The following is a 70,048-nucleotide window of genomic DNA, read 5'->3' as shown; positions in this document are numbered from 1 at the left end:
CATGCCCAGGGACACCTCTCAGCTACACTCAGCTGCTCAAGGTATCATCCAGCCTGGCCTTCAACACCCCCAGGCAGGAGGCAGCCACAGCCTCCCTGGGCAGCCTGTGCCAGAGTCTCAGCACCCTCCTACTGAACAACTTCTTCCTCAGCTCCACTCTAACCCTGCTCTGCCTCAGCTTCAAACCATTCTCCCCTGTCCTGTCTCTGGACACCCTGATGAGAAGTCCCTCTGCAGCCTTCCTGCAGGATCCCTTCAGCTATTGGCAGGCAGCTCTGAGGTCCCCCCAGAGTCTTCTCTTCTCCAGGCTGAACACCCCCAGCACCCTCAGCCTGTCCTCACAGCAGAGCTGCTCCAGCCCTTGCATCATCTTTGTGGCCTCCTCTGGACTCACTCCAGCAGCTCTGTGTCCTTCTCCTGCTGGAGACAGCAGAACTGGAGGCAGGATTGGAGATGGAGTCTCACAGGAGCAGAGTAAAGGGCCAACAACAGTTTCTTGGAGCCCAGCAGGCAGCTGTGAGCTGGGCTGCATGAAAAGCAGTGACTGCAGCAGGACAGGGAGGTGATTCTGCCTCTCTGCTCTGCTGAGACCCCACTTGAAGCACTGCATCCAGTTCTGTTGCCCCCACATAAGAGGGACACAGAACTGCTGGAGAGGGTCCAGAGGAGGCCACAAAGATGATCAGAGAGCAAGAGAACCTCCCTGATGAGGACAGGCTGTGAGAGTTGGGGCTGTACAGCCTGGAGAAGAGAAGAGAAGGCTTTGGGGAGGCCTAATAGCAGCCTTCCAGTACCTGAAGGGGGCCTACAGGAAAGCTGGGCAGGGACTTTTGACAAGGGCTTGTAGTGACAGGATGAGGGGGAATGGATTGAAGCTTGAGGAAGCAAGGTTTAGACTGGAGATCAGGAAGAAATTCCTAACAGTGAAGGTGGTGAGAGATGGAACAGACACTGCCCAGGGAGGTTGTGGATGTCTCCTCCCTGGAGGTGTTTAAGGCCAGGTTGGATGAGGTCTTGAGCAACCTGGGCTGGTGGAAGGTGTCCTTGCCTATAGTAGAGGTATTGGAAGTGGATGATCTTCAAGGTCCCTTCCAACCTAAACCATTCTATGAATTTTATAAAGGAAAAAGAAAAATGTAATTTTTCAGGCAAATAGAATTTCTCAGTTATTGTGAAAGCAACAAAAAAAGTGGTGGTGAGGAGCACAACTTCTGAAGCAGAGATTTGATTTCTTTAATACAAGTTAAAGTGGAGTTGCAAATAGAGCAAGACAAACCTGATCTTGAACTTTGACTGCTCGGTGTGTCTTGCATTTCAGATTTTGTTAGTGGAGCGTTGAATAAAATTAAATCTAACAGAACCCCCTCCACTACACCTCAGCAAGACAGAAGTGGTAGGTATTGGTCTGTCTGTGCTCAATAAAACCCATGCAGTATCTTCAGGATTTGCCAGCTATATTCTAAGCCCTAAAAACTTCCCTGGAGTGGTTAAATTTGTTTGCAGCTGTGAATATAGATCCAGATTTATTGAGGATACTGCATTTCCTGTAGTGCTTAGAGGAGCTCCAGCCCTGCAGCAGTGCTTCTAGGATTGCACAGCTGAACCTGAGCTTTTTACCTAATGCACGCTAAGGCTTTAGTGTAGTGCTGCAGCAGTTTGCCATCTTGGGAATGAATTTGCCAGCACTGGAGTCCTTTCACTCTTGCTGTCTCTTAAGCTTACAGAGGATGACTACAATTCTTCCCCCCTGGTTATGGATTTTCTGTTCTGGTACTCTAGCTTGCAAAGAAATAACTAAGTAACCCCCGAACTCTAAGCTATCCTTACTGCTTTGCCTGTTCAAGATGCATGCATTGTCTCTAAGCTTTTACAACCATTTTTATTTCAGAGTTTAAGAAAAAAGCAAACAAAACAATTCTTTGTTTTTGTAAACTCCACACCTTTTAAGCTGTTATGGCAGATTTTGTTCTCTCAATTTCAGTCCTTTCATCAGTGACTCCTGTGGTCCTTACTCCAAGTACCAAGCGTAAACTTCCAACTGATTGCTCCCAGGGCTTGTCCAGCAAGAAGAGAAGATCTTTTAAGCATAGTTTTGCTTTTGAGTTGTTACCAAGTAGCATTTTTAACCTCAGTTCAACACCAGCATCAGGTACAGTGCCTTCATTTCTTTTTTCCCTTACTGGTTGAGCAAGGAGGGCCCAGCCTCCTCTCCTTGGTGATAAGTGACAGGACCAGAAGAAATGGTTTCAAGCATCACCAGGAGAGGTTCAGGCTGGATTTTAGGAAACATTTCTTCACAGGAAGGGTTCTCAAGCATTGGAATGGTCTGCCCAGGGCAGTGCTGGAGTCATCATCCCTGGGGGTGTTCAAGCAGCCTCTGGTGCTTAGGGACATGGTTCGGTGTTGGCCTTTCAGTGCTGGGTTGAAGGTTGGACTGGATGAGCTTGGAGGTTTCTTCCAACATGATGTTTTCTGTGATTCTGTGAAATGCTTGTTTATGGCTTTCAATTTAAACATACAGGCTTTGGTTCTTGTTAGGCAGTCACTGATAATCTTCCCTTGGTGGCGGTGTTCTCTTAGTAACTAGTCAGTGCTCACTGATCATCTTCACTTGATGGTGTTGCTCTCTTAGTAACTAGTCTGTCATCATCACTGAATGTCATATTACATGCATTGAGCAAAAGGAAAATTGTTTCTTATTTTCTGTTCTCTTGCTCTTTCAAATCTGCAACCCTGCTGTCCTTTCACCTTTTCCAGTCCCTCTCTGTCACCTAGGTTATAGCTGTGTTTCTGTCTCAGCACAGAAATCCATGAAGGCAGCCTATGTTTCCAACCTTCTGCAAGCTGTATCTTCCTGCTGCCTCCTAAATGCTGAACTACCTGATCTTAGAATCATAGAATGGTCTGGTTTGCAAGGGACCTCCAAAGGTCATCTAGTCCAACCCCCTCTGCAGTCAGCAGGGACATCCTCCACTAGATCAGGTTGCCCAGAGCCCTGTGGAGCCTCACCAGAGCCTTAGCTCTCTGGAATGCAATTATTGCTATTATATTTTTTTCTCTATAATCTAAGTGCCTCTTGTTTTTAGATGCTAAACAATCTAAGAACTCTATAGAACAAGTTTTAATTCTGACAGTGCTTTAATACCTCTGCATGCTACCAGAGTGCTTCCAACTGTCAGGCTCTTCTGCAAATCCTATTTCGTTTTTGTTTGGTTCTTTAATGTGTTGCCAACTGAAGTTAGCCAACCTAGAAATGTCTTTTCTGTTTCAGCAAAAGATTTTTTTTGTTTTTCCCTCCTCTCTCAATTCAGTTGCATAAAACTTCTTCCTTTTGTTTATTAAATCATTTCATACCTTAAAAATCTTGTTGCTGTAGAGCAGCCAAATAAAGCAGTAACTTTATCAAGCAGATGCATGACTCCCTTAAGAAAAAGTTTAGTAGATCAGCAGTTCTTTCATGGTTCTTTAACTACTCTGGCTAGATATATGGACAAACACACAGCAAATAATTTTGAGACAGAATAATTTTTCTAATTCAGCTCCTAAGTTTGAGAAACTTATCTGATGATAGCAGTGTGGAAACTTAATTGAAGTAGTGATATCAGTAGCATGCAATTAATAGCAATCCAGCCATGTCTATGTATGCTACAGACAATAACTTGATTTAGTATTTAATACCTGATTTAGTATTTAGTAAAAGGGGAAGTCAAAGTAATTTCAAGCCAGCGCTCCATGAAGAGAAGACTCCAGGGGGGGACCTTAGAGCTGCCTTCCAGCACCTGGAAGGCTGGAGAGGGACTTTTCATCAGGGTGTCTAGAGACAAGGGGGAATGATTTGAAGCTGAGGCAGAGCAGGGTTAGAGTGGAGCTGAGGAAGAAGTTCTTCAGTAGGAGGGTGCTGAGACTCTGGCACAGGCTGCCCAGGGAGGCTGTGGCTGCCTCCTGCCTGGGGGTGTTGAAGGCCAGGCTGGATGAGGCCTTGAGCAGCTGAGTCTGGTTGAGAGGTGTCCCTGGGCATGGTGGGGAGGTTGGAGCAGATAATCTCTGAGGTCCCTTCCAGCCTGAGCCACTCTAGGTGTTACACTAGGATTTTATGAAATAAGCAAACAAATCTCTGCTGTTTAAAAACCTATTTTCTATTGTATCAACTTTTAAGTCTTTATGTGGGAAAAGCCACTATTTTAAGATGATGTAAATAGGATTTTATTTTGTGTTGTTATTCCTGCAGTTCAGTTTGAAGGAAGCCCCTGTGTGTCTCTTGAGTCATCACAAACCTCACTGTCTCCTTCAACTGGTGGTGAAAATCACTTGTATGGTACAGGGAGCAGGAGAAGTAAGAGACATGCAAGCAAAAAATTATACAGGTAACTCACAGCTCTTGCTTTAACTCTCAGAAAGCAAAGACGAATTGGAAAGGTAGATCTGGACACTTTGATTAATAATATGTAAAATCTCCATCTGTCTTTAAAATCATCTTATACTAATTGTTTAAGTTAACTTTTAATCTTCACTTTTTTTCCTGTTAATCTTCAATGTCAAGTTAAAAACTTTTATAGTTAATAATGTTTGAAGTTAACAGTATTTTTCCTTTTAAGCTTTAATTTTAACTTGAATTAATCTATTTATAATTATAATAATTTAATTTTAATCTTAATTTTTTTCCTTCTAAACTTAAAATATTATTAACTATAAAAAGATTATTTTAAGTTAATTTTAATCTTTACTTTTCCTCCCTCCTCACCTTTACTTTTTTCCCCCCCTTCATCGTCGCCGTTTCCCCCCCCCCCCTTCATCGTCGCCGGTTTCCCCCCCCCCCCTCTCTTCATCGTCGCCGCCGGTTTCCCCCCCCCCCTCTCTTCATCGTCGCCGCCGGTTTCCCCCCCCCCCGCTCTTCATCGTCGTCGCCGGTTTCCTCCGCCCCCGCTCTTCATCGTCGTCGCCGGTTTCCTCCGCCCCCCCCCGCTCTTCATCGTCGTCGCCGGTTTCCTCCCCCCCCCCCGCTCTTCATCGTCGTCGCCGGTTTCCTCTCCCCCCCGCTCTTCATCGTCGCCGCCGGTTCCCCCCCCCCCGCTCTTCATCGTCGCCGCCGGTTTCCCCCCCCCCGCTCTTCATCGTCGTCGCCGGTTTCCTCCCCCCCCCCCCGCTCTTCATCGTCGTCGCCGGTTTCCTCCCCCCCCCCCGCTCTTCATCGTCGTCGCCGGTTTCCCCCCCCCCCCGCTCTTCATCGTCGTCGCCGGTTTCCTCTCCCCCCCGCTCTTCATCGTCGTCGCCGGTTTCCTCTCCCCCCCGCTCTTCATCGTCGTCGCCGGTTTCCTCCCCCCCCCCCGCTCTTCATCGTCGCCGCCGGTTTCCCCCCCCCCCCCCGCTCTTCATCGTCGCCGCCGGTTTCCCCCCCCCCCCCCGCTCTTCATCGTCGCCGCCGGTTTCCCCCCCCCCCCCGCTCTTCATCGTCGCCGCCGGTTTCCCCCCCCCCCCCCGCTCTTCATCGTCGCCGCCGGTTTCCCCCCCCCCCCCCGCTCTTCATCGTCGCCGCCGGTTTTCCCCCCCCCCCCGCTCTTCATCGTCGCCGGTTTCCCCCCCCCCTCTTCACCGTTGCCCCCCCATGACTGCTGCTAACGCCTGGCAAGAAGACAAAAGCAGAGGAAATGGCCTTCTGGCCGTGTTGGGATGTTTTCCTTGCCCTGCCACACTAAGGAGGTGTTTGTGTCCCCTCTTGCAGGGCTGAGTCAGGCAGGACAGGCTGCTTCTCCCCCAAGATCAGCCGCAAAGAGATGGTTCGCAGGTCGCTGCGCTTGAAGTTTGGGCTGGGTAAAAGCTGCAGAGAGATGGTAAGCTGCTGCTGCTCACCCTGCCTGCTGCACACTGGGCACACTGGCACCTGAAATGCTGGGCACTGCTAGCAAATGAAATAACCCCCAGGCTTGTTTTTATAGCAGTAATTGAAGAGCTTCTGCTGAGCTCATCTAGGATGGGGCAAGAGGCTGGGGGAGGTGACAGCTGACAAACTGACCAAGGGAAATACTCCCCATGCTATAGAATCCCAGAATGGCTCAGCTTGGAAGGGACCTCAGAGCTCATCTGCTCCACCTCCCCACCATGCCCAGGGACACCTCTCAGCTACACTCAGCTGCTCAAGGCCTCATCCAGCCTGGCCTTCAACACCCCCAGGCAGGAGGCAGCCACAGCCTCCCTGGGCAGCCTGTGCCAGAGTCTCACCACCCTCCTACTGAAGAACTTCTTCCTCAGCTCCACTCTAACCCTGCTCTGCCTTAGCTTCAAACCATTCCCCCTTGGCCTGTCTCTGGACACCCTGATGAGAAGTCCCTCTGCAGCCTTCCTGCAGGATCCCTTCAGCTATTGGCAGGCAGCTCTGAGGTCCCCTCAGAGCCTTCTCTTCTCCAGGCTGAACACCCCCAGCTCCCTCAGCCTGTCCTCACAGCAGAGCTGCTCCAGCCCTTGCATCGTCTTTGTGGTGTCCTCTGGACTCACTCACACTGCTGCGTCCTCCTTATGCTGGGGACACCAGAACTGCACACACCAATAAAACTGGGATGGGGTTAGGTTTTTCCAAGTAGCCACCTCTCAGGGCTGGCTGAGCAGTGCCCTGCTCATGAATCATTGCTTCTGGATCACTTTTGGCTTTGGAGTTTTGGGGTTTTTTTTCTATTTTTTAATTCCTTCCTACACCTCCTTTTTGCCTTTCCAATTCTTACTTTCATCCTGCTGGGGAGTGAGCAATTGACTGGATGGGAGCTTGCCTGCCACTGCACTTATGATAAGTAGATGTCACAGTTCCTGAAGCTCTGCTGTTCCAGAGCCTATGCACAGGATCACTCTGCTCAGAGCCTACCTTACTGCAGGCAGGTTGTTCCCACTGGGTCTACAGAGCACCAAGGGAAGATGAAGTAGAGCCAAGGAAAGGCTGCTGTGCCTGATTTGCATAGCCTTTTCCTAGAGGTTCCTCTGAGATCCCTCATTACAAGTTTCTGGGAAGGTAATTAATACTTTTTGTTCGTTGCCAGAATGTTGTACCAGGATGTGCAGGAGGTAACAGATCTGAAAATATTGGAAGGCGTCTTGCAAGTCAGCAAGGTTTGGAAAGCAGAAGTGAATGTGCCAAAGGAGATGTCCTCTTCAGCCCATGTGTCAATGAGAAATTCCCCAAGAAAGGTAAGCATCTAAAAATATAGTACATAAGGAAAGCCTTCCTCTTGTAAAGCAAAAAAGGCCTTGATGGGTAAAGGTATAAGACCACAGAATCACAGAATGTTAGGGGTTGGAAAGGACCTCCAGAGATCACTGAGTTCAACCCCTCTGCCAGAGCAGGATCACCCAGGGCAGGTCACACAGGTACACATCCAGGTGGGGTTGGAAATGCCCAGAGAAGGAAACTCCACAACCTCTCTGGGCAGCCTGCTCCAGGACTCTCTCACCCTCATGATACAAAAGTGTCTCCTTGTGCTGAGGTGGAGCCTCCTGTGCTCTAGCTTGTACCTGCTGTTCTCTGTCATGTCACTGGGCACAAGGAAAATGAGCCTGGCACTGTCATCCTGACACCCACCCCTCAGCTATTGATAGACATTGATCAGATCCCCTCTCAGCCTTCTCCACACTAAACAGCCCCAGGGCTCTCAGTCTCTCTTCACAGGGAGATGCTCAAGTCCCCTAAGCATCCTCCTGGCTCTCCCTTGGACTCTCTCCAGCAGGTCTCTGTCTCTCTTGAACTGGGGAGCCCCAAACTGGACACAGGATTGCAGCTGTGGTCTCAGCAGGGCAGAGCAGAGGGGCAGCAGAACCTCCCCAGCCCTGCTGGCCACACTTTTCTTGCTGCCCCCCAGGATCCCATTGGCTCTCTTGGCCACAAGCAACTTGCTGTCCACCAGGGCTCCAAGGTCTTTCTCCATGGAGCTGCTTTCCAGCAGGATGAGCCCTAGTCTGTCCTGGTGCCTGCTGTTATTGCTGCCCAGATGGAGGACTCTGCACTTGTCCTTGCTGAACTTCATCAGGTTGCCCTCTGCCCAGCTCTCAGCCTGTCCAGCTCTGGTTGGATGGCAGCACAGCCTTCCAGCAATTTGATTAAAAGTGCTTCCAGCTGGCAGGACAAAAGTGAACTTGAATGTTAGTGGCTCCTGGGGAGAGTGAATTGGTTGAGAACAGGTTTGTGCTCTCTGATGTTGTTTTTTCAGTTAAGCAAGAGGAGTTGTGAGTTCAGCTCTTAATATCAGAGACGTTTTTGACATCTCTTAAGGGAGCAATGGCATCTTTAACCTCAGTGCTGCTTGGATGATTAGGGGGTTTTAACAGAATTTTGCCTGTCATGATCAGTAAAACCACAAGCTATGGGGTTTTTTCTTTTTAAAAACACTGTGATATTTATTTTGAAGGTTCAAAGCACGTGAGCAAGTCAGAAGAAAACTTGCTGACTCCAAAATGTCACAAAGAAGTTCACCATATGTCATGGTGCAGTCCTCCTGTAACAGCTTCTCAGGTGATCAGCAGGAATGATGAGGGTATCGTGCCAGGACACTCCAAACCAGGAAATGATTTGTCAGAATCTAGTTTGATATTTGGAAAGCCACCAGCTGTTGCAGATGAATTTAAATCCACTTCTGTAAGCAAGCAAGAGAACAGCTCAGAACTTTGGGTTCATGAAGATGGAAGTAATTCGGCTGCAGAAACACTACTGAAAGTGAAGGAAGCCTTCTCTGCATCTGGAGGTAGCCTTCACAGTTTGATAGGTGATACTAAATCTTCCTTCTCAGGTGGAGCAGGTGAAACACTAAATCAAAGGCCATGCCTCAGGAAGCTCAGTTCAGAGGAAGAATCACTAGCTGGAGAAGTTTCTAAAGCTGCAGCAAATACAAAACCCAGAGAGTTGTTGCACCGAGTTAGTCAAATTTCTGCTAGTGATGAACAACACACAAAAAAAGATGAAATGGAATCTTTGGGGAAAAGAAACTTCAAAACTTCTCTTGCAATTGATCTGCAGCTCCCAACACCAGCTGTAAAGCATGCAGCAGAACTTCCTGGGCCTCAAGTACTGGCCAGGGAAGAGAAGTTGACTGTTGAGAAGAGTTCATCAAGAGATGGCTTAAGCAAATTGCATTCCTTGGGAAGGAGGGAGGGCACAGAATTAACACCCCTACAAACAGCTGTAAACTGCAGGCTAAACTGCTGTCATTTGGAAGAGGAGGCCACCAAAGGTTCTGTGGTGGGACAGCTTCCTGCTCAGCAGGTGCCTCAGTCACAAAAGGAAGCAGACAACCACCACACACAGGCTGACAACACTGAGAAAACTCAGCCTAGGACATCAGCTCTCCCTGACCACGGGAAGGTTTCTGACCATATCCAGTGGTTCAACAAGCTTTCACTGAACGATCCAAGCTCTGCAAGTAAAGCCAAACCCCCTCTCAAGTTCCAGCGAACCCCTGTGAGACAGTCTGTGAGAAGAATCAACTCCTTACTGGAGGCTAACAGGCACCCTGGAAGCTCTCAGCTGCTGAAAGCAAGTGAGGTTGGCTCACCACTTGTGAAGTCCTTGAGCTGTGATTCTGCACTGTCCTCCTGCACAGAGAAGCCCTCCAAGAACTCTCTGGCTTTGCCACTCAGTTCGTCTGACCAAGTTTCTATGTCTCATAAGCAGGTGGACTTTCCACCCAAATCCTGTTGCAGGCCCTTAAATCCATCAACCAGCACTGATGTTTCTGTCAGGGCTGCTGGGCCCAGTGAGCAGAGAGCCACTCTTCACCCTCCAAAGTCTGTCCTGGAAGATCTAACTAATCGTGAACCAGTCAAATCCACTGTCAAAGCTCATGCAAATGCTCCAGAGGCTGCCCCAGAAAAATCCACAATCACCAGAAGTGCTTCAGGAAAAGCCAGAAGTCGTTACAGAGGCTCCCCAAAGAATCCAATAGCTCAAGTGAAACTGCTGCCAACTGCAAAACCAGTAGACTTGTAAGACCAAATGAGCTGCTTGGAACTTGGTTAACCTCTGGGAAACCAAATTTTTCGTAGAATTCTTTTTTTTTTTTTTTTTTTTTTCAGCTCTCATTTGTGTTTTTTGTGTTTTGGGTTTTTTGGTTAATTTTTTTTAATGCGTTTACAAATTTATGTTTAGTTTCCTGAACCTTTTGTGAACGCCAGCCAGGATCTGACACCTAAACCTAAACCCCAACCTGATCTGTTTGTGTTAGAGCTCATTGGGGATTCTCTCAGCTTCCACGAACAAGCTGCATCTCCCAAAATATTTTTTTTGGGGGCAGGGGGGAGATGGCATTAAGGCTAAGTACCAAGTTCAGAAACATCCCCAAATTACAAACAGGTACAAGGGAAATCCTTGATGCTGAGTAGTGGTAGTTAAATTGATTTACTACTTAATTTGAACTGTATTGTAGCACTGCTTTAAGTTGGACCTTGCACCAGCTCTGCTTCATTTGAGTTTATTTGTTTTTTTAATTTCTTTCTGTGGGAATGAATCTGGAGCCATCCTTGTTGGACTATATTTTCAGGTGGAGAATTCTTAGATTTAGAACACAAGGAAATGTGAGGTTGATTCAGAAGGGAAAACATCTTCAAGGCTCATCCAGCAATGTGTTCTGCAATAGGTACCAAGGATTTTCAGTCACAAGTAGTAAACTGTTTTCTCTTATTCTGAAAGAATGGTTTTTAAGTTATTTTTTTGGAAGAATAGGTGGTGCAGAAGCAGGTTTTAGATGCTTAGAATGCTGCAAGACACGAATGTAAGAAGCCATAGCCTGTTAAAAGTTGATTTGCACAAGCAAATGTTTACATCTCCAGGAATGAAATCTGTCATCAGCTGTAAAAATTATTTAAACCCTTGAAAACTGTTCCTTAGCTTTCTGTAGGTGCAAATTGCTTCTTGGCAAAATGGAGGAGCCAAAAGCATTTGGATACTTTTGGTTTTAATAAAACCATTGGGTTTGTCCCTTTTCTGAGCCTCTTCTTCCACAATGACTTCAATTTAGGTTCTGTTGTCATATTGCAGACTGTGGGTATCAAAAATATTGGTAAGCCTGAAACTACTCAAGGCAGAAGTGGTTCTCTTCTGGCTCTTCTTTTTCTTCATCTTGATGAATGTTTTGTAGAATCACAGAATGTGTTAGAGGTCTTTCATTAATGATTCTCACAACTAACAAAAGGCCAACATAATTTAGGAGGAAGTAAAAGGCCTCTGAGCTTCTGAAGTGATGTACTAATGAAAGACACAGTTCTTGCTTCCTCTTCCCTGCCTCTCTTTTCACATCTCCACCAGTTTACTACCTGAATCGCTTCAGCTCAGGGATCTGGTGGCAACCTGCTGCCCAAATCAGCCCAGCTGAGCTGCCTCACTCTTAGAATCACAGAACTCTCAGGGCTGGAAGGGACCTCAAGGCTCATCCAGTTGTCCAGTTCCAACCCCCCTGCCATGGGCAGGGACACCTCACACTACAGCAGGTTGCTCACAGCCACATCCAGCCTGGCTGCAAAAACCTCCAGGGATGAGGCTTCTACCACCTCCCTGGGCAACCTCTGCCAGTCTCTCACCACCCTCATGGGGAAGAATTTCTTCCTAACATCCAATCTGAGTCTACCCATTTCTAATTTTGCTCCATTCCCCCCAGTCCTGTCACTCCCTGACACCATCAAAAGTCCCTCCCCAGCTTTCTTGGAGCCCCCTTCAGATACTGGAAGGCCACAAGAAGGTCTCCTCAGAGCCTTCTCTCCAGACTCTACAACCCCAACTCTCCCAGTCTGTCTCCAGAGCAGCTCCAGCCCTCTGCTCATCCTTGTGGCCCTTCTCTGGACACCTTCCAGCACCTCCAGATCCTTCCTGGAACAGAGGCTCCAGAACTGGACACAGAGCTCCAGGTGTGGTCTCAGCAGAGTGGAGCAGAGGGGGAGAATCCCCTCCCTGCCCTGCTGGCCACACTTCTCTTGCTGCAGCCCAGGCTCTGCTTGGCTCTCTGGGCTGCAAGTGCTCACTGCTGGCTCCTGTTGAGCTTCTCATCCACCAGCATCCCCAAGGCCTTTTCTTCAGGGCTGCTCTCAGGCCATTAGTTTCAAGACATAACACTATGGAGACAGCTGTGAAAGGATCATAACTACACCACCAAGCAAACCTGTGAGCTAGTGGAATCTTCAGTTTCACAGAACCACAGAATGTTAGGGGTTGGAGGGGACCTCCAGAGATCAAGACCAACCCCCTGCTGCCAGAGCAGCATCGCCTAGAGCAGGCCCTACAGGAAGGCATCGAGGCAGGATTTGAAAGGCTCCAGAGGAGAGCATCCAAAGAGAAGCTGCTTCTCCCTGCTTTCAGCAATGTGTTTCTACCCTCTTTAACTGCTGCTGGCTCAGAAAGCTGAATGCAAGGACCGGAGCACCAGGGCTCTCATCTTTTTACTCAGGTAAGTAAGGCACAGCATAGCAAATGCCACAGAATCACTGAGTGGTTTGGGTTGGAAGGGACCTCCAAGGTCAGCCAGTCCAATCCCCCTGCACTCAGCAGGGACATCCTCCACTAGATCAGGTTGCTCAAAGCCTTGTCCAGCCTCACTTTGAGCAGCTCCAGGGATGTAGTCTCAACTACCTCCCTGGGCAACCTGTTGCAGTGTTCCAGCAGCCTCCTGGTGCAGAGCTTTTTCCTCACTTCCAATCTAAATCTCTGCTCTCATTTCAAACCATTGTCCTTCATCCTGTCCCTGCAGGCCTTTGGGAACAGTCCTTCTGCAGCCTTCTTGGAGGTCCCTTCAGGCACTGGCAGGCTGCTCTTAGGTCTGCCTGGAGCCTTCTCCAGGCTGAACAACTCCAGCTCCCTCAGCCTGTTCTTGTAGCAGAGCTGCTCTAGCCCCCCACTCATCTTGCTGGCCCTCCTCTGGACCACCACAGCTGATGCAAAGAGGTAAGATAGGAAACAGGACAGAGGCAGGTAAAGTCATGAGGAAGAAAATGAGTTCTGACTCCTGTAACAGTGAGCTGTCACATCAACTTGTGACACTTGAAAGAGCAAGGGATGGGATATATTTTTTTTTTCTGTTAATGTATACCAAATATGTTGAATGCTGCTGTAGCTTTGACAGCTTTGTGTCATGGGTGGAGCAGTAAACTATTTGTGGTCATCAATGAAACGTGGTCATGAACCAGCAGACCACTGGAGAGAGATGAGGATGCTTAGGGGACTTGAGCATCTCCCTTGTGAAGAGAAACTGAGAGCCCTGGGGCTGTTTAGTCTGGAGAAGAGAAGACTGAGAGGGGATCTGATCAATGTCTATCAATAGCTGAGGGGTGGGTGGAGTGGAGGGGGCCAGGCTCTTTTGGGTGGTGCACAGGAATAAGCCAAGGAACAATGGAAACAAACTTGAACATAAAAGATTTCAGCTCAACATGAGGAGAAACTTCCTTACAATGAGGTGCCAGAGCCCTGGAGCAGGCTGCCCAGAGAGGTTGTGGAGTCTCCTTCTCTGGAGACTTTCCAACCCCACCTGGATTTGTTCCTGTGTGACCTGCCCTGCATGGGAATAATAACATCAAGGGGTGCATCAGAGATCTAGAACAATAGAAGCCTGAAAAAAATAACATCAAGGGCTGCAGCAGAGATCTGGAACAATATGAGCATGACAAGAATAACATCAAGGGGCACAGCAGAGATCTAGAACAACAGAAGCCTGAAAAAAATAACATCAAGGGCTGCAGCAGAGATCTGGAACAATATGAGCATGACCAAAATACCATTTGGGGCACAGCACAGATCTAGAACAGTATTAGTGTGACAAAAATAATATCAAGGAGTGTAGCAGAGATCTAGAACAATATTAGCACTCCAAAAGTAGTATCAAGGGCTGCAGCAGAGATCTAGAACATTATTAGCGTGACAAAAATAATATTAAGGAGTGCAACATTGATCTAGAACAATATTAGTGTGACAGACATAACATCCAGGGGCACAGCAGAGATCTAGAACAATATTAGTGTGACAGAAATAACATTAAGGGATGCAGCAGAGATCTAGAAAAACAGAAGCATGAAAAAATTATCATCAAGGGGTGCAGCAGAGATATGGAACAATATTAGCACTCCAGAAATAGCATCAAGGGGCAGAGCAGAGATCTAGAACAATATTGGCAGTTCAAAATTAGTATCAAGGGGTGCAGAAGAGATCTGGAACAATATTAAAGTGACAAAGACAACACTAAGGGACACAGCAGAGATCTAGAACCATATGAGTATGCCAAAAACAATATCAAGGGGTGCAGCAGAGATCTAGAACAATGTTAGCACAACAAAAATAACATTAAAGGGCACAGTATTCGTGAGGCAAAATAGCATTAAGGGGTGCAACAGAGATGTAGAACAATATTAGCACAACGAAAATACCATTGGGGGCACAGCAGAGATCTAGAACAACATTAGTGTGACAAAAATAACATTAAGGGGTGCAGCAGAGATCTAGAACCGTATTAGCGTGACAAAAATGACATCATGGGGCCTGATATAGCAAACAAAAGAGCTGTTTGTACCTCCCTGACTGCACAGAACGTCTTGATCAGTAATATTCTGGCTCCCATTCAGCTCCCTGCTTGTGGCCCTAGCGATGATGTCAGAGATTGTGTCAATGTCAATGGATGCCCTGGAGAATGTGGAGACACTCTCAAGGGGAAAATAAATAAATAAAAAGGAGCTGTATATCAATTAATTATCCAAACAAATAATTCCATTTCTAATCCTGCCTTGGAAAGGGGAGATGGAGTCTCCTTCTCTGGAGAGGTGTTCCTGTGTGATCCTAGGGTAGGTCACAGTGCATATGAACTTGAACACAGAAGGTTTCAGCTCAACAGGAGGAGAAACTTCTTTACAGTGAGGGTGCCAGAGCCCTGGAGCAGGCTGCCCAGAGAGGTTGTGGAGTCTCCTTCTCTGGAGACTTTCCAACCCCACCTGGATGCTTTCCTGTGCAGACTCCCTGGGGGATGCTGCTCTGGCAGTGGGGTGGACTGGACGATCTCTGGAGATCCCTTCTAACCCCTAACATTCTGTGATTCTGTGAAGTGGTTAAGAGTTGATGTTGCTGCTGGGACTCCTTGTGCCTGCACAGGTACACAGTAGTCATTATGGCACAAAATATCCCACTGGGGGAATTTCATTCAGCCTAACTCTGCTATCCCTCAGCTTCAAACCATTCCCCCTTGGCCTGTCTCTGGACACCCTGATGAGAAGTCCCTCTGCAGCCTTCCTGCAGGATCCCTTCAGCTATTGGCAGGCAGCTCTGAGGTCCCCCCAGAGCCTTCCTTCTCCAGGCTGAACACCCCCAGCTCCCTCAGCCTGTCCTCACAGCAGAGCTGCTCCAGCCCTTGGATCATCTTTGTGGCCTCTTCTGGATTCACTCCATAAGCTGTGTCCTTATGATGTTTCGTGATGCTGTTTATGATGAATTAGAGGAGATCTAGTCCAGAACTTGCTCAGCTTTGCATTTTCATGTATTCATTTATTATTTTATTTATTTAACTTCTGGGAAGTTTTTCATCTTTCTTGTTGTGGTTTCTGGGGTAGAAGCTCAGAGCTTTTCTCTTGTTATTCTCAAGTGGAACATGTCTTGTTCAGTTCAGCAGCAGGTGTGTATAAAACAGCATTTAGAAAGGACTCTGTGCCCAAGTGCACCTAACTGACAGCCTTCATTCAGCGAGGACCTTTTCTAGTTGTCTTTGGCCTAACCTCTCCTGTGGATGCTGTCTCTGGTGTTGCTGAACCTGGAGACCTGAACCTGCTTAGGGAGTGATGGTTGTCAGGTTAGAACAGGTTGCCCAGGGAGGTGGTGGAAGCCTCATCCCTGGAGGTTTTTGCAGCCAGGCTAGATGTGGCTGTGAGCAACCTGCTGTAGTGTGAGGTGTCCCTGCCCATGGCAGGGGGGCTGAAACTGGATGATGCTTGAGGTCCCTCCCAACCCTGACAATTCTGTGATTCTATCTCCTAAACCTGCAGTTAGGCATTTCCTGTTGGTTGTATCATTCCAGGGAGACAAACTGCTGCGGGAAGGCAGAGACAGCCCCGGGGAACACACAAAACTGTATTTCTGTCACCGTTCATCCATCAATAATCCTCAGTTTATTTTTTCAAAGGTTGTGTTTAGCTGAACAGGGAGATAAGCAGGCATGGTTTAGCTGCTGTGGTGCTATCAGGTCATAGCCTGGACTCGATGATCTCGGGGGTCTTTTCCAGCCTCCATCATTCTCCGATTCTGTGATCTTGGACATCTCCACCAAGCATTGTGTCAGCTTCTGACCCGGTTAAATCCTTGCAGCAAGAAAGAGGAGATAACAGCAGCTACCTGCGAGGAAGCGGGGAGGGCGAAGGGGGGCGAAGGGGCCGTGGCTGCGCACGGAGGATGCGCGGCCGGGGAGGCGCCGCACCCGCAGAGCAGCGCCGGCAGCGGGAGGTGAGTGCGGTGCTGCCGGGGACCGGGGGGCCGGCGCCACGGTCCGAGCGGGCCCAGCGCTGCGATCCGAGCGGGGCCGGCGTCACGGTCCGAGCAGGACTGGTGGGATCCCACCGGGCGCGGCGGGACCTGAGCGGGTCCGGAAGAAGAGAGCGGGATTAGGATCCTGCTGTCGGCGGGCTCAGCGCGGAGGTGCAGGGCGGTGCGCAGCAGACGCGGGGCGCCAGGCTCGGCGTGCGGGGTGGGCGCTGGCGGGAGGCTGAGCCGCGCACAGGCGTGCGGGGAAGGTTTGCGGCTCGGGAGCTTGCAGCCATTTTGGTTCCGAGCCGTTGTCAGGTGCGTTGCGTGGGGTGGTTGGAGATGCGGAGCATAGAATCACAGAATTGTCAGGGCTGGAAGGGACCTCAAGGCTCATCCAGTTCCAACCCCCCTGCCATGGGCAGGGACACCTCACACTACAGCAGGCTGCTTACAGCCACATCCAGCCTGGCTGCAAGAACCTCCAGGGATGAGGTTTCCACCACCTTCCTGGGCAACCTCTTCCAGTCTCTCACCACCCTCAGGGGGAAGAATTTCTTCTTAACATCCAATCTGAATCTACCTATTTCTAGTTTTGCTCCATTCCCCCCAGTCCTGTCACTCCCTAACACCCTATAAAGTCCCTCCCCAGCTTTCTTGTAATCCCCTTCAGATCCTGGAAGGCCACAAGAAGGTCTCAGAGCCTTCTCTTCTCCAGACTGAACAGCCCCAGCATCATCTCTGAACACCTGGTGTGGAGTGGTCAGGCAGCTGTGTGTGTCTTGGGGTGGAGTGCTGAGAGGTTTTAGCTTATTCGAAGATCAGAGGATGTTAGGGGTTGGAAAGGACCTCCAGAGATCGAGTCCCAACCCTCTGCCAGAGCAGGAGCAGAGAATCCAGCAAAGGTCACACAGGAACACATCCAGATGGGGCTGGAAAAGCTCCAGAGAAGGAGACTCCACAACCTCTCTGGGCAGCCTGTTCCAGTGCTCTGGGACCCTCCCAGTCAAGAAGTTCCTCCTCATGTTGAGGTGGAACCTCCTGTGCTGCAGTTTCCATCCATTGCCCCTTGTCCTATCCCATGACACAACTGAGCAGAGCCTGTCCCCTCCCTCTTCACCCTCATCCCTCAGCTATTGATAGACATTGATCAGATCACCTCTCAGCCTTCTCCAGACTAAACAGCTCCAGGACTGGAGATGGTGTATTGTAATTGTTCTCTGGTGTGAGGGGGAAAGCAACTTTAAGAGATGAGCATTTTGATTGAAAATTAGCCTCCCAAGGACAGTGAAGTCCTGCTGGGTTTGGGTTCTTTGGGCATTTTTCTTTTGTTTTGCATCATTAAACACCATTGTGCAGCCATTCAGCAAACTGGCACAGGTTGCCCAGGGAGGTGGTGGAAGCCTCATCCCTGGAGGTTTTTGCAGCCAGGCTGGATGTGGCTGTGAGCAACCTGCTGTAGTGTGAGATGTCCCTGCCCATGGCAGGGGGTTGGAACTGGATGAGCCTTGAGGTCCCTTTCAACCCTGACAGTTCTGTGGTTTTATGAAAAGCGAATCAAGGGAATGAAGCCTGTGCATGGGATGGGGTAAGTGATCCATATGGAAGAGGGGGGCCCTAAGGTACAAATGAAATACAGGCTGGGCTGTTCAGCAGCTCCTAGCCATTTGTTTTCCAGGCAGTGCAGGAATAGAGCTTGCAAAACATAGTTCCTGGATGAAGAATTCCCTGCTGTTAGCCCAGAGCTTTAGCAGATAGCTGCCAAATGTAGCAGGGGGAGGGGAAACGTCTTCAGTTGAAATGAAACAGCGAATCCTTGTTGGGTGCAGTGGTGGTTGATGAAGATTATGTGCAAATGCAAATCAGCAAATTGGTTTCTGCAGTTTGCTGCTTAATGGTTTTGTTTTAGAAGGGAAGAACCTATCCACTCTGTTTCCTCCCTTCCACATCACAGCTGCCGCTAGAATGGGTTTGGGTTGGAAGGGACCTCCCAGGGTCATCCAGTCCATCCCTCTGTCGTCAGCAGGGACATCCTCCACTAGATCAGGGTGCTCAGAGCCCTGTGGAGCTGTGGTAGCAAACTGTGATGCGAAGCAGTAAGATCAGAAATTATTCCCTGCATGCATGTAGGATGTCTCTTAGAACAAGAGAATGGCTGGAGTTGAAGGGACCTTAAAGGTCATCCAGTTCCAACCCTCCTGCTGTGGGCAGGAACATCTCCTACTAGACCAGACTGCTCAGAGCCTCATCCAGTCTGGCCTTGAACACTTCCAGGGTTGAGATGTCCATGACTTCTCTGGGAAACCTGTGCCAGGGTTTCACCACCCTCACAGTAAAGAGCTTCTTCTGAAGGTCCAATGTAAATCTACCCTGCTCTAGTTTCAAACCATTGCCCCTTGTCCTGTCAACACAGGCCCTGATAAATAGTCCCTTCCCAGATGTCCTGTAGGCTCACTTCAGGTGCTGAAGGCTGCTGTGGGATCTCTGCAGAGCTTTCTCTGTGAGTGTCCTGCAGATCCAGGGAGGTTCTCCTCCCCCTGTCCTCTGCCCTGCTGAGACCTCACCTGGAATATTGCATCCAGTTCTGGGCTGCCCAGTTCAGGAGGGACAGGGATCTGCTGGAGAGAGTCCAAGAGAGGGCTGCAGGGATGCTGAAGGGACTGGAGCACTGCCTGGGGAGGAGAGGCTGAGAGCCCTGGGGAGGGGACAGGCTCTGCTCAGTTGCACCCTGGGATAGGACAAGAGGCAATGGAGAGAAACTGCAGCACAGAAGGTTCCACCTCAACATGAGGAGGAACTTCTTGACTGTGAGGGTGACAGAGCACTGGAACAGGCTGCCCACAGAGGTTGTGGAGTCTTCTTCTCTGAAGACTTTCATGACTCATCTGGATGTGTTCCTGTGTGAGCTGTGCTGGATTCTCTGGTCCTGCTCTGGCAGGGGGTTGGACTCAGTGATCTCTGGAGGTCCCTTCCAACCCCTACCATTCTGTGATCCTCTTCTCTAGACTGAACAGACTTAAGGGACCCATTTGTTCCCACTGGCATGTGACATTTAATGCTATGCAGCTGCTGCAGCAGTATTTCCACTCTCCTTGATGATCAAATCATTCTCTTTTTCCACAGGCTGAAAGGAAAGCTACCAGGATGCCGACTCCTTTGCTTTGCAACGTGGTATTTCTGCTGGCCTGTGGATTGGCCTCAGCCTTTAGCCACAGCCCTAGGACCCCTGACAGGGTTTCTGAAGCAGACATTCAGAGGCTCCTCCATGGGGTTATGGAGCAGTTGGGCATTGCTAGACCCCGGGTGGAATATCCAGCACACCAGGCCATGAATCTGGTTGGTCCACAGAGCATTGAAGGTAGCTCATTCCTGCTTTATGAAGAATTTATTAGCATCCTTTGGTGGGAATTACTGCTTTGCATATAGGTGGAGAATGCCCTGAGCTGGGTTTCTTCACTGTGTTGCTGGCTGATCTGTGTTTAAAATCATCATCCATCTTTTCCTTCATGTATTGATTTTTTGGGAGCAGCAGAGGGTTTTTAGTGTACAGGCTTTGCATTGGGAAAAAAAAAAAAGCAAGCTGTGTGTTCTTAGAAGTGTCTGCTCTCCAGTACCTCAAAACAGCAGGTGTGCTAAATTCAGCCCCAAGAGTTGCATGACTGTGTCACACATTTCACATGAAACAAATGTGAGCTGAAGTGCCCACCTCTGAGGGAGGTCTTCAGAAACGTTTGCAGAGCAGAAGAGAGCAAAGGCTTGCAGCATTGTGTGAGATACAGAGAGAAACCTGATTCGTGGAGACCTTCAGTGCTGGGGCAGGCAGGGCTGCGGGCAGGGGTCCCTCTGCAGGGGGAGGAGAGGACACAAAGGCTGCTCCCCCTGTGCCCACAAGTAGCCCCCCAGCTCTGTATTGCTGTGATGAATGCTCAGAGCTCAGGTTTGGGCTCCATCAGGTCCTTCCTGTGCTGAGGGCTCCAGAGCTGGATGCAGCACTGCAGGTGAGGTCTTCCCAGAGCAGAGCAGAGGGGCAGGATCCCCTCTCTCCACCTCTGGCCATGCTGCTTTGGATGCAGCCCAGGCTATAAGCTCATACTGTCTGCTCATGTCCAGCTTCCCATCCACAAGCACCCCTAAGTCCTTTTCTGCAGGGCTGTTCTCCATCTCATCATCCTCCAGCCTGGATTGATATCTAGGATTGCCCTGACCTAGGTGCAGGGCCTTACATTTTGCCTTGTTGAACCTGATGAGATTCTCCTCAGCCCAGCTCTGCAGCCTCTCCAGGTCTGGCAAGGAATTTGAGGAGGCATTTGAGACAAGGACTCAGATTTGGAGTCCCTGACATGATATTGAAGTGTACTGCTCAGTGTAGTACCAATGTTGTGACCTCTGAACTGGTTTTTGTTTGTTTGTGAGGAGCTTGCATCTTACATACTGTATAAAATACTATCCTGTGGTGTAGAAACAGAACTTCTTCAGAGGAGGAAGCTCCAATCTCTGCTCTGCTAAACAGTCCTGCAGGATGTTCTGGGAGAATGTTTCTGCTGGTGGTGAGATCTTAACAGCTTGCTTGCATCCCAGATGTCACTAGTGGTGTTCCCCAGGGATCAGTGCTGGGCCCCATCCTGTGAGGTGTCCCTGCCCATGGCAGGGGGATTAGAATTGGATGATCCTTGAAGTCCCTTCCAGCCCTGACAAATCTGATTCTGTGGTCTAGTCCATGTGGTGGTGGTCATAGGCTGCACTTGCTGATCTCAGAGGTCTACTCCAGCCTGGGCCCCATCCTGTTCAATATCTTTATTGATGATCTGGATGAGGGGATAGAGTCCATCATCAGTAAATTTGCAGATGACACCAAGCTGGGAGCAGGTGTTGATCTGTTAGAAGGTAGAAGGGCTCTGCAGAGGGACCTTGACAGGCTGGACAGATGGGCAGAGTCCAACAGGATGGCATTCAACAAGTCCAAGTGCCAGGTGCTCCACTTTGGCCACAACAACCCCATGCAGAGCTACAGGCTGAGGTCAGAGTGGCTGAGAGCAGCCAGGCAGAAAGGGACCTGGGGGTACTGGGTGACAGCAGCTGAACATGAGCCAGCAGTGTGCCCAGGTGGCCAAGAGAGCCAATGGCATCCTGGCCTGCATCAGGCATAGTGTGGCCAGCAGGAGCAGGGAGGTCACTGTACCCCTGTACACAGCACTGGTTAGGCCACACCTTGAGTCCTGTGTCCAGTTCTGGGCCCCTCAGTTTAGGAAAGATGTTGAATTGCTGGAGCATGTCCAGAGAAGGGCAACGAGGCTGGGGAGAGGCCTTGAGCACAAGCCCTATGAGGAGAGGCTGAGGGAGCTGGGGGTGTTTAGCCTGGAGAAGAGGAGGCTCAGGGGAGACCTCATTGCTGTCTACAACTACCTGAAGGGAGGTTGTAGCCAGGAGGGGTTTGGTCTCTTCTCCCAGGCAACCAGCACCAGAACAAGAGGACACAGTCTCAAGCTGTGCCAGGGGAGGTTTAGGCTGGAGGTGAGGAGAAAGTTCTTCACAGAGAGTGTGGTTGGCCATTGGAATGTGCTGCCCAGGGAGGTGGGGGAGTCACCATCCCTGGAGGTGTTCAAGAGGGGATTGGACGTGGCACTTGGTGCCATGGTTTAGATAGGCATGAGGTTTAGGGTGACAGGTTGGACTGGATGATCTTTGAGGTCTCTTCCAGCCTTCTTGATTCTATGATTCTTGATTCTATGTTTCTTGGCCAGTGTGCAAGGAGGTGAACAGAGCAGGGCAAGGAACAGGCTCCTGGTTGTGATGTTAAAGCAAACCCCCCTGTGCCTGTAGCACAGATGTTGACTGGCAGAAGCAGTGTGGAGGATTGAGAGAGGCCTTGTCAGTGATGTTCCCAGGGCTGTCCATGTGAACAGTAAGTAATTTATGGCTGAGCTGTAAAAAGAACAACTGCAGGGGTTTGGAGAGTACCTCAGTGCAAGGGTTCAGCTTCTGAAGGATTCATTAGCCTGTGGGCTTCCCACAACACAGTTACACTGGGTAGTAACTCTGTGTGCAAGTGCTTAGAAACACACCTCCAGGGTGACAGAAGGGAAAGCTAAGGGGAAAGGGAAGAAAGAAGTTTAGCAATAATTGGGATGTGTCACAGCAAAATAGGGCTCTCATCCTAAAGAGCATTCTGCAAAGGAGGTTCACTCCTAAACTACCCTCCTGAGGCACCATTTCCATTGGGAATTTTTGTGGCAAAGTACTGCAGAGTAGAACTGGATGTAAAGCTCCTTGTTACTGGGAAATTCTGAGCTGCCAGTAAGTGTTGACTTCCAGCTGTGTCTCAGATTGTAGGTTGCACTGAGCAATGTAAACCATTCACAGCCTGGTTCATTCTGTGCTGTCATAGAGCCAGAGAAGGGCTCAGGCTGGAAGGGACCTCAGAGCTCCTCTGCTCCAACCACCCCACCATGCCCAGGGACACCTCTCAGCTAGACTCAGCTGCTCAAGGCCTCATCCAGCCTGGCCTTCAACACCCCCAGGCAGGAGGCAGCCACAGCCTCCCTGGGCAGCCTTGTGCCAGAGTCTCACCACCCTCCTGCTGAAGAACTTCTTCCTCAGCTCCACTCTAACCCTGCTCTGCCTCAGCTTCAAACCATTCCCCCTTGGCCTGTCTCTAGACACCCTGATGAGAAGTCCCTCTGCAGCCTTCCTGCAGGATCCCTTCAGCTATTGGCAGGCAGCTCTGAGGTCCCCCTGGAGTCTTCTCTTCTCCAGGTTGCACACCCCCAGCTCCCTCAGCCTGTCCTCACAGCAGAGCTGCTCCAGCCCTGGGATCATCTTTGTGGCCTCCTCTGGACTCTCTCCAGCAGCTCTGTGTCCTTCTCCTGCTGGGGACAGCAGAACTGGAGGCAGGATTGGAGGTGAGGTCTGAGCAGAGCAGAGTCAAGGGGCAGAATCCCCTCTCCTGCCCTGCTGCCCACACTCCTCTGGCTGCAGCCCAGCACACAGCTGCCTGCTGGGCTGCATGAGGGCACTGCTGGCTCCTGGGGAGCTGCTCAGCAACCAACACCCCCAAGTCTCTTTCTCCAGAGCTGCTCTCAACCCAATCATCACTGCCCTGACTGCTTTGGAGTGCATCTGTTTCTCATTTTCTCCAGATATTGCACCTCACCATAAAGAGAAAAAAAACAAGAGAAAACTTTATCAATTAGAGCTTAGTGACTGTAGTGTGTTCCAACAGAAAATTGCTTTGCTTAGCAGACTGTTTTTGTCAGAACTTTCCCCATCAGTGCAGAGCTGCAGGTAGTGTGGATGGCTGCAGATGGCATCACCTTCAGCTGCCAACCAGTGCTGCTGGGCTCAGGCTGAGGCAGGGTTCCAGAAGGTACCACTGGTGTTCAGAAGGGCAGCATTCCACCCTTCTGTGTATACACTTGCAGATGAGGTGCTGGCAGGAAGAATTAATTTTTCTAGAGCTTTGGAATTTGGAACCAAACTTTAGGCTGCCAGAGTTTACACGAGCAGCCTGATTACACTGAAATGTTTGCAAATTGGAGTGATTACCATCAGGACCTTTTCCAGCTGAATAAGATCTTAATATTTTTTTTTTTTTAATATGTAACAAAAATGCCATTGCTGTGAGTTCCTAAGCAGATTGGCCTAATTATGCCCATTTTCCATCTCAGCTATACCTACATTTTTTCCAGTGTTAATCATCATATTTTTGACTTTAAAATGCTGAAAATGAGAGGGTGGATGTGTTGCAAGGAGCTAGATGTGGTCTTTCCTTCCTCCTAAAATAGAAAAAAACAACAAAAAATAAAGCTTAGGACAGCTTTGACTGTAAGTGGAGCACAATCTTGCTGTGTAACATAGACACCTGAATCCCAGAATGGCTCAGCTTGGAAGGGACCTCAGAGCTCATCTGCTCCAACCTCCCCACCATGCCCAGGGACACCTCTCAGCTAGACTCAGCTGCTCAAGGCCTCATCCAGCCTGGCCTTCAACACCCCCAGGCAGGAGGCAGCCACAGCCTCCCTGGGCAGCCTGTGCCAGAGTCTCAGCACCCTCCTACTGAAGAACTTCTTCCTCAGCTCCACTCTAACCCTGCTCTGCCTCAGCTTCAAACCATTCCCCCTTGTCCTGTCTCTAGACACCCTGATGAGAAGTCCCTCTGCAGCCTTCCTGCAGGATCCCTTCAGGTACTGGAAGGCAGCTCTGAGGTCCCCCCAGAGCCTTCTCTTCTCCAGGCTGAACACCCCCAGCTCCCTCAGCCTGTCCTCATAGCAGAGCTTTGCTGACCACTTGATGGCTAGCCCCCAGTTTCCAAAAGGAGTAAACCTTTATTAAGTCCTTCAGTTTCTCTACTGATATTTGCTCTTCTTGGTCATTTCCTGACAGCTGCATTGGAGTCATTTAGCAGTATCTATGGCAGGAGGAAATTTGTGATGAGAAGCTGTGTTTCTAGAGTCCCTGGGTAGGTTATTCTCACTGAAACTCTGCAGAAGCATCCCTGGGCTGTATTCCAGTGTCCCATAGGCAAGGCAGGGACTGTATCTATGTTAATAGAGGGCAAAAGAACAATGCTTTCAGCTTTTCAAAAGCACTGAACTTGTATTTTCTGCCTGAATTTCTCAAGTAAGAGACCACCTGTTTGGGTTTTGATTTTTTTTTCCTTTCTTTGCCTGCTTCTATGATTTTGCCCATATTTAAGGGTGTTGGGGGGTGGGGTGGGAGAATAAATCTGTGTGTAGTGTGAATTTCAGGACTAGCAGCACTGGTAGGAGAACAGTAAACTCAGTTAAACACAGGAGGGCACCAGTAGCTCAGCCTGGGCAGTTTACAGCCCCCTGGAGTTCATCCTGGAAAATCTGAAGTCCTGATTCCCTTCTGCAGATCTCTCTTTGCATTCCCATGGCCTCCCATAGAGTTCAGGACAAGAGAAAGCCTCTTGTGTGGTGTGTGTTTGTTTGATTTGATTTGGTGGTTGTGGTTTTTTATTCCTGAAAAGCAGTTTGTAGAATCCTAGCAGTGCAGCCAAAGGAGAGGTTCCTGCTTTTTCTGGTTGTGGTGTCCTGGGCAGGAGATAGGATCTCTGGCACGGTCCAGAGCTGCCCTCTCTGCACTTCCCATGCTGCATGCTTACAGCAGTGCCTCACAGCTGCTTGCAGGGCTGAATGACAAGAGGAATGTGCTCAGCTGCTGAACAGGATGGAGGAAGAAGCTGGGTTGGAATCATAGAATGGTCCAGGCCAGAAGGGACCTCCAAAGCTCAGCCAGTCAGACCTCCCCTCTGCAGTCAGCAGGGACATCCCCTACTAGATTAGGCTGCCCAGGGCCTTGTCCAGCCTTACCTTGAATACCTCTGGGGAAGGAGCCTCAACCACCTCCCTGGGCAACCTGGTCCAGTGTTCCACCACATTCATAGTAAAGAACTTCCTCCTAATAAAGTGCTGCAGTCTTCTGTTGGCTCATTTATGTTTATTATAGAATCGCAGAATTGTCAGGGCTGGAAGGGACCTCAAGGATCATCCAAGTTCCAACCCCCTGCCATGGGCAGGGACACCTCACACTACAGCAGGTTGCTCACAGCCACATCCAGCCTGGCTGCAAAAACCTCCAGGGGTGAGGCTTCCACCACCTCCCTGGGCAACCTGTGCCAGTCTCTCACCACCCTCATGGGGAAGAATTTCTTCCTAACATCCAATCTGAATCTCCCCACTTCTAGTTTTGCTCCATCCCCCCCACTCCTGTCACTCCCTGACACCCTATAAAGTCCCTCCCCATCTTTCTTATAGCTCCCTTCAGATACTGGAAGGCCACAAGAAGGTCTCCTCAGAGCCTTCTCTTCTCCAAGCTGAACAATTCCTGACTCTCTCAGTCTGTCCTCATAGGAGAGCAGCTCTAGCCCAGTTCTGAAACGCTGTCCCATCCTTTGTGTGCTGACTTCTGTCTGTTTTGTTCTGTGGTGCTGTGTGCTGCACAGTTGACCACAGAAATGGGTAGATTCAGATTGGATGTTAAGAAGAAATTCTTCCCCATAAGGGTGGTGAGAGACTGGCAGAGGTTGCCCAGGGAGGTGGTGGAAGCCTCATCCCTGGAGGTTTTTGCAGCCAGGCTGGATGTGGCTGTGAGCAACCTGCTGTAGTGTGAGGTGTCCCTGCACATGGCAGGGGGGTTGGAACTGGCTGAGCCTTGAGGTCCCTTCCAGCCCTGACAATTCTGTGATTCTATGACTAGCAAGGTGATGCTGGAGCAGTGGTGAGTGTCAGCTGTCTGTTGGAGCTGTGCTGCACAGTGGCTGGAAGGTAGTGTGGCAGAAGGGGCTGCAGGTTGCACTCTGTGTGTCAGAGGGATGAGCTGAGCCACCCAGTGAAGTGCAAAAAAGCCTTCTGCTGAGACTGAAGGACTGATTAACAGAGTCCATTAGAGGGCTGTGGAAGCAAGGCAGGCATCAGGCTTGCTTTGGTGCTCTGTCAGCAAGTGAGCTGTTGGCTTGGTTTGATGGTGTGTGCAACTGGGATAATGAATAATAATAATGATGGCATATAAGCTAGTGTTAGAAAAAACTAATCAATAAAAAAAAATGTATTGTGGGGAGGTATGGGCATTGCTCTGGCCCTAACCATGTCACAATAAAAGCATTTTTGTAGCTGAAATCTTTGTGCTGTTTGTAATTAAAACGTGGGGTGAAACCTGGGGGTGCTCCGTTGAAAGCAAGGGTCAGGAATTGTGATGTGTGTGCTTGAGGCTTTAGGGAACATAACTGAAAGGAGTCTGCCCCTCTGCAGAGAGAGGGGAAAAAAGAAAGAAATGAATCTTTCTGGTCTGAAGAAGCTGTGCCATTAAGCAGAAGGCATGCTGGCTCTGGAATCTGGGATGCTCCAGGATGTATAGCTGCAGTTCCTTGGGTTTCCTGAGGCAAGCTCTGGCATGGTTAAGGAAGTTGGCTGGGTTTGCATTTTTCCATTCTTGGTTTCTCCTGTGCTCTTTCTCCTTCCTTAGTCTTTTATTCAGTAGCTTCTGTGGAATAGAGAGAATGTGATAATTCAGTGCTTTTTGCAGTGCCTCTCGTGTCCTGATCTTAAATCAATCTCAGCAGCCAGGACAGGACTCTCAGGATGAAGATAGCAGAAGATGCATGGAAGGAGGAATGGCATTGGGTCTGTAAAGCTATTGGAGGTGGTAGAAAGGGCAAGGGAAATGAAAATGCAGTGTTTTGCATTCAGGATTTGCCAGTTTGAATTCATCAGGAGAGTCTTGCAGTAGTAAAGGAAAGAATTTGTTTAAGATGAGAGAGCTGAAACACTGGAACAACCCAGAGAGAAGCCCTGTCCCTGCAAACATTCAAGATCCAGTGGGATGGGGCTCTGGGCAACCTGATGTAGTGGAGGATGTCCCTGCTGACTGCAGGGGGCTTGGACTGGATGGCCCTCAGAGATTCCTTCCAACCATTCTATGATTCTGTGAAAGGAAGAAGGAAGTTTTTGGATGGTGCCCCATCTTAAGATACCATAGCACCAGAAAGCATTGTGCCAAACTTGCCTTTGCTTAGGGGTGAGGCATCTCTTTTGCATGTGACAACACAGCAAAGGTAGACATGGCAAGGTGACCTGGGAGGAAAGTGCAGGAGAGTATGGAAAGCTGTCACACTGGAAGGAAAAACAGTCCCAGTGTTCCAGCAGCCTCCTGGTGCAGAACTTGTTCCTCACATCCAATCTCAATCTGCTCTGCTCTCGTTTCAAACCATTGTCCCTGGTCCTGTCCCTGCAGGCCTTTGGGATCAGTCCCTCTGCAGCCTTCTTGTAGCCCCTTCAGGTCCTGGCAGGCTGCTCTTAGGTCTGCCTGGAGCCTTCTCTTCTCCAGGCTGCACACCCCCAGCTCCCTCAGCCTGTCCTTGTAGCAGAGCTGCTCCAACCCCCTGATCATCTTCATGGCCTTCTCTGGAGCTGCTCCATCAGGTCCATGTCCTTCCTGTGTTGAGGGCTCCAGAGCTGGATGCAGCACTCCAGGTGGATTTATCCAGCCCATCCTTTTGTCACTCCAAGGGTGTTCTTTGTGCAACTTTTCTGTATCTTTTGCCAGTCCAGTTTCAAACAACTGAACAATGCTTTGTCTCCTGCTTTCCCTGGGAACTAACTTGTATTGTTACTCAATAATTAGTAGTCATGTCTGTCAGTCTCTGCTTCAAGCTCCAGGAGACCCATCTTGTGCTATTTTTGCATGTCTGTGTCACAGTTATTTTGACTTGGTAGCTGCTGTGTATTTAATCCTAATCTGTGTGTTCACAGGGTGAGAGGATGTTGAGGGTTAGAAGGGACCTCCAGAGATCATTGAGTCCCAACCCCCCTGCCAGAACAGGACCAGAGAATCCAGCAAAGGTCACACAGGAACACATCCAGATGGGGCTGGAAAGGCTCCAGAGAAGGAGACTCCACAACCTCTCTGGGCAGCCTGTTCCAGTGCTCTGGCACCCTCACTGTGAAGAAGTTCCTCCTCATGTTGAGGTGCAACCTCCTGTGCTGCAGTTTCTCTCCATTGCTCTTTGTCCTATCCCAGGGTGCAGCTGAGCAGAGCCTGTCCCCTCCCTCTTGACCCTCACCCAGCCCTCAAATCAGTAACTCTACAACCCCCAAAGCAATGCAGCTTGTCAGTGACTGTACACAACCCCTCTCCTCTTTGCTGCTCTCATAGCATTTCATTTTTATTGCTGCTGTCTCTCCTGGGAGCACTGTTTGTCAGAGTTGGTAAGGAATGAGCTTTACTAACACTATTAAATCACTCAAGTATGCTAAATGATGGCACCAGAGCAGGTGCTCTTGTTTCTAGCTCTTTGGGAAAGAAAGGAAAAAAAACCCTGAAATGATCTTGGGCAGGAAACAAACCTTTCTATCAATATGAAAAGGTTGGTTTGTACTCAGGCAAGGAAATTCTTGGCAGGCAGTTGGAAGTTCCATGTGTATATAGCACACTGGAGCCTGCTGAGTATTTCTGTTTTCTTTATGGATGGAGCTTTGGTGCCAAGAGGTCTGCACGACAGGCAAGGGCAGATCTGCTCCTATCTGATGGGTGGTGCCATGGGGAACAGGATGTTCCAACACCTATTGATTAGGTGGGGCTGGAGCTCACAGCACAACCAGAATCTGATGCTTTTAAGTACATAAATGCAAGCAGTCTTTCTGGAGAGAGCTCAGCACAGAAGAAATATTTTATACTCTGTCTGAGCTGTTGGTTTCAGTGGCATTGGGACAAAGCTCTGTTAGAATTTGCTTAGGGTTTTCCTTAAACCTCATCACCATAGCTTTATTGTGGATCTGTGCAGTTCTTACAAGCATCATCTTGGTGTTGACTGTAGACTGTCAATGTGTAATAAAGTTCTTAGTGTCCAGAGGTGGGCCAGGAAGGTGATCCAAGGGCTGGAGCAGCTCTGCTGTGAGGACAGGCTGAGGGTGCTGGGGGTGTTCAGCCTGGAGAAGAGAAGACTCCAGGGGGACCTCAGAGCTGCCTGCCAATAGCTGAAGGGATCCTGCAGGAAGGCTGCAGAGGGACTTCTCATCAGGGTGTCCAGAGACAGGCCAAGGGGGAATGGTTTGAAGCTGAGGGGAGAGCAAGGTTAGGCTGAATGAAATTCCCTCAGTGCCATAATGTTTTGTGCCATAATGACTACTGTGTACCTGTGCAGGCACAAGGAGTCTCAGCAGCAACATCAACTCTTAACCACTTCACAGAATCACAGAATGTTAGGGGTTAGAAGGGATCTCCAGAGATCATCCAGTCCACCCCCCTGCCAGAGCAGCATCCCCCAGGGGAGCCTGCACAGGAATGCAGCCAGGTGGGTTTGGAAAGTCTCCAGAGAAGGAGACTCCACAACCTCTCTGGGCAGCCTGCTCCAGGGCTCTGGCACCCTCATTGTAAGGAAGTTTCTCCTCCTGTTGAGCTGAAACCTTCTATGTTCAAGTTTGTCTCTGTTGTTCCTTGGCTTATTACTGTGCACCACTCAAAAGAGCCTGGCCCCCTTAGATATTGATAGACATTGATCAGATCCCCTCTCAGCCTTCTCTTCTCCAGACTAAACAGCCCCAGGGCTCTCAGGCTCTCTTCACAGGGGAGATGCTCAAGTCCCCTAAGCATCCTCCTGGCTCTCCCTTGGACTCTCTCCAGCAGGTCTCTGTCTCTCTTGAACTGGGGAGCCCCAAACTGGACACAGGATTGCAGCTGTGGTCTCAGCAGTGCAGAGCAGAGGGGGAGCAGAACCTCCCCGGCCCTGCTGGCCACACTCTTCTTGATGCCCCCCAGAATCCCATTGGCTCTCTTGGCCACAAGGGCACTTTGCTGTCCCATGTAGAACTTGCTGCCCACCAGCACTCCAAGGTCTTTCTCCATGGAGCTGCTCTCCAGCAGGATGAGCCCCAACCTGTCCTGGTCCTGCTGTGATTGCTGCCCAGGTGCAGGACTCTGCACTTGTCCTGACTGAACTTCATGAGGATGCCCTCTGCCCAGCTCTCAGCCTGTCCAGCTCTGGTTGGATGGCAGCACAGCACTACCTTTGTCTTCTTGCCATGATGCTGTCTCCCCACATCTTCTGTTTGCTGCAATGAACAGTGCCTGAAGATGATTGTGCAGTAGATGTGTGAAGCTCCATTACCATCTCATGTTTCTCTTTATTTGCATTATCTTACCTATAACTTAACATAAGATGATTTTTTTTGTGGGAAGTGGCTAATTTTGTTTCCTGGTTTAATTTCTCATTATCTAACTTTATCTGCTGTAGGTCTCAGGGCTCTATTTCTAAAAGAGACATTTGAAATCTAAACTTGGATCTGTCTCTATAACAATTACATATATGTGTATGTATCTATTTCCAGTCTAAGGCTGGATTACTTGAGGCAGCTGAAGCTCTGACTCTTGTGTTTAAATTTGCCTTTGCTAGGTGGTGCACACGAGGGGCTCCAGCACTTGGGTCCTTATGGCAACATCCCAAACATCGTGGCTGAGCTGACAGGAGACAATGTGCCAAAGGATTTCAGTGAAGATCAGGGATATCCTGACCCTCCAAATCCCTGCCCTCTTGGAAAAACAGGTAAGTGTGCTGCAGCCTTCCCTCTGCCTCTGCCAGTTCCCAGAGCTGTAGTGGGCACTGTGACACTTGGTCAGCACAGAATCACAGACTTGTCAGGGTTGGAAGGGACCTCAAGGCTCATCCAGTTCCAACCCCCCTGCCATGGGCAGGGACACCTCACACTACAGCAGGTTGCTCACAGCCACATCCAGCCTGGCTGCAAAAACCTCCAGGGATGAGGCTTCCACCACCTCCCTGGGCAACCTGTGCCAGTCTCTCACCACCCTTATGGGGAAGAAATTCTTCCTGTAGTCTAATCTTAATCTGCCTTCCTCTAGTTTGGATCCATTCTCCCCAGTCCTATCACTCCCTGACAGCCTCCTCAGGTTTTAACTTCAGAAGATGCTGACACAACCTTAACATCTCCATCTTCACTTACAATATCCCAGGGATGGACCATTTAAGCAGCTTACCATGACCAAATGCTGCAAAGAATCACAGAATGCCAGGGGCTGGAAGGGACCTCCAGAGATCATCCAGTGCAACCTCCCTGCCAGAGCAGGGTCACCTAGAGCAGGTCACACAGGAACACATCCAATCAGGTTTTGAATATCTCCAGAGAGGGAGACTCCACAACCCCCTGGGCAGCCTGTGCCAGGGCTCTGTCACCCTCACAGGGAAATAATTCTTCCTCCTGTTTCCATGGAACTTCCTATGCCTCATCTTCCACCACTGCCCCTTGTGCTGGCATTGGGCATCACCCAGCAGAGCCTGGCTCCAGCCTCTGGGCACTCCCCCTGCACATCTTTATCAACAGCAATGAGGTCACCTCTCAGGCTCCTCCTCTCCAAGCTACAGAGCCCTCAGCTCCCTCAGCCTCTCTTCATAATTTTGTAGCTGTCTTTGATCTGGCAAGGCAAAAAAGAAGCAAACTGAGTATTTCTAATTGAAACTAAACCTGGAGAAGCTGACTGCTGCAGTCATCTATCTGAATAATAGCTGAAGTAGCAGTGTGTCTTTCCCTCGGGTTGGAAAGAGGATTGAATCAATTCCAAAACCTGTTGGTTGGTTGCTGGGTTTAAGTTTATAGTGAAATACACTCTCTCAATTAAAAAATCAAACCCAAAAAGGCTTTGTAGAGCATTTCTTTCCTTTTTCCCATGTGATAAATATCCTTAAGGACAGCAGTGGCTGTCCTCTTGCATAATCTCCCACAGCAGCAAAGCTGTTTAGCAGGTGGTTTAGATGAGAATTTTAATTATTATTTTTTTTAACATAGGCACCTTCTGTGCTGCTAGAGAAGGTCAGGTGAAAGAAGTCATCTTGACCCAGGGGTAGAAGATTGTGAGATTTATGATAGAGTTTTGCTCTTGAGTTCATTTTTAGGCTGGCAAAGCTGAGGTTTACCCTTGTTTTGGAGACTTTCATTATGCCAAGAGGAATGAAACTGTCTGCCCTCATCTCCAGCTCAGACCATGAGTCAATATTTAAGATAGCTTGGCCCCAGGCCACATGGCTTTACAGCTCACTGAGGGGGCATCTGTGCCAAGAAGAGGAAGGCTCCATGGCCATAGCCTGGCACGTTGCATGCTGCCCGCCTCTGGCTCTGCCTCTGGCAGAGGAGCAACCTTGGAGTGCAAGAGCAGCCCTCAGCTTGCAGCCATGCCTGCACCAAGCCATGCTGAAGGCTCTCTGAAGCAGCTCTGCATGTGCATGATACAGCCATGCCCTAAGGCAATTGATCTCTTTCCTCTTATGTGAGCCAAGGGATGGTTTCCAGTGCTGAAAGCAGGAGTTGGAGCTGGGACTGGGAAGGAGCCCTCTCTGTCTCTCATTTTTTATTTGTGAGCTAAAAGATCCTTTCAAAAATCTTTTCTGTTTAGTCTTCTCTTATGCTGTTTGGATAATGCAAATCAGTTGCCTGTATTCTTATTTTAAAATGTTCTAATTTAGCTTAGAATTGATTGGGGAAAAAAATTTGTCACGAAAAGTTCTGCAAACAGATTGAAAAATGCAACAACGTTTCAGAAGGTCCTGCCTGAGTGCTTTCTGTTACAGCCAGTTTGCTGCTGATGGCTGCATCTCTACTGCAATAATATCTAATCTTCCATTTTCAGACAATCACAAACATGGCTCAGGTTGGAAGGGACCTGAGAGCTCATCTGCTCCAACCTCCCCACCATGCCCAGGGACACCTCTCAGCTAGACTCAGCTGCTCAAGGCCTCATCCAGCCTGGCCTTCAACACCCCCAGGCAGGAGGCAGCCACAGCCTCCCTGGGCAGCCTGTGCCAGAGTCTCAGCACCCTCCTACTGAAGAACTTCTTCCTCAGCTCCACTCTAACCCTGCTCTGCCTCAGCTTCAAACCATTCTCCCCTGTCCTGTCTCTGGACACCCTGATGAGAAGTCCCTCTGCAGCCTTCCTGCAGGATCCCTTCAGCTATTGGCAGGCAGCTCTGAGGTCCCCCTGGAGTCTTCTCTTCTCCAGGCTGAGCACCCCCAGCTCCCTCAGCCTGTCCTCACAGCAGAGCTGCTCCAGCCCTGGGATCATCTTTGTGGCCTCCTCTGGACTCTCACCAGCAGCTCTGTGTCCTTCTCATGCTGGGGACACCAGAGCTGGAGGCAGGATTGGAGGTGAGGTCTGAGCAGAGCAGAGCCAAGGGGCAGAATCCCCTCTCCTGCCCTGCTGCCCACACTCTCTGCCTGCTGCCCAGCACACAGCTGCCTGCTGGGCTGCATGAGGGCACTGCTGGCTCCTGGGGAGCTGCTCAGCAACCAACACTCCCAAAGTCTCTTTCTCCAGAGCCACTCTGCACCCAGCCTGGATTTGTGCCTGGGATTGGCCTGACCCAGCTTCAGGACCTTTCACTTGGCCTTGTTGTACCTCATGCAGCTGGCTGTGGCTCCCTTCCCCAGCCTGTTCCCTACAGCTGTTGTCTGACAAGCTGCAATGATAGGGTTTGGTGTGCTCACACACAAGCACACACAGACTTTCTTCTGTGCTTGCCCCTTGGACTTCTGGTACTGATTAGATCAATAAATTAAAAACTTGGCATGCAGGGGAATGCCTTTGGAAATCCCTTCCATTTTTCTTTCTTAGGTGAAATCAAAGTTGTTAGGTGAAGCTAACAAGAGTCAGGTCTGAAGACAGGGAAGTGCAGGCTGCTGGGATAAATGGCTCTGTCCTTGGTAGGCTGTGAGGGAAGATGCTATCGGCTAGGATTAGAGTAAAATGTTCTTCAGAGCCTTAAATGGACCTTCAAGTGGTGACTGTATTGTGCATACAAATTACTGGAGGCCTTCCTCAAGCAGGTCTGTGGATTTGCTTAATGGAAAACAATTTTTCCAGTCACTGTCTGCAGTGTCTCCCACACATTCCACAGCAGGAAGAGCAGAGCCTGAAGCACTTGAGCTGGAAGCCTGTTGGATTAGTAGCGACAGAGGGCACACATATGTCTAGCTGATATTATTGTTTTCCACCCAAAGACACAGAGGCCTTGAGAAGAGCTACCACATTGCTGTGGTCACCTGCTTCTCTCTTGAGATGATCCTCTCCCTGCTGGGACTGAAACAATTGGTGAGTGCTGGCAGTTAACTTCAGTGCCACTCTGCTTACTCATTTCCTATTAGCAACTTTTTTGCTCCTTATTCTAAAGGGAAAAAAAAGGAGAAAGCAGGATTTGTTGCATTTAGAATAACCTCCTCAGGTCATTGCATCAAAGAGTTTTTAAGTCAAGTCTTTACTGTTTGCCACATCTGCATCCATCTGCAGATTCTTTTACATGATGGTCACACAAGGACAGAAAGGGAGCTCCACAGGTGTGCCCTCTGCAGTGCTGCTCTTCTGGCAGCTGTAGCTGCTTGGATGCCCTGTGCCATGCCCCATGTGGCAGGTTGGATCCCCTTGGGTATATCAGAGGAACTTGGACTGCAAGCTCTCTGTGCTGCTAAAGCAGAGGGAGCTCTAGGGGCATACAGAAATCACAGAAACATTCAGGTTGGAAGAGACCCTCAGGATCACCAAGTCCAACCCACAACCCTACTCTACAAGGCTCACCCCTAAACCAGAGCCCCAAGCACCACAGCCAAACCACCTGGAAACACAGCCAGGCTTGGGGACTCCACCACCTCCCTGGGCAGCACATTCCAATCTCTGACCACTCTTGAGGGGAAAAATTCTTCCTACTGTCCAGTCTAAACCTCCCCAGTCACAGCTTGAGGCCATTCCTTCTTGTTCCATCACTAATGACCTGTGAGAAGAGACCAGCAGCAGCCTCTCCACAACCTCCTTTCAGGTAGTTGCAGAGAGCAATGAGGTCTCCCCTCAGCCTCCTCTGTTTCACACTACCCATCCCCAGCTCCTTCAGTTGCTCTTCATCAGATTTCTTCTCCAGGCCCTTCCCAGCTTCCTTGCCCTCCTCTGCCCTGGCTCCAGCACCTCCACATCTCTCTTGGACTGAGGTGCCCCAAACTGGACACAACACTCCAGGTGTGACCTCCCCAGAGCTGAGTCCCAGGGGACAACCCCCTCCCTGCTCCTGCTGGACACAGCATTGCTGATCCCAGCCAGGATGCCTTTGGCTTTCTTGGCCACCTGGGCACACTGCTGGCTCCTCTTCAGCTGCTTGGCCATCAGCACCCCCAGGTCCTTTTCTGCCAGCAGCTTTCCAGCCACACTGCCCCAAGCCTTCAGCACTGCTTGGGGTTGTTATGTCCCAAGTGCAGGACCTGGCACTTGGCCTGGTTGAAGCTCCTCCTGTTAATGTTGACCATGGATCCAATCCACCCAAGTCCCTCTTCAGAGCCTCCCTCCCCAGGTGCAGATCAACACTCCCAGTACACTACCCAAAGAAATACTCCAGCCTCAAGCTGCTGAGTCTTTGTTTAATCTACAGATGACTAATTTTGCTAAAAAAGCCAGTTTTTAAAAGGCTATTCTTGATGTGACACTGTCTGCAAAATCATCCATGATGGGGAGGTTGGAGTAGATGATCTGTGAGGTCCCTTCCAAGCTAAGCCATTCTATGATGACATTGTGCTTTTCAAGTCTAATCAGCACTCAGTCCTTTCTAACCTGCTTTTGCAGCTGATGATGGGTGTCTGGAGAACACCCCAGACACGGCAGAGTTCAGCAGGGAGTACCAGCTGCACCAACACCTTTTTGATCCAGAGCATGACTATCCCAACATGGGCAAGTGGGTGAGTACACACTTGTTGCTTGTTTCTGTTGCATGTCAGGCTGGGTATTACTGCCTGATGCATGGGATAGTGGGAAACCAGTCAGGGAGACTCCTCAGAAAGGTGAACTTGTTTTAAAAAATAGAAACCATGATGAAAAATCTCTAAAAACTAGAAAGGAGAAAGCCTTGGCTTATTACCTGTCTCAAGGCATAACAGCTATGGATGTCCTTGGTAAATGCAACATAGCACGTTTCAGACTACAGTGGACCTGTAGCCAAATTTTAGATTTCAAAACATACCAAGGCCCTAATTGGAAAGGTTCTCCAGGTTCAGTTCAGCTACTTAGGTACTAAAAGCCAATAACTGAAGGATTATCCAGGCTCAGCTACTTGGATACTAAAAACCCGTAACTGAAAGATTCTCCAGGTTCAGTTCAGCTACTTAGATATTAACAACCAATAACTGCAAGATTCTCCAGGTTCAGTTCAGCTACTCAGATACCCCAAAACACAACTGCAAGATTCTCCAGGTTCAGTTCAGCTACTCAGATACCCCAAAACACAACTGCAAGATTCTCCAGGTTCAGTGACTATTCACTGTTCAGCTACTTAGATGCTTAAAAAAAAAAGAAATACCTGGAGTGCAGGTCCAGACAGTTTGCTCTCTGACTGAAGGCTTTTGGAAGAATTGCTGCTCCTTTTTCCTTTATTATTGTTATTGTTCATGTTCTTAGTAGTAGTATTTCCTTTAGTTTTTCCTTTAGTGTTTCCTTTAGTATTTCCTTTACTTTTTCCTTTAGTGTTTCCTTTGGTTTTTCCTTTAGTTTTTCCTTTAGTGTTTCCTTTGGTTTTTCCTTTAGTGTTTCCTTTAGTGTTTCCTTTGGTTTTTCCTTTAGTGTTTCCTTTAGTTTTTCATTTAGTGTTTCCTTTAGTGTTTCCTTTAGTGTTTCCTTTGGTTTTTCCTTTAGTGTTTCCTTTAGTTTTTCATTTAGTGTTTCCTTTAGTGTTTCCTTTGGTTTTTCCTTTAGTGTTTCCTTTAGTGTTTCCTTTAGTTTTTCATTTAGTGTTTCCTTTAGTGTTTCCTTTGGTTTTTCCTTTAGTGTTTCCTTTAGTGTTTCCTTTGGTTTTTCATTTAGTGTTTCCTTTAGTTTTTCATTTAGTGTTTCCTTTAGTGTTTCCTTTAGTGTTTCCTTTGTTTTTTCCTTTAGTGTTTCCTTTAGTGTTTCCTTTAGTTTTTCATTTAGTGTTTCCTTTAGTGTTTCATTTAGTGTTTCATTTAGTGTCTCCTTTAGTATTTCCTTTAGTGTTTCCTTTAGTGTTTCCTTTAGTGTTTCCTTTGTTTTTTCCTTTAGTGTTTCCTTTAGTTTTTCATTTAGTGTTTCCTTTAGTGTTTCCTTTGGTTTTTCCTTTAGTGTTTCCTTTAGTTTTTCCTTTAGTGTTTCCTTTAGTGTTTCCTTTGGTTTTTCCTTTAGTGTTTCCTTTAGTTTTTCATTTAGTGTTTCCTTTAGTGTTTCCTTTGTTTTTTCCTTTAGTGTTTCCTTTAGTTTTTCATTTAGTGTTTCCTTTAGTGTTTCATTTAGTGTTTCATTTAGTGTCTCCTTTAGTATTTCCTTTAGTGTTTCCTTTAGCATTTGCTTTATTACTCCTATTTCCTCTATTCCCTTGAGAACCTCTTTTCCACATTGCATGTAAGAAGCAGAGCAGGCTGCAGTAAGGGGAAAACTCTTGCTGTGAGCACAGAGGGATTTGAATAACTCCAGCTAGACTATTTCTGCAGGGCAGAGGCTCCAAAGAGAGCTCTGCTGCTCAGTCTTAGATTACATCAGTTAAATGTCCAATCCCAAACCCATCCCCAGGCGCCAGGCAAACAATAACAATGACCATAATTTATGCTCCCAGAGCAAATCCTGCCATCTCCTTTGACATTGTTGTAAGACTTCACTTTGGGATTGCCCTAACCCAGTGCTCTGCGAGCATCCCTCGGTGACTGGGACACGTTTGGCAGCCTCTGCTCCTGCTCTAATTGTGAGACAATGATTCATCATTCGTAATCAAACCAGGGGAAGATTTATTGTCTTCATTACTTGACTAAATTTCTGGAGAGAATCATGCCAAAGCTCCACATTCTGGAAGCTCTTGTTGCACTCTAAGTCATTACCATCAAAACGGTTGTTGGTTTGGTTTGGTTTCTTTTTTTTTTTTCGTTTTTAAAAACACCAGATGGTGAACTTGCTCATTTCTGCCAGAGAATGCTGTTAGTTTTCTGATGGTTCATCAGTAATTTACTTTCATAAGACCATTTTGAAGACCAGCAAAAGCACTCCTGGTAATCTTTGGCCTCTAGCAGTAGTTCAGAATCAAGCATCAAGGTGGGGCTTGGACTTGATGATCTTCAGAGGTCCCTTCCAACCCCTAACATCCTGTGATCCATCTTTGGCTCCCAGTATTTCAGCCATATTTCAGGCTCCAGCATGCACACTGCATTGTCATCAGCACTATATATGCTTAACAGATGGTAGGTGATCAGTAGTGAATCCTGCCCTTTCTTTTTTTGGTCATTTCTCCATCCATCAATACTAATTCAGGGGGGGTTGGGGGGTGGGGGAAACAGCTGCTCACACATGGATTAAACCAGACTGTTAGGTACTAAACAGGGGATCCTATCTAGCTGCAGTGTAGCCAGCTCCAGATCTTTTTAATTAAGAGATGAACCAGCTGGTAAATGTGCATCAGCAAATGTTCTGCTGAGATGCAGAACTGCCCCAGTCGCCTTCTCCTTGTATATAACTGCACATTAAAATGATGAATGCAGCAGTATCTGGCTTGATGGCTGGTTTGGTTATTTTTATCTTACTGGGGAGGGGGGAAGAGAAGAAAAAAAAGGCAGAAAAGCACTCTCAAAATTGGCTGTTTGAGGCTTTCCCAAGGAAGGAGGAAGCTGATCAGATCTTTTAGGTCACTTGCTCTGATCTGGGTTAGATCACAAGCGACCGACGCAGCTGGCTGTGGCCAAGTGCTTGCATCCTCATCCTCCCCCTGCCCCCCAGCCTCCAAAAGGCCCCCTGCCCACCTGCAGCCTGCTTCTGCTTCTCCCCTGGAAGAGCCTGGGCCCAGCTGCCCTGTGGGCTGCATGTTTCCATGCTGCATTTGCAGGGGCTCCTGCGTGCTGGGAAGGCGCTGGGCTGTCACCACCGTCTGAAGCCCTCGGAGCCACTGTGTCTCCTGGAGCACTGTGAGCTGGCCTGTGTGCTCTCAGGGGAGCTCCTCCCCGTGCCTTTTCCTGCCACACAGCAGCTGAGGCAGTGTCAGAGTTCCCACTGAGTTGTCCTTTCAAGGAGCCAGCGTGCATTCCTTAGCGTAACCACAGTAAAACCCAAATTGCATTAGCAGGTCAGGGAAGAAAAAAGAAACCAAAAGCAAAAAGGAAAGACAAGACCTGCTGCTTCACGAGGAATGGGAAAGGAACAGGTTGCTTGGTTTGTTTTGGTGACAGCCTCCCCTCATGCTTGCAGAGCTGTGGGACCTCTGCAGTGCCCTGTGTATAGGAGACCTCTTAGATAAGGCTAAAACAAGCCACAAGAAAGTGGCTGACAGAGCAAAGTGTATGAGGTTGTGTAGCTGCTGGGTGTTAGGAATAAATACTGCAAGCACCACTGAAGAGGGAAATGCACAGAGAATGAAGAATAGAGACTGGGCTTGGAGAAACAAAAAGATGAAGAATTTTCCTGGGTTTGGGACAACTACAAGAAGGATGGAGAAAGGCTGTTTGTAAAGGCTTCAAGGTAGAGCAGAGGATGGTAGGAACAAGTCCTGCACCATGAGGATGCTGGAACACTGCAACCAGGGAGGTAGTTGGGGACCCATCCCTGGAGATATTCAAGGTGAAGCTCAACAGGGCTCTAAGCAACCTGATCTAGTGGAGGGTGTCCTGCTGACTGCAGGGGGGGCTGGACTGGATGTCCTTTGGAGGTCCTTCCAACCCAGACCGTTCTATGATTCTATAAATTGACATTCTGACCTGTGGGAAGTCTTGGGAGCAGTCTTTCTTTGTAGGATGAGTTACATTCTCCTCCCCAGCCCCAAAGACTCTTTTATTTTCTTCTCATATGTGTAAAACATAGAAGGGACAGTGGGGATAGTAAGATGAGGGACTTCTGGAGGTTTCTACCCTAGTGTGCAGCTATAGTTTCCATGATTGTTGGTTCCCTCTTGGCTGTTCAGACTTTTCCTTGCAGGAGCCAGGTACTTCCCATTTGAGTCTTTTCTGTATCTTGCAGTTTGACTCCTTTAGGTGGACTGAAGAAGTGTTGTTGGCATCCAGAAAGACTTGCACAAAAATAATCTCCACTATGCATTTTACAATACAAATACAAAAGCCACTGGCATGGAAATTGTAATTTATTGAAGCCCAAAGTGTTAACCACTACCACGTGGAAAAGGTTAAAGAGAGGAGGAAAGACCAGTTGTGGGTTTTTTGACACCAGCATCAGTACAAACAGAAAATTAAAAGAAATTGTGTTGTTCAGCAACACTTCTTTTTATTGAAGCAGTGTTGCTGTAAAGGTAGAAATTACAAGGGTGAGCAGAGGGCTGGAGCTCCTCTGCTATGGAGACACATTGAGAGAGTTGGGGTTGTTCAGGCTGGAGAAGAGAAGGCTCTGAGGAAACCTTTTTGTCTCCCTCCAGTATCTGAAGGGGACTACAAGAAAGCTGGGGAGGGACTCTATAGGCTGTCAGGGAGTGACAGGACTGGGGGGAATGGAGCAAAACTAGAAATGGGGAGATTCAGACTGGATGTTAGGAAGAAATTCTTCCCCAGGAGGGTGGTGAGAGACTGGCACAGGTTGCCCAGGGAGGTGGTGGAAGCCTCATCCCTGGAGGTTTTTGCAGCCAGGCTGGATGTGGGTGGCTGTGAGCAACCTGCTGTAGTGTGAGGTGTCCCTGCCCATGGCAGGGGGGTTGGAACTGGATGAGCCTTGAGGTCCCTTCCAATCCTGACAATTCTGTGATTCTATGAAATAATGCCAGGTTTGCTTATCAGCCACACTGCAGGGATCCAAGACAGTACACAGGCAAATGGGAAGCAGGGCTTAAAATATTCAACAAGGCTGAGCTGCTTGTTGTTAAAGAGCAATTGAACAAAGCTGAGCTCCTTGTTAGAGAATTTTTAATGCACTCAGATCTTCCTTTATTCCAGCTCCAGTTATAGTGCTCAGCAGTAAGCACATCTGTCTTTACCAGCTGTGGCTGTTAAGTCTCTGCACAGCAATGGTGTTTATTAGGATGGGTTATTACAGGTCTGGTCTCCTCCTTCAATTTCAGACAGTAAAACTTGTTTAATTCAGTGTAATTGGCCTGGTGTAACAGCAATGGTCATGCTTGATGTTCCTGATAAGACACCAAACTGACTGGAAAAAGTAAAGAGCAATCCTGAAAGGGAGCAGCCTTGCTAATGCCATTTTTCTGTTCAGTTCTGCTTCATAATTGTGCAGCCTGCTGATTATTGCTGGCTCCAAGAAGTTCCAGTGAGGTCTGAAAGGGAAAGAAGTCTAAGGGAAAGATCTAAGGTCTCTCTGGCATCAGTTAGTTGATTGTAAGCATTTTACCTTCTGTGTTTCCCATCCAAATCCCAACCTGTAGTGCCCTCGTCCAAGTAGCTGGGAGGGTTCAAAGGCAGCTCCCCAGGAGTAAGGGGAAAGCAGCAGTTCTTGTGCCTCCACATGGGCTGTGCCTTTAACTGGAGAAGCTCTGTGCCATCATTCCTGACAGCTCCTAGGTGAGAGATGGGAACTTGCCAAGCGCTTCCTGGGCAGATTTTGGTGGCTGCTGAGCCCAGGCCCTCACACATATTTCCTGGATTGCTATTTCCTCTACAAGCACTCTCTCAGTGCATGCTCCACAACCTCATTTGCTTTGCACTCCACATAGTGCTTAAGTAGTGGTTATGGTCTTAAAACATTCCCAAACAAGGTCTTCCTGATTCCTGGGTCCAGTGCTGTTCAATATCTTTATCAACAACCTGGCTGAGGGGATTGAGAGCACCCTCAGCAAGTTCTTGATGATACCAAACTGGGGCTGGCTGACACCCCTCAGGCTGTGCTGCCATCCAACCACAGCTGGACAGGCTGAGAGCTGGCTGCAGGCAAACCTCATGAAGGGCAATAAGGACAAGTGCAGAGTCCTGCAGCTGGGCAGGAATAACAGCAGGCACCAGGACAGGTTAGAGGCTGCCCTGCTGGAAAGCAGCTCCACAGAGAAAGACCTTGGAGTGCTGGTGGGCAGCAAGTTCTGCATGGGACAGCAAAGTGCCCTTGTGGCCAAGAGAGCCAATGGGATCCTGGGGGGCAGCAAGAAAAGTGTGGCCAGCAGGGCTGGGGAGGTTCTGCTGCCCCTCTGCTCTGCCCTGCTGAGACCACAGCTGCAATCCTGTGTCCAGTTTGGGGCTCCCCAGTTCAAGAGAGACAGAGACCTGCTGGAGAGAGTCCAAGGGAGAGCCAGGAGGATGCTTAGGGGACTTGAGCATCTCCCCTGTGAAGAGAGCCTGAGAGCCCTGGGGCTGTTTAGTCTGGAGAAGAGAAGGCTGAGAGGGGATCTGATCAATGTCTATCAATAGCTGAGGGGTGGGTGTCAAGGGGAGGGGGCCAGGCTCTTTTGGGTGGTGCACAGTGTAAAGGAACAATGGGATTAAACTTCAACATAGAAGATTTCACCTCCACATGAGAAGAAACTTCTTTCCAGTGAGGGTGATGGAGCCCTGGAGCAGGCTGCCCAGAGAGATTGTGGAGTCTCCTTCTCTGGAGACTTTCCAACCCCACCTGGATGCATTCCTGTGCAGACTCCCCTGGGTGATGCTGCTCTGGCAGGGGGGTTGGACCTGATGATCTCAGAAGGTCCCTTCCAACCTCTAATGTACTGTGAGACTGTGATCAGGAACAGTTCCATTGTGTGGAATTTTCCCGAGTGACAGAGACGCCAGCTCCCGTCGTAAGGAAGCTCTTTACTCCAGTAACAGCATTTTTCCTCTGCTGAAAAGCATAGGATCAAATAAGAGAGGCTTTGGTGGTGTTCTGTTTCCCAAAGGGAGGAATTTACATGACCCTGGGTTTCTTTCAAATGGGAAATTTGAAGGGAGTTTGCACAAAGGGACCAGCCAAGAATGTCTCCCTCGGCTAACTTCATCCTCTGCTCCTTTTTGGCACTGCTCAGACGAGAAAAAAAAATAACTTGAGGCTTGGGCAAGAGATTAGGGCCTTGTGAATTTGGGGTTTAATGAACTTGAGAAGCACAAAAGAGACAATTTTGGCAGGTTTCAGCCTGACACTTGAAGAAGTTTGTTTTTTCTCATATCAAGGCTTGCAGAGAGGGTCAAAGTGTTTGGTGGATTTGTCTGGTGCTTGGAGTTACACTTTGCTATTTATACAACCAAACGTTAGCTCAGTTGTTTATAGGGCAGAATTAATGGCCTTGTTTATACAGTGTCCTGCTTTTTATGCAGCTTAATTCTTCTCCCCTCCTGCCATTTTCAGGTTAGGGCTTTGGGCTCGGGGTTTTTGTTTGTTTTTTTGTTTTTTTTTCCTTCCTAATCCACAATGGAAACAAAAAAAAACCAAACCCAATGTTGAGCATCTGTGCATTGTTCCAGGCTGGAGGAGAATTCACTACTTGTAGGAAACTATGGCTTGAAGTACAGATGGAGAGCAGTGCCAAGTGGTGCCCCTCAGGGGTCTGTACTGGGACCTGTGCTGTTTAATAGTTTTATGATTGTGAGATTGAATGCACCATCAGCAAGAGTGCAGCTGACACCAAGCTGAGTGGTGCTGTAGATATGCCAGAGGGACAGGATGGCATCCAGAGGGACCTGGCCAGGCTGGAGAGGTGGCCCCAGGTGAACCTCATGAGGTTCAACAAGAGCAAGTGCAGGGTTCTGCACCTGGACTGGAGCAATCCTCACTGTCAACACAGACTGGGGGAGGAGGTGATGGGAAACAGCACTGAGGAAAAGGACTTGGGGGTGCTGGTGGGGGAGAAGCTGGACAGGAGCAGTGTGAGCTTGCAGCACAGAAGGCAAATCCCATCCTGGGCTGCATCCCAAGCAGCATTGCCAGCAGAGCCAGAGAGGTGATTCTGCCACTTTGCTCTGCTCTGGTCAGACCTCACCTGGAGTATGTGTACAAATCTGAAGCCCTCAACACAGGAAGGACATGGACCTGATGGAAAGGGTCCAGAGGAGGGCCAGGAAAATGATCAGGGGGTTGGAGCAGCTCTGCTGTAAGGACAGGCTGAGGGAGCTAGGGGTGTGCAGCCTGGAGAAGAGAAGGCTCCAGGCAGACCTAAGAGCAGCCTGCCAGGACCTGAAGGGGCTACAGGAAGGCTGCAGAGGGACTGTTCCCAAAGGCCTGCAGGGACAGGATGAGGAGCAATGGTTTGAAGTGAGAGAAAGGCAGATTTACATTGGGTGTTAGCACAAGTTCTGCACCGTGAGGGTGCTGGAACACTTTTATTAGGAGGAAGTTCTTTACTAGGAGGCTGCTGGAACACTGCAACAGGTTGCCCAGGGAGGTGGTTAAGGCTCCATCCCTGGAGCTACTCAAGGTCAGGCTCAACAAGGGTCTGAGCAACGTGATCTAGTTGGGGATGTCCCTGCTGAATGCAGGGGGTTGGACTGGATGAGCTTTGGAGGTCCCTTCCAACCCAGACCAGTCTATATCATTTTACCAGTAGGTCCTTGAAGCACAAGTCCAGGCATTAAGCCTGAACACAGGTAATGATGTAGTGGAAAATTCGTGGGTTTTAAATTCATAGAATCATAGAATGGTGCAGAACTTGTTCCACACATCCAATCTAAATCTCCTCTCCTCCCATTTCAAACCATTGCCCCTTCTCTAACCACTGCAGTCTCTCTGCAGCCGCCTTCTTCTTGTAGCCCCTTCAGGTCCTGGCAGGCTGCTCTTAGCTCTGCCTGGAGCCTTCTCTTCTGCAGGCTGCACACCCCCAGCTCCCTCAGCCTGTCCTCACAGCAGCCCCCTGTGACTGCTTCTGTTAGCAGCAATATCCAAATGTTTATTTGTGGTTTCTCTTTCCTGTAAAACTGCACACCCCTGTAAGCTTGCTAATGTTCAACAGCACAGAAGCACCTGAAAGGCAGCCTGATGAATTTGATGGCTCTGGTTTGGTTTTGTTGTTGGTTTGTTGTTTTTTTTTTACCTTTCCAGAGCAAGAACTTACTCTTTGAGAAGATGAATGGTGGTCCAAAAAGAAGAAAGAGGGTAAGTATCAGAATCCTTTCTAGCCCTTGTATCACCTTGAGTGTTTATAAGAACTGAAATCATGGTGTTGAAAGGAAGGGGTTAGTGTAAAGCATCTCTGTGCTGAGCTGCTACAGCAGGCATCAAGCCTGCCCACTGCTTGCAAGATGTATTTCTTTGAACAGCTTCTTGCTTGCTTTCCAAAGCTGCACTTCAGTGCACAACATGAACTGGAAAAAAACTTTCTCTTCTCTGTGTTTTGAAATGGATCCTGTTTGCACAAAACCATTTAAAATTAGTTAGATGTCTCTGAAATAGAATTTCAGAGTTTCCTACTGAAAAAAAAAAAGTGTTGGTAAAATTAATTATTGCACTGCATGACAATAGTTTTTATTTCTTAAAGGGTAAGGGGAAGTGGAATTGGTTCTGGAGGTGGTGTGATTTGATTGGAGGCTGAGAGCCCTGGGGCTGGTTAGTGTGGAGAGGAGAAGGCTGAGAGGGATCTGATCAATGTCTATCAATAGCTGAGGGGTGGGGGTCAGGAAGCAGGGGACAGGGACAGGCTCTGCTCAGTTGCACCCTGGGATAGGACAAGGGGCAGTGGATAGAAACTGCAGCACAGGAGGTTCCACCTCAACATGAGGAGGAACTTCTTGACTGTGAGGGTCCCAGAGCACTGGAGCAGGCTGCCCAGAGAGGTTGTGGAGTCTCCTTCTCTGGAGCCTTTCCAGCCCCATCTGGATGTGTTCCTGTGTGAGCTGTGCTAGGTTCTATGATCCTGCTCTGGCAGGGGGTTGGACTCAATGATCTTTGGAGGTTAGGACTGGGGGGAATGGAGCAAAACTAGAAATGGGTGGATTCAGATTGGATGTTAGGAAGAAATTCTTCCCCATGAGGGTGGTGAGAGACTGGCACAGGTTGCCCAGGGAGGTGGTGGAAGCCTCATCCCTGGAGGTTTTTGCAGCCAGGCTGGATGTGGCTGTGAGCAACCTGCTGTAGTGTGAGGTGTCCCTGCCCATGGCAGGGGGTTGGAACTGGATGAGCCTTGAGGTCCCTTCCAGCCCTGACAATTCTGTGATTATATTCAGCTGCTGGTGTATATATATTTTTTTTTTACAAGAAGGACAAAGTTTAGCTCCCTGCCAGAAAGTAGCTTCTCCAAATATGCCAGTGCAGTTTATATTGTAAATGAAGGCAATTTGGTTTAAAAGAACTGAAGCATTAAGTGAAGATGATTTACCTACACATTTATTTTTTTAACTCCCAAACCTGAAGTCCTTGCTGGAAAGAGAAATAGATAAGTTGATTGCTTCCCAATTCACACATCACTTCTAATGAACACACTTCAGCCACAAGTAATGATCTATCTTGAGCTTCATATCTGCCTCCTGCATTCATTTGATTATCAGGTCTGTTAGTGGGAATGAAAAGAAGGCTAGGTACCTGATTTTAGCTCTTAAGTAGAACTTACTCTGGAAATAGTTGTGTGGAATATTTATTTAATAGCTAGAACAGTTTAAGTAGGATTAGTGCAATACATACATCAGAAAAACAAACCAACCGCCAAAACAAACCAAACCACCACATTTTCTGTCTCCATGCTGACTGAGGGGACCAAATACAAAAGGAATAATGATTGGAGAGAGGTGACAGCCACATGGTCAGGGCTAGTCCAGGATTCTGGAGGTGAAACTTCCAGTTTCTTGCATTGCAGCAGATTAATTTTCTTAGCACAGGTATCACAGAATCAGCCAGGTTGGAAAAGACCTTCAAGATCATCTAGGCCAACCTATCACCCAACAATCACACATTAGAGGATGGAAGGGAGCTCCAGAGATCCTTCAGTCCAAGCCCCCTGCAGAGCAGCAGCACCCAGGGGAGTCTGCACAGGAATGCATCCAGGTGGGGTTTGGAAAGTCTCCAGAGAAGGAGACTCCACAACCTCTCTGGGCAGCCTGCTCCAGGGCTCTGGCACCCTCATTGTATAGAAGTTCTCTTCATGTTGAGCTGAAACCTTCTGTGTTCAAGCTTGAACCTGTTGTTCCTTGGCTTATTCCTGTGCACCACTCAAAAGAGCCTGGCCCCCTCCCCTTGACCCCCACCCCTCAGCTACTGATAGACATTGATCAGATCCCTTTCAGCCTTCTCCTCTCCAGACTAACCAGCCCCAGGGCTCTCAGTCTCTCTTCACAGGGGAGATGCTCAAGTCCCCTAAGCATCCTCCTGGCTCTCCCTTGGACTCTCTCCAGCAGGTCTCTGTCTCTCTTGAACTGGGGAGCCCCAAACTGGACACAGGATTGCAGCTGTGGTCTCAGCAGGGCAGAGCAGAGGGGCAGCAGAACCTCCCCAGCCCTGCTGGCCACAGATCCCATTGGCTCTCTTGATATTGCTGTCCCATGCAGAACTTTTTTTTTTTTTTTTTTTTTGGAGTGGTAGCAAGCTACCACTCCAAAAAAAAAAAAAAAGAAAAAAAAATGAATTCATCTTTCTAAGAATCTTCAAGTAATTCCTAGAAGTTTATGGAACAGCCCAATTTTCACTAAATTGACATTAAACAGAACTTCTTTAAACACAAACAAATCATTTACATCTGTCTTGTTTGTAACAACTTAAAGCTTTAGTGTTGGTTTTCTTTTCCAAGGAACCTACTGAGGGTTAAGAAGAAGTGCAGAGTCCTGCACCTGGGAAGCAATAATCAACTGCAGCAGGACAGGCTGGGAGGGGATCTGCTGGAGAGCAGCCCCAAGGAGAAGGACCTGGGAGTGCTGGTGGATAACAAGTTCTGCATGGAGGGACAGGGATCTGCTGGAGAGAGTCCAAGGGAGGCTGCAAGGATGCTGAAGGGACTGGAGCACTGCCTGGGGAGGAGAGGCTGAGAGCCCTGGGGCTGGTTAGTGTGGAGAGGAGAAGACTGAGAGGGATCTGATCAATGTCTATCAATAGCTGAGGGCTGGGGGTCAAGAGGGACAGGGACAGGGACAGGCTCTGCTCAGTTGTGTCATGGGATAGGACAAGGGGCAATGAATAGAAACTGCAGCACAGGAGGTTCCACCTCAACATGAGGAGGAACTTCTTGACTGGGAGGGTCCCAGAGCACTGGAACAGGCTGCCCAGAAAGGTTGTGGAGTCTCCTTCTCTGGAGCCTTTCCAGCCCCATCTGGATGTGTTCCTGTGTGAGCTGTGCTGGATTCTCTGGTCCTGCTCTGGCAGGGGGTTGGACTCAATGATCTTCAGAGGTCCCTTCCAAAAAAGGGCTCTCTGTGCTGTAATTCAGTATTACAGATAGCATCTAACACATCTGTAGAAAGCCAAGGGCCTTAAAACTTGAAGACAGAGAACTCCCAAATCTTTTCCAGGGATTTGGTAAACACTTGGGATGTTTGAAAAGAACTATTTTATGCCTTTTATCTTTTAATCAAAACAGCCTATTTGTTGTTGCTTTGGTGGTGGTGGTGCTGGTGGGTTTTTTTTTTAACTGTAGTTCTCAGGTGCTACATTTGGGTGAAGGAAGCACAGCAATACCTCAAGAAAAGTAATTTCTGTGGCACAGCATGACAAGAATCAGGAGACACTGGGAAATTTGCATTCCTCCCAAGTTTGTCCTTTAGGCAAACAGCTTTTCTTGGAATAAAAAAAAAAAAACAACCCCCCAAAAAAAGCAGCAGGCCAGAGTTTCTGTCTCTATCTGTGAAGGAGAAAGTAGATGTTTGAATTGGGTTTGCACTGGCAGTATAAAAAGGCCAGAAAGTGGCTGTAAATAAGACTTAATTCTGAAAGCTCCACGAAGCTGCTTGGTGGTTGCAAGTGCCAGTGAAGGAAGAGACAATTCAAGCATAGCCTTTCCCCAGGACTAATCTGCAACCAGTTCTGAGACAGGATCTGTTCATCCTCAGTCTGATCTTGTGCTGCTTGCATGGCACAGAGTGGAGTTAAACTCTCTCTGGGGATCTTCTTTCCAGCATTCCCTCCTTCTGGCAGGGGTAGGAGAGCCATTTCCTAAGCCAAAACCTTGCTTGGCTCTAGCTCTGTGCCAGCAGCTTTTTATCTTGGCATCAAAGAGAGGAAGCAAGGAGGGGTTTCCTGGAGGGGAGATGTTGGTCCAGAATGGTATCCTGGTACCTAAGCTGGCTCTCAGCAGAGGTCAGTGATTAAGCTAAAGCTCAACTCTACCTCTCTAACAAATTCTGTCTTGTCTGGAGAATTAGGGAGGTAGATCTGCTGCTGCCTCTCTGCTGAGCTAAGGAAAGCAGGAGTGGGACAAAAAGTGTTTAGTTCAGACTGGGTGATGGAGCCCTGGAGCAGGCTGCCCAGGGAGGTTGTGGAGTCTGCTTCTCTGGAGACCTTCAAAACCCACCTGGATGTGTTCCTGTCTGACCTGCCCTGGGTGATGCTGCTCTGCCAGGGGGGTTGGACTGGATGATCTCTGGAGGTCCCTTCCAACCCTTAACAGTCTGTGATTCTGCCCTGTATTCTGATAGCCCTCCTCTACTTGCACTCTTTTTAGTGAATTGGATTAGATTCTTGCACACACACAAAAAAAAAAAACAAACCAGAAAACAAACTATTGACTGACTCCTAGAGACCCTCCCTGGGAGCAGTTGGTTGGGGTTTATTCTTTGGCAATATTCAACAGATAAGAAGTATAAAAATATATCCAGGGGTCTTGCAATAGCTGAAGAGATCCTGCAGGAAGGCTGCAGAGGGACTTTCCATCAGGGTGTCTGGAGACAGGACAAGGGGGAATGGGTTGTTTAGCCTGGAGAAGAGGAGGCTCAGGGGTGACCTCATTGCTGTCTACAACTACCTGAAGGGAGGTTGTAGCCAGGTGGGGGTTGGTCTCTTCTCCCAGGCAACCAGCAGCAGAACAAGAGGACACAGTCTCAAGTTGTGCCAGGGGAGGTTTAGGCTGGAGGTGAGGAGGAAGTTCTTCCCAGAGGGGGTGATTGCCCTTTGGGATGTGCTGCCCAGGGAGGTGGTGGAGTCACCATCACTGGAGACGTTCAAGAGGAGCCTGGATGAGGCACTTAGTGCCATGGTCTGGTTGATGGGATAGGGCCAGGTTGGACTGGAGGATCTTGGAGGTCTCTTCCAACCTGGTTGAGTCTATGATTCTATGATTCTATGAAGCTGAGGCAGAGCAGGGTTAGACTGGAGCTGAGGAAGAAGTTCTTCAGTAGGAGGGTGCTGAGACTCTGGAACTGCCCAGGGAGGCTGTGGGGAGGTTGGAGCAGATGAGCTCTGAGGTCCCTTCCAACCTAAGCCACTGCATGATTCTATGATCCACTAACCCCAGTTACCTTTCCTGTGTTTCCTTGTTTCTAATAAGTATAAATAATGTCAAACTTTTCCAGAGTGTGAACCCTTATCTGCAAGGACAACGCCTGGACAACGTCGTGGCCAAGAAGTCCGTTCCACATTTCTCAGACGAAGACAAAGCTCCTGAATAAGTCCAACTAAAACCAAAACAACAACAAGAAAAAACCCCCAACAAATGAATGATGAAACCTCCTCTGCTAGATCCTCATATTGCTATTAAAACCCTCCTGACTGTGGGCAGCATGTTTGTTATTTCTATGGTTGGTAGATGAAACCCAGCTGTATTTATAACGTTCCCCTAGATAGCAAAAAAAAAAAAGATGGTTCTGCTTTTTGTTAAGTTATGGTAAAAGAAAAAAAAACATAAAAAGGAGAGGAAAGAAGACAAAAAAAAAGACAAGAAAAAAGGAAAAGAGGCTTTCTGTTGTTTTTCTTTTAGGCATGGAGCAACCTTTCAAACTGTTTAGTCCTTTTTCCTAGCTAATGTGAGGCAAAATGGTCTTCATGAGCAGCTTGTAAATAGGAAGGTGCCTGACTTCAGGGTTTGCATCTGAAATGTCAACTGTGTTTGACATAGAGGAATTGCACTTTCGTGTTTTGGTCCCAAATATTGTTACTTAGCAAAGGCAAAGTATTTATTTTAACCCACAGAGGTTTTGTTGGCTTTTAGTCCATTTTAATAAACATTTTAAAGCAATCTACAAGGTTTGAAATGTGACTTTTGGTTTGTTGGGGTTTTTTTTTCCCCACCCCCAACTCTTTCAGGGGCTCATTTGTCTCAGGGATTGTTGCTTTTTTGTTTTTATTTATGTATTTCCACTAGAATGGTTTCCTCTGATAGGTTTAAACCCTTCTGTGTCCACAGCTCTCCTGAATGCCTGCACTTCTTTCACAGAATCACAGCATCAGCCAGGTGGGAAGAGACCTCCAAGATTATCAAGTCCAAACCATCAGTGGTACAGCTGGGTGGAAGTTCCATCTTCCTCACTGTTCTCTGGAGTATTGTGTCCACTTGGGTGCCTCAGGTCAAGAAGGACCCCAAAGAACTGCTTGAGAGAGTTGAGCAGAGCCACAAAGATGATTAGGGGAGTGGAACATCTTCCTTATGAGGAAGCTGAGGGCTCTGTAGCTTGGAGAGGAGGAGCCTGAGAGGTGACCTCATTGCTGTTAATAAAGATGTGCAAGGGGAGTGCCCAGAGGCTGGAGCCAGGCTCTGCTGAGTGATGCCCAAGGACAGCACAGGGGGCAGTGGTGGAAGATGAGCCATAGGAAGTTCCATGGAAACAGGAGGAAAAGTCCCTCCCCAGCTTTCTTGGAGCCCCCTTCAGATACTGGAAGGCCACAAGAAGGTCTCCTCAGAGCCTTCTCCTCTCCAGACTGCACAACCCCAACTCTCTCAGTCTGTCTCCAGAGCAGAGCAGCTCCAGCCCTCTGCTCATCCTCCTGGCCCTTCTCAGGACACCTTCCAGCACCTCCAGATCCGTCCTGGAACAGAGGCTCCAGAACTGGACACAGAGCTCCAGGTGTGGTCTCAGCAGAGTGGAGCAGAGGGGGAGAATCCCCTCCCTGCCCTGCTGGCCACACTTCTCTTGCTGCAGCCCAGGCTCTGGCTGGCTCTCTGGGCTGCAAGTGCTCACTGCTGGCTCATGCTGTTGAGCTTCTCCTCCACCAGCACCTCCAAGGCCTTTTTTCCAGGGCTGCTCTCAAGCCACTCCCTACCCAGCCTCTATCCATGCCTGGGATTGTCCCGACCCAGATGCAGGACCTTGCCCTTGGCCTTTTTGAACCTTATGAGGTTGGCTTGGGCTCACCTTGTTAGTCTTCCCTTGTTAATTATCAAGGCAGTCCCTTGTTAATAAAAAAAAAAAAAAACAAAACACCACCCCAAAACCCAAACCAAACCAGTTGTCCCTCCTCCTGCTCCCAAACCAGCCCAAAGAGATGGCTGGAGTTTGTTTTGGCAGAGACTCATCACAGTGCTGGGCTCCTGGAATCAATGGGCAGTGGCTGCAGCTATCTCCACTCACTGCTCCAACCCAGTCTTTCCAGGAGTGCTCTTCTCAGTGTCCTCAGCCTTTTACAGTTATGATGCATGGGAGCTCAGGAGCATGCCTACTGCTGGTGCTGTTTGGAATTTTCATCCCATTAAAGCCTTTTAAGAGTATTTTTAAACCTGTGAGTCTGTTAATTGCCATATCTGAGAGACAACCTGCTGGCCAGTGAAGGCTTTTGCCATTAAACATTGGCTTTGCCTGGTAAAGAAAGATCTGTGACCCTAGTTTGTGAAAAGCAGTGTGGAGCTGAGCAGGGTATTTCATTTGGGACATAGAACTTGCTCTGAGGCTGCATGTGGAAGGAAGGGACCTAGGGGTGCTCATGGCCAAGCAGTTGAATAGGAGCCAGCAGTGTGCCCAGGTGGCCAAGGAAGCCAAAGGCATCCTGGCTGGGATCAGCAATGCTGTGTCCAGCAGGAGCAGGGAGGGGATTGTCCCCTGGGACTCAGCTCTGGGGAGGCCACACCTTGAATGAGAAAAGACCAGCAGCAGCCTCTCTCTGTTGGCGTTTCAGGAAGCTGTACAGGGTGATGAGGTCTCCCCTCAGCCTCCTCTTCCTCACACTAAACAGTCCCACTTCCCTCCATCAGACTCGTTCTCTAGGTCCTCTTCAAGCTGGAGCTCTGCAAGCATACATCCCCAGCTATGAAGCTGAAGCTGACCACCTGGGGGAAGGACCCAGGCAGAAAGATGACTACCAAGTCAGTTAAACTTTTGGCTTCATGGTGGACAAAGTAACACTGAAACTCCTTTGTTTCCAGCTGCCAGGATCTGGGGATGAAGACAACTATTCCTTGTGATGATGAAGAGGAGGAGACCACAGATAATGGCTGACTGGCACAGGAGTGGGTCCTAAGCCAAGGTTTCCAGCTAGGAGACAATGAAAGGGTCAAGCAGATGCATGGTCCAGGACTGCCACACTGGAGCCTGCTGCTGTTAGGTGAAGAGTTCAGCCTCAGTTAGCACAAGGGGGAAGCAGGCAGCATCAGTTCCATCCATGCTTTATTTGTGGTACCAACTGCTTTGCTGTGGATCCTGGTGGTTGGGATTGCTGCTAGCCACGTGTGCAGCACCTGGGAGCAGAACAAATCTTCAGTGATGTGAGTGTCAGGGCAGCAGCTCTGCCAGCTGGAACTAAAAGCCCTCTTGGACTGACAGGGTCTGGTTTTGTAAGGGGGGCAGGAATCAGAGCGGGCAGAAAGCTAGGGAGACCTGAGTGACCTCTTTTTATCTTCTCTTATGGCTCCTGTAACCAAAGCAGATGGACTCCAACTCCTATTGCAGTCCATGGGGTGTCTCGTGCATTGCATTGCTGAGTTTTTCTTCATCCCACTCTGCTCTCCAAGAAAAACAGAGGGGGGCAGTGGGTGCCCAAATTTCTCTGTCAACTGACTGAGCAAAAGAGAAAGCACAAAGGAAAAGAATTTGATCTTTGCTACCAGCCTCAGAGACTCCCTTCTTCATTCAGGTACAGACCCTTTAAGCTCTGGTTTTATGTCATTTTATTATTTATTTATTTTATTATGTAGTCATAATTTATTTATTATTTATTGCTTGATTATTATTGATTATTTATTTATTTCTATTATTTACTTATTTTAATCATTATTTTTATTATTTTTATTTTTATTATTTTTATTTTTATTATTATTAATTTTATTTTTTATTTACTTATTTTTATCATTTTTAATTATTTATTTTTAATGTATTTTTATTCTTATTTTATTTTTATTATTAATTTATTTTATTTTTAGCATTTACTTAGTATTTAATTTTTAATTATTTATTTTTATTCTTATTTGTATTACTTATTTATCTAATTTTTATCATTTATTTATAATTTTTTATTTATTTTTATTCTCATTCTTTTGTTTACTATTACTTTATTTTATTTATTTTTAGTATGCACTTATTTTTTAATTACCTATTTCTATTCGTAGTCTTATTTTTATTATTAATTTATTTTATTTATTTATTTCATTTACTTATTATCATTTATTTAGTATTTATTTATATTTTTATTTTTATTTTGTATTATTAGTTATATTTATTTTTATCATTTATTTATTTTTATGCATTATTTGATTTTACTATTTATTTTTATTGTTATTGTATTTGTATTATTAATTTATCCTGTTTATTTTTATAATTTAGTTATTTTTATCATTTATTTATTGTTTATTTTTACTGCTTAAGTTTTTTATTGTTAGTTTATTTTTATTATTAATTTTATTTTTTTATTTATTACTATCTATTGCTTTATAAAAATATTATTACTTTTATTCCAGATCCTTGTCCTGACCCTAAGCACCACGTGAAGGGTAACTTTCTCGAGAGCCACCGAAGATCTCTGTTACAACTGATGGGGTGGAGGTGGTGGTGGTTTAGGTCCTGGGCTTCTGCACCCTTGGTAGCTCATAGGAGGTGCACACAGCTTTGGTGCTGAATTCAGTCTTTGCCTCTTTTTTAACTAATACTATTTTCTAAGAAAGCAAAGGGAAAGCTTAGCATTTCTTCAGTGCTTTATCTGCATTCCAATGCCCCAAAGTCCTCTAAAAACAGCTGGAATTCCAGTGGGATGCTCGATATGGGGAAATGTGGTCACCTCTGCTATGGGGACAGGCTGAGGGAGCTGGGGTGTGCAGCCTGCAGAAGAGAAGGCTCCAGGCAGACCTAAGAGCAGCCTGCCAGGACCTGAAGGGGCTACAAGAAGACTGCAGAGGGACTGTTCCCAAAGGTCTGCAGGGACAGGACAAGGAACAATGGTTTGAAATGAGAGCAGAGCAGATTGAGATTGGATGTGAGGAACAAGTTCTGCACCAGGAGGCTGCTGGAACACTGCAACAGGTTGCCCAGGGAGGTAGCTGAGGCTCCATCCCTGGAAAGATTCAAGGTGAAGCTGGACAGGGCTCTGAGCAACCTGATCTAGTTGAGGATGTCCCTGCTGACTGCAGGAAGGGTTTGGCTGGAAGACCTTTCGAGGTCCCTCCCAACCCAAAGCCATTCTATGATTCTCTGATTCCTCATCCTAACACAGAACACCTTTCTACATTGAGAAATAAACCATCACAGTGTGGCATCTCTTACCTCCAAATGGACAAAACAAGTCAGGTCACCCAGAGGAGCTCTCAGGATTCAGCACTGCTTCATTTTTTCCTGGGTGTTTTTTTTCCTTTCTTTTCTTTTTTCTAAATCTAAAACAAATTTTCAGCCAGTGACTTAACTCCATTGCAAAACTTTTAAGTAACTCCAGTGGGCATTGCAGGGGCTGTGAGATTTATGGGCTTTAAAGCTGTGTTCCTGCAACTGAAGTAAGAAACCTGTTTTCAAATGCTGCATAAATCACTAATCAGTTTTTAAAAATAGTCTTGGCTGATTTAATGAAGATGTTTTAGGAGCTGCTGCTGGAACAGATAAGCACTGCTGCCATCCTTGATGCACGGAGCCTGGTCAATGGTGAGATCCCCAAACAAGCCCAGCTGCCAGAGGGCTCTGTGCCTGTGAAACCTGTGTGCACAGTTAAAAAGGCAGAAAAGTTTGCTCTTCACAGAGTCACAGCATGTTAGGGGCTGGAAGGGACCTCAAAAAAATCAAGTCCCGCCAGAGCAGGATCACCCAGGGCAGGTCACCCTGGTGGGTCACATTCCAACCCACACATCCAGGTGGGGTTGGAAAGTCTCCAGAGAAGGAGACTCCACAACCTCTCTGGGCAGCCTGCTCCAGGGCTCTGGCTCCCTCACAGGGAAAAAGTTTTCCCTTCTGTTCTCACAGGCCATCCAGCTTGCCCCCAGTGTCCTTTGTGCTGTCCTTGGACATCCCTGAGCAGAGCCTGGCTCCATCCTCCCCACACTGCCCTGCACATCTTTATCCCCAGCAATGAGGGCAGCCCTCAGGCTCCTCTGCTCCCTATCTTTCTCCTGTGCTCCCACAAAGTCTCCAGCTCTGCTGCAGCCTTTCTGATGGCTATGGGTCTGAAGGGATGTGGTCTTGGAAGTCTTGTTTTCAGGGGCTCTCCATGAGTGCAAGGTATCCAGCAGGCAAGCAACCCATGTCAGAAGAACAGATGTCTCTTTCTGTTTAAAATGCCTTATTTTGTGCTTGAGGAGTTGGGGATACATTCTAATTTCTGACATTATTGGCTATTTCCTGCTGGGTTTTGATGTCCTCAGCAGCAGCAAGGACAAGAATTATCCACAAACTTGAGGATAAGACCTTCACAGACCACCCCTAAAATATCAGTTGCTTGCTACAAAGACTTTCATAGAATTGTTAGGCCTAGAAGGGACCTCAAGGCTCATCCAGTTCCAACCCCCCTGCCATGGGCAGGGACACCTCACACTACAGCAGGTTGCTCACAGCCACATCCAGCCTGGCTGCAAAAACCTCCAGGGATGAGGCTTCCACCACCTCCCTGGGCAACCTGTGCCAGTGTCTCACCACCCTCCTGGGGAAGAATTTCTTTCTGACATCCAATCTGAATCTCCCCATTTCTAGTTTTGCTCCATTCCCCCCTGTCCTATCACTCCCTGACACCCTAAAAAGTCCCTCCCCAGCTTTCTTGTAGCCCCCTTCGGATACTGCAAGGCCACAAGAAGGTCTCCTCAGAGCCTTCTCTTCTCCAGCTTTGTGTCTATTTTGTTGTGCATCTAGAGGTTATTGATCTGGAGATTTACAGAACTGGGAACTATTTCAAATTAACAGATGGCTGAGGAGTTGCAAAGTGCTTGAGGGTTAGCTCCACTAAAAGTTTAAAGTGCTCACAGCTGGGCTTGCATGCAACACAAAGTCCAAACCAGGTTCCTTAGGTAGCTGAAGGCTGTACACAGCTCTGTTTTTTCTTGTCAATGACATCTCTCAGGCACCTAAGCTTCTGTGCATGCCTCAGGCTGTTTGAAACATGGTGAACCAGCTCTGGTATCTCTCTCAGTTCTAAACCCAGCCTTGTATCCACAAACTTGGCAATTCCTCACAGAGAATCACAGAAACATTCAGGGTGGAAGAGACCCTCAGGATCACCAAGTCCAACCCACAACCCTACTCTACAAGGCTCACCCCTAAACCAGAGCCCCAAGCACCACAGCCAAACCACCTTGAAACACAGCCAGGCTTGGGGACTCCACCACCTCCCTGGGCAGCACATTCCAATCCCTGAACACTCTTGCTGGGAAAAAAATGTTTCCTACTCTCCAGTCCAAACCTACCCAGAGGCAGTTTGAGGCCATTCCCTCTTGTTCTGTCACTAATGACCTGTGAGAAGAGACCAGCAGCAGCCTCTCCACAACCTCCTTTCAGGTAGTTGCAGAGAGCAATGAGGTCTCCCCTCAGCCTCTTCTGTTTCACACTACCCATCCCCAGCTCCTTCAGTTGCTCTTCATCAGATTTCTTCTCCAGGCCCTTCCCAGCTTCCTTGCCCTCCTCTGCCCTGGCTCCAGCACCTCCACATCTCTCTTGGACTGAGGTGCCCCAAACTGGACACAACACTCCAGGTGTGACCTCCCCAGAGCTGAGTCCCAGGGCACAATCCCCTCCCTGCTCCTGCTGGACACAGCATTGCTGATCCCAGCCAGGATGCCTTTGGCTTTCTTGGCCACCTGGGCACACTGCTGGCTCCTCTTCAGCTGCTTGGCCATGAGCACCCCCAGGTCCCTTTCTGCCAGCAGCTTTCCTCTCCTCTATTCCTGATGGAAGCAGCCTGGTAAGGACCCAGATCCCACATGTCTACAGGATCAGTCTCTGCACAAAATACCACAGCAGAAGTAGACAACTGGATTAAAAACAAAGACAAAAAAGAAAGGTGACTGGAACAGGTATGGCAAAAGAATCAAAGCTCTAACTGTGCCAGAGAAGAGGATCCAGAAGGAAAATAAGCCTGGGTGAGGCACTTAATGCCATGGTTTAGTTGATCAGATGGTGCTGGTTGACAGGTTGGACTTGAGGATCTCAAAGGTCTTTTCAAACCTGGTTAATTCTGTGATTCTGTGAACACAAAGTTAATATCTCATGGTTAGTAGGGCAGGGTGACGATGAGGAAGGGCAGGGTGTTGATGAGGAAGGGCAGGGTGATGATGAGGAAGGGCAGTTGTCCCTTGCCCATGGTGGGGAAGTTGGAGATGAGCTCTGAGGTCCCCTCCAGCCTGAGCCATTCTGTGATTCTAGGATCTCAGGTGGAATTTTCCCTTTGAAAATGTGCAGGGCTAAACCCTGAGGAGCTCTTGAAAGCTTTTCCAGAGGCTGCTAGTGGCACACTCAAAGCAAGAGGGATGTGGACCCTGGGTAAAACACAACTTGCTTGGAGATACTAAACCAGGAAAGTGCTTGCTCTTCCAACCTGCTTCTCAGAAACAAAGAAGTCTCCTTTGGTCATGTTGGGTTTTTTTTCCCCTGTCTAGGAAGGAGCTTTTGGTAAACCTGATTGCAGTAGGAAGTGACCTTAATGCACAGAGGCTTTCTGAACAAATCATCCCACCTCCACTGCCCAGGAAAATGCTTTCTGCCTCCATCTAGCCTGTGCCCTCCCCTGCATTTATCTCAACTAATCACACCCAGATCAAGCCCCCCCGTACCTTGTCTCTGGGACTGGGTCTTTTTACATCACAATAGATGTCTCAGTGTGAAAAACTTCAGCCTGCAGAAAAAGGCACAGCCAAAAGAAGTAAAAAATTCTCAACACAAGAATTTACTGTATTAAAAAAAAAAGGGGGGAGGGGGGGAAAGGATTTCTATTTTTTGATTCTGTTTCCTAAAAGAGCAAGAAACAGGTACAAGGAGGAAAAAAAAAATATATATACATTTTAAGTGTGTCTGATAGGTTTTGGTGATGGCAGCTCCCAAGGACTCTTTCCTTTCAATGTTCTATATTTTTTTTTCAGAAGGAAAAACATGTTTTGGAGGTTTGTTTGGGTTTGTTTTGTTTTTTGTTCTGAATTCATTTTGAAATCCTGACAAGAAATAATAATAATACTACCTTCTTCACAAGGAGGCTCATTCCATCTGGTTGGGAACCAAAAAAAGCCCTGCCACAGCCTGATCTGAAGTGGAATTGATTGGATCACTTGCAATTTAAACTTCTTCCCTTACATCTTTACTGCATTAAGACTTCCTGGGGAGATGAAAACAAAACAAACAACAAAACAAAACAAACAGCAAAACAAAACGAACAACAAAACAAAACAAACAACAAAACAAAACAAACAACAAAAAACCCCAAAACCCCTGTTTACATTTCTAGGGTTTTTCAAAGTGCATGCAGAAGCTCCAATTGTTTGGTGCCTGATTAATTACAAACACCTAAATCATTGTTCCCAAGCCTGTTTACAGAATCTCTCCTAACATCAAATGATTTTATAGGGAGAGGTGGTGGAAGCCTCATCCCTGGAGGTTTTTGCAGCCAGGCTGGATGTGGCTGTGAGCAATCTGATCTAGTGTGAGGTGTCCCTGCACATAGCAAGTGGGTTGGAACTGGATGATCCTTGAGGTCCCTTCCAACCCTAACAATTCTGTGATGCTATGATTCTACACTTTTCCAGGCACTTTGAACCTTCTGCTGTGTGTGTGAGGAGAGGGGAAATGAAATTAAAACCAAACAAAAATAAATCATTGAGTCAAAGTGCCAATGAAAGCAGCTAATGGAAATGTGCTGGGCAGTGTGGTTAGCTCTAGAATGTGAGGTGCCAGATCTGCCATGGCTCTGAGCAGCTCCACAAAGGGAAGAGTGATGTCTGTTGTGGCTATGTTTGGAGAATCAAGTAAAAGGACTTGGAAAATGCTAATTAGAACTCAAGATACTGGAAGAAAAGGGAAAGATCAATGAATAAATATCCAGCTGGCTTTAGCCAAACAGCCTAACCGGGCTACTTTTGACAAGGAAACAGAAGAAGCAAAACAGAACAGTTGGAAAGAGCAAGACAAGAGATTTGGCTCTAGGCTTGCCTCTGTGGTTTCCCAGAAGTGGTTGTTTGTTTTTTTTCTTTCTTTCTTTTTGGCAATTTTTGAAAGAGTAAATTTTTTGGTAAGCACACAGATACAAACTAGGCTATTTTTGTATTTTATTAGTACAATTCTTATTATTGTTGTGTTGGGCTTCTCTAGTTCTTGAGTTCACAAAGTTTAGCATTCTAATATACACCTCGACTGGGATGGCCTGCAGCAGGGGACAGATGCAGCTAGGAACGGGGTGCAGCCAGGGATGGGATGCAGCCATAGATCATGTTGAGGTCTTTAAGCAAGATTTGCTACAGATTAGATGCAGCTATGTGGATTAGATTCAGCTATGTGGATTAGATTCAGCTATGTGGATTAGATGCAGCTATATAGATTAGATGCAGCTATATAGATTAGATGCAGCCATAGGTGATGTTGAGGTCTTTAAGCAAAGCTTGCTCCAGATTAGATGCAGCTATATAGATTAGATGCAGCTATATAGACCATGTTGAGGTCTTTAAGTAAGGTTTGCTACAGATTAGATGCAACTATATAGATTAGATGCAGCTATGTGGATTAGATTCAGCTATGTGGATTAGATGCAGCTATATAGATTAGATGCAGCTATATAGATTAGATGCAGCCATAGGTGATGTTGAGGTCTTTAAGCAAAGCTTGCTCCAGATTAGATGCAGCTATATAGATTAGATGCAGCTATATAGATCATGTTGAGGTCTTTAAGTAAGGTTTGCTACAGATTAGATGCAACTATATAGATTAGATGCAGCTATGTGGATTAGATGCAGCTATATAGATTAGATGAAGCCATAGATGATGTTGAGGTCTTTAAGCAAGACTTGCTACAGATTAGATGCAGCTATGTGGATTAGATTCAGCTATATGGATTAGATGCAGCTATATAGATTAGATGCAGCCATATAGATTAGATGCAGCCATAGATGATGTTGAGGTCTTTAAGCAAGACTTGCTACAGATTAGATGCAACTATATAGATTAGATGCAGCTATGTGGATTAGATGCAGCTATATAGATTAGATGAAGCCATAGATGATGTTGAGGTCTTTAAGCAAGACTTGCTACAGATTAGATGCAGCTATGTGGATTAGATGCAGCTATATAGATTAGATGCAGCCATATAGATTAGATGCAGCCATAGATGATGTTGAGGTCTTTAAGCAAGACTTGCTACAGATTAGATGCAACTATATAGATTAGATGCAGCTATGTGGATTAGATGCAGCTATATAGATTAGATGCAGCCATAGATGATGTTGAGGTCTTTAAGCAAGACTTGCTACAGATTAGATGCAACTATATAGATTAGATGCAGCTATGTGGATTAGATGCAGCTATATAGATTAGATGAAGCCATAGATGATGTTGAGGTCTTTAAGCAAGACTTGCTACAGATTAGATGCAACTATATAGATTAGATGCAGCTATGTGGATTAGATGCAGCTATATAGATTAGATGCAGCCATAGATGATGTTGAGGTCTTTAAGCAAGACTTGCTACAGATTAGATGCAACTATATAGATTAGATGCAGCTATGTGGATTAGATGCAGCTATATAGATTAGATGAAGCCATAGATGATGTTGAGGTCTTTAAGCAAGACTTGCTACAGATTAGATGCAGCTATGTGGATTAGATTCAGCTATATGGATTAGATGCAGCTATATAGATTAGATGCAGCCATATAGATTAGATGCAGCCATAGATGATGTTGAGGTCTTTAAGCAAGACTTGCTACAGATTAGATGCAACTATATAGATTAGATGCAGCTATGTGGATTAGATGCAGCCATAGATGATGGTGAGGTCTTTAAGCAAGACTTGCTACAAATTAGATGCAGCTATAGATTAGATTCAGATATGGATGATGAGGTCTTTAAGCAAGACTTGCTGTAGATTAGATGCAGCCATATAGATTAGATGCAGCCATAGATGATGTTGAGGTCTTTAAGCAAGACTTGCCTGGCTCCAGCCTTTTGGATTGTTTTTTGTGTTCATTATTTTATCCATTCCCAACAGCCTCACTGAAAGGAAAGTCAAAGCATCTGGCAAGTCGCTGCAGGATCTGAGTCTGAATCTAAGTTTAGCCCCAAACTGAAGTATGTGCACAAATCCACCTTTCTCACCACAGCAATTAACTATCTGTTTGCATTTAGAATACTCTTCAAACCAACAAGGACTGGGAAATTGAAGCCTTATCTTTAGCAGCTCTTTTAGACAACCACAACTGGTTAAACACTTCCCTGTCTGCCTTTAGATTTCTTTTTTGTCCACACGAGTGAAATCTTGGCTTATTCACTGGAAATATCTTTTTTCTTCTTTTTTTTTTGTTTGGTTTATTTTTCCCCTTTTCATTATTGTGGAGAATGACAGCAGTTAAAAAGCTTTCTTCCCCATTAAAAGCTTTTAGAAAATTCAGACTGAGTACATTCAGGCATGTAGACACAAAATGAGGCCTTCAGCAGCTGAGTCTAGCTGAGAGGTGTCCCTGCCCATGATGGGGAGGTTGGAGGAGATGAGCTCTGAGGTCCCTTCCAACCTAAGCCATTCTGCGATGATTATGTGAAAATAGGTGACAATTATTAAAACAAACAAAAAAAAAAAAAGAAGAAAAAGGAGGAGGGGGAGGAGGAATAGAAGAAAAAGGAGGAGGGGGAGGAGGAATAGAAGAAAAAGGAGGAGGGGGAGGAGGAATAGAAGAAAAAGGAGGAGGGGGAGGAGGAATAGAAGAAAAAGGAGGAGGGGGAGGAGGAATAGAAGAAAAAGGAGGAGGGGGAGGAGGAATAGAAGAAAAAGGAGGAGGAATAGAAGAAAAAGGAGGAGGAATAGAAGAAAAAGGAGGAGGGGGAGGAGGAATAGAAGAAAAAGGAGGAGGGGGAGGAGGAATAGAAGAAAAAGGAGGAGGGGGAGGAGGAATAGAAGAAAAAGGAGGAGGAATAGAAGAAAAAGGAGGAGGAATAGAAGAAAAAGGAGGAGGAGGAGGAGGAATAGAAGAAAAAGGAGGAGGAGGAGGAGGAATAGAAGAAAAAGGAGGAGGAGGAGGAGGAATAGAAGAAAAAGGAGGAGGAGGAGGAGGAATAGAAGAAAAAGGAGGAGGAGGAGGAGGAATAGAAGAAAAAGGAGGAGGAGGAATAGAAGAAAAAGGAGGAGGAGGAGGAGGAATAGAAGAAAAAGGAGGAGGAGGAGGAGGAATAGAAGAAAAAGGAGGAGGAGGAGGAGAAGAAAAAGGAGAAAAAGGAAAAGAAGAAGGAGATTTACTTTTCTAGATTAAGTAGAACTTCCAGCTGTTTATTTCACAGGAAGTTTGGTATCAAACTCACTTTAAGGATTTAGGCCAAAAGGATTCTTGCTCCTCTGAAGGCTCTGTTCCCTTTTTTATAGGTAGGGAAATGGAGTCAAGAGAACAATCAGTGTGAGTGAATCATAGAAGCACTGAATGGCTCAGGCTGGAAGGGACCTCAGAGCTCATCTGCTCCAACCTCCCCACCATGCCCAGGGACACCTCTCAACTAGACTCAGCTGCTCAAGGTCTCATCCAGCCTGGCCTTCAACACCCCCAGGGAGGAGGCAGCCACAGCCTCCCTGGGCAGCTTGTGCCAGTCTCTTACCACCCTCCTACTGAAGAACTTCTTCCTCAGCTCCAAGATCTACACAATCTAAATAAGTTGTTATCTCAGTCAAAAACCAAAACCAAAAACCAGGACTTCAGCTCTTTCATTCCTCAAAAGCTACCTTTTTCCACCTGGCATTCCCATTTTTATCCTGATATTGCCATGAAAAAAAAATAACCAAAAAGAAGAGACAAGATTTCAATTTTGAAAAGAGGACAATGGGAAAATAAAAACCAAACCAACCAAAACAAAAGCCTTGCAAACCTTCTTACACAACAAAGCAGTCATCCAGCCTTTCTTATTCCAATTCCTTTTGCTACAGGTAGTAAGGGACAGAGTTGAGATATTAGGTCATAGGAGGTGCACACAGCTTTGGTGCTGAATTCAGTCTTTGCCTCTTTTTTAACCAATTCTATTTTCTGAGAAAGCAAAGGGAAAACTTAGCATTTCTTCAGTGCTTTATCTGCATTCCAACGCTCCAAAGTCCTCTAAAAACAGCTGGAATTCCAGTGGGATGCTCGATATGGAGAAGTGTGGTCACCTCTGCTATGGGGACAGGCTGAGGGAGCTGTGGGTGTTCAGCCTGGAGAAGAGAAGGCTCCAGGCAGACCTAAGAGCAGCCTGCCAGGACCTGAAGGGGCTACAAGAAGGCTGCAGAGGGACTGATCCCAAAGGCATGCAGGGACAGGACCAGGGGAAATGGTTTGAAATGAGAGCAGAGCAGATTGAGATTGGATGTGAGGAACAAGTTCTGCACCAGGAGGCTGCTGGAACACTGCAACAGGTTGCCCAGGGAGGTAGTTGAGGCTTCATCCCTGGAGGTACTCAAGATCAGGCCTGAGAAGGCTCTGCGCAACCTGATCTAGTGGGGGATGTCCCTGCTGACTGAAGAGGAGTTGGACTGGATGATCTTTGGAGGTCCCTTCCAACCCAGACCTTCCAGCTGCTAGCTGTCTGCTAGCTGGCACTGTACGCTCTATAGGTGCTGCACAGAAGCCCTCACACTGCAAGGAGCAGAAACCATTCTCCTTCCAGGTGATATCCTGAGTTACAGGTGGTTTCATCAGAGCAAGGAAGGGGTAAAAGGTATTGCTTTGCCAGTCCTGTGCAAATCCTTGCAGAACCATCAAATACATAAAGATGCATGGGGAGGAGAGAAGAAGAGAAGAAAGAAGGAGGGAAGAGAAGAAGGAGGAGGGAAGAGAAGAAGAAGGAGGGAAGAGAAGAAGAAGGAGGGAAGAGAAGAAGAAGGAGGGAAGAGAAGAAGAAGGAGGGAAGAGAAGAAGAAAGAAGGAGGGAAGAGAAGAAGAAGGAGGGAAGAGAAGAGAGAAAAGAAAATAAACAAAAATTGTGAAGAGTTCTTAGAAAAACCCCAGCCAAGGTTAAGCTTGACAAATGATATTTCCTCATTTGGCATGAAGGTTTATATTTGTCCAGCAGTCAACCTTTGTTCTACTAATATAAGCTTTTCTAAATCACTTCTGAAAAATAGCCCCATATGGGTTGCATTATATAGGGAGGTATTTTGAGGCCAGAAAACATATTTTTTGTTCTCAGTCTGCAGCACACAGCAGAGTGGAATGCTGGTGGGTGACCACGGCTCTGGGTGCAGAGATCATTACAAGCCCACAACCTGACTCCCCCGTGGTGAGCCCTGCCAAAGGAGAAAGCTCTGCAGACACAGCAGCCTGCCTGAGGTTTCGCAGCAGGATCCCAAACTTCTGAAGTGCTGAGGTGCTGAATGTTAGGGAATTCACCTTGAACCAACTCATTCATCTTCAACCCATTCACTGGAGAAAGACCTTGGAGCCCTGCTGGGGTTCTACATGGGACAGCAATGTGCCCTTGGGGGGCATCAAGAAGAGTGTGGCCAGCAGGGCTAGGGAGGTTCTGCTCCCCCTCTACTCTGCCCTGCTGAGACCACAGCTGCAATCCTGTGTCCAGTTTGGGGCTCCCCAGTTCAAGAGAGACAGAGACCTGCTGGAGAGAGTCCAAGGGAGAGCCAGGAGGATGCTTAGGGGACTTGAGCATCTCCCCTGTGAAGAGAGACTGAGAGCCCTGGGGCTGTTTGGTCTGGAGAAGAGAAGGCTGAGAGAGGATCTGATCAATGTCTATCAATATCTGAGGGGTGGGTGTCAGGATGAAGGTGCCAGCTGTGTTTGGTGGTGCCCACTGATAGGACAAGGAACAACAGGGACAAGCTGGCACACAGGAGGCTCCACCTCAACAGGAGGAGACACTTCTGTGTGGTGAGGGTCCCAGAGCCCTGGAGCAGGCTGCCCAGAGAGGTTGTGGAGTCTCCTTCTCTGGAGGCTTTCCAAACCCTCCTGGATGCATTCCTGTTGTTTCTGACCATTCAGAAATTAGAAGGAGTCATAATCCTAGATGAAGGAATCTTTTGAAGAAAACAACAAAATCTTTCACTTTCCATAAGCCCCAAAAAACCTCTCTTCAGTGTAAGCATTTTCCATTCTTTAATCCTCTCTCAACCAGCTGATGGAAATCTGTATATTAAAATGTTGATTTTTCTGTCAACCCAAATTTACAATTATTCTATAATATTATCCAAATCTTTCCTCTCAGGCTGTGGGATGAAGCCTCAGCTACAGGGTCATAGAATCACAGAACTGTCAGGGCTGGAAGGAACCTCAAGACTCATCCAGTTCCAATCCCCCTGCCATGGGCAGGGACACCTCACACTACAGCAGGTTGCTCACAGCCACATCCAGCCTGGCTGCAAAAACCTCCAGGGATGAGGCTTCCACCACCTCCCTGGGCAACCTGTGCCAGTCTCATAGGGAAGAATTTCTCCCTAACATCCAATCTACCCATTTCTATTTTTTTTCTATTCTCCCCACTCCTATCACTCCCTGACACCCTAAAAAGTCCCTCCCCAGCTTTCTTGTAGGCCCCCTTCAGATACTGATGACTAATTATAAACCTCAAACAAGATAATTCTTTAATTAAAGAGAAATTTTGTTGGTCTCCTAATTTTGGCACAGTGTCAAGTTTGATTTTTCTAGCAAATTCTATAAGAAATTTAACTCAGCTCAGACCAACTTCAGCCTTTTCTGGTTATGATTTTGCACAGCTTGATAATGAAGGACAATGGTCAGGTTAAAGTTCAGCTACACTTTTGAAATGCTTTCTTTCATCATACAATAATCTCTAATAGATTCAACAATGGAGTACCCGAACCTGCTTAGGTGTGAAATAAAAAGGGAAAAATCTCTTCTCATGTTGATATATCCTAAGGTTTTTGTCCACTGCTTTTGCATATATCTAAATCTCTTCTTTTCTGTGATCACAGAATCACAGAGTGTGAGAGCCTGGAAGGGACCTCCAAAGCTCATCCAGTGCAACCCCCCTGCCAGAGCAGGGTCACCTAGAGCAGGTCACACAGGAACACAGCCAGGCATGGTTTGAATATCTCCAGAGAGGGAGACTCCACAACCCCCCTGGGCAGCCTGTTCCAGGGCTCTGTCACCCTCACAGGGAAATAATTCTTTCTCCTTTTTCCATGGAACTTCCTATGCCTCACTTCCACCACTGCCCCTTGTGCTGGCATTGGGCATCACCCAGCAGAGCCTGGCTCCAGCCTCTGGGCACTCCCCCTGCACATCTTTATCAACAGCAATGAGGTCACCTCTCAGGCTCCTCCTCTCCAAGCTACAGAGCCCTCAGCTCCCTCAGGCTCTCCTCATGAGGAAGATGTTCCACTCCCTCCATCATCTTTTTGGTCTGTGCTGGACTCTTCCAAGCAGTTTCCTGAGGTCCTTCTTGACCTGAGGGGCCCAGAACTGGACACAATATTCCAGATATGGCCTCACCAGGGCAGAGTAGAGGGGAAGGAGAACCTCTCTGGACCTACTGACCACAGCCCTTCTAATCCCCCCCAGGATGCCCTTGGCCTTCTTGGCCACCAGAGCACATTGCTGGCTCATGGTCAACCTCCCATCCACCAGGACCCCCAGGTCCTTTTCCTCTTCACTGTTCTCTAAAGAGCCACTTTCATTCCCTTGCAAAGCAAACAACCTCCCACAGCTGAGCCCTAATGTAAGGATGGAGCATTTCTGTGCACAGCCAACCCAACACAGCCCTACTACGAGTCATGAATGACACTGCTCATACTGCACACCAAGGTGCGTGCACCACCATAAGGCTGATGATCACCATGATTTGAAGATATCCCTCCCCATCAAGAGCACAACCCACCAAGATAGTTTTTGACCATAGACATCTCTTCAGTGCACTCATCTGCTGCTGCATCAGAAACCATCCCTGACAAAGTTTATTGTCTCACACCTCCCCTGGACAGCTTCACATCTGCCCCCATCATGGCAGGCAGCAAGCAGGAGGCTGCAGTCAAAGTCAGCAGCACTTGCTTCTATAGAATCCTAGAATGGCTCAGGTTGGAAGGGACCTCAGAGCTCATCTGCTCCAACCTCCCCACCATGCCCAGGGACACCTCTCAACTAGACTCAGCTGCTCAAGGCCTCATCCAGCCTGGCCTTCAACACCCCCAGGCAGGAGGCAGCCACAGCCTCCCTGGGCAGCCTGTGCCAGAGTCTCAGCACCCTCCTACTGAAGAACTCCAGTCTAACCCTGCTCTGCCTCAGCTCCAACCCATTCCCCCTTGGCCTGTCTCTATATATCCTGATGAGAAGTCCCTCTGCAGCCTTCCTGCACTGCTGGCTCCTGGGGAGCTTCTTATGAACCAGCACCCCAAGTCTCTTTCTGCAGAGCTACTCCCAACCCACTCTGCACCCAGCATGGATTTGTGCTTGGGATTGGCCTGACCCAGCTGCAGGACCTTCCACTTGGCCTTGTTGAACCTCATGGCTCACGAGAAGCTCAATGAGAAATGTTATGATTGTGTCAAGGAAACAGCTTCTTTCTAAAGACTTTACTCCCTTATTTTCAGAAGGTTTTCACAAGCACCACTAGCATTTGAGAGGGCAAAAAGCACAGCAAGGCATCATGAGCTGTGTTAACCAGATGAGGCATGCTGTTAGGTAAGGATCTAGATGCCTGCTTCAAAATACAGAGAGAGAATGGTAAGTCATCACTCTTCTTGAATGCTACCAACAGAAAGGAACTATCTGAAGCCACTGCCACAGAAAAAGCTCTGAAGACATCAGAGATTTTGTCATCAATGGCTGAGTTTTATGCAGCCCTTTTAGTTTTCACTCTGTAAATTGGTGCCAGA

General features: G+C 47.7%; 2 protein-coding genes across 3 annotated transcripts in view; both read left to right on the top strand.

The window, feature by feature from the left end:
- Positions 1–9,958, top strand: part of ARHGAP11A (Rho GTPase activating protein 11A) — a 16,049-nt gene extending 6,091 nt beyond the window's left edge. The window contains exons 7-12 of one of the 2 annotated variants that reach the window (XM_054400200.1): positions 1,319–1,393; positions 1,982–2,149; positions 4,229–4,364; positions 5,720–5,828; positions 7,023–7,170; positions 8,385–9,958. In XM_054400200.1, the coding sequence (XP_054256175.1) occupies positions 1,319–1,393; positions 1,982–2,149; positions 4,229–4,364; positions 5,720–5,828; positions 7,023–7,170; positions 8,385–9,958 (2,210 nt within the window). The remainder of the gene's footprint in view (positions 1–1,318; positions 1,394–1,981; positions 2,150–4,228; positions 4,365–5,719; positions 5,829–7,022; positions 7,171–8,384) is intronic. The other variant, XM_054400201.1, reaches the window with a different exon arrangement.
- Positions 9,959–19,585: 9,627 nt separating this feature from the next.
- SCG5 (secretogranin V) lies at positions 19,586–51,349 on the top strand. The gene is made up of 4 exons (XM_054400203.1): positions 19,586–19,799; positions 31,350–31,499; positions 36,564–36,676; positions 51,254–51,349. Exons 1-4 carry the CDS (start codon positions 19,586–19,588, stop codon positions 51,347–51,349), a joined length of 573 nt encoding a protein of 190 aa, XP_054256178.1.
- Positions 51,350–70,048: the final 18,699 nt, after the last annotated feature.

Source organism: Indicator indicator, chromosome 4 (assembly GCF_027791375.1).
Source record: "Indicator indicator isolate 239-I01 chromosome 4, UM_Iind_1.1, whole genome shotgun sequence".
Lineage (NCBI taxonomy): Eukaryota > Metazoa > Chordata > Aves > Piciformes > Indicatoridae > Indicator > Indicator indicator.
The sequence above is the reverse complement of the archived record's forward strand: the minus strand, read 5'-3'. Positions and strand labels throughout refer to the sequence as shown.

What these genes read in the sequence shown, in the direction of transcription:
- SCG5 (XM_054400203.1), top strand. Translation starts at nt 19,586, where the DNA reads ATGCCGACTCCTTTGCTTTGCAACGTGGTATTTCTGCTGGCCTGTGGA. An exon ending in CTGCCCTCTTGGAAAAACAG is followed by an intron (nt 31,500 to 36,563) that starts GTAAGTGTGCTG and finishes CTGCTTTTGCAG; the next exon opens with CTGATGATGGGTGTCTGGAG. An exon ending in ATCCCAACATGGGCAAGTGG is followed by an intron (nt 36,677 to 51,253) that starts GTGAGTACACAC and finishes AAACTTTTCCAG; the next exon opens with AGTGTGAACCCTTATCTGCA.